Source organism: Mobula birostris, chromosome 28 (genome assembly GCF_030028105.1).
Source record: "Mobula birostris isolate sMobBir1 chromosome 28, sMobBir1.hap1, whole genome shotgun sequence".
NCBI classification, from domain to species: domain Eukaryota; kingdom Metazoa; phylum Chordata; class Chondrichthyes; order Myliobatiformes; family Myliobatidae; genus Mobula; species Mobula birostris.
This window is the reverse complement of record NC_092397.1, coordinates 10,608,591-10,680,142: the sequence shown is the minus strand read 5'-3', so window position 1 is coordinate 10,680,142 and position 71,552 is coordinate 10,608,591. Positions and strand designations below refer to the sequence as shown.

Here is a 71,552-nt window from a genome sequence, read left to right as displayed (position 1 = left end):
ACAAACCCTGGGTGTGCTGGGGGGGCAAGTGTCACCACATATCCCAGCACAACACAGCAAGTAAACAAAAAAAAGGCCAAGCAAGCCGCTTTGCCCCCTCCCTCCGAAAATCAACATGGTGAGGGGAGAGAGGGGAGCGGGAGGGGGGAGAGGGAGAGAGGGGGAGGGAGAGTGGGGGAGAGGGAAGGGGGGGAGCGAGAGGGGGAGAGAGGAAGAGGAGAGAGGGAGGGAGGGGAGGGGGAGAGGGGAGGGGGGAGGGGGGAAGGGGAAGGGGGAGAGAACGAACTTGCCTGAGATGTCAGAGTGTTGGGACAGGGCAATGGGTTTTGATGGACTCTAGATTGTGGGGGAGGTAGGGGGGAGGGTCAATGCTTTTGCTGCTGTTTGTGTGGGGGGGGGGAAGTTGGGTTATAACATTTTCCATCATTCATTCATTCATTGGGTTTTTTCCTGTTTCGTGGATGTCTGTGAAGAGCAAGAATTTCACGTATATATTCTCTGATACTAAACTGAGCCAGTGAGAGAGGGGTGCAGTGCGAGGGAAGTGGGGGGGGGACAGTCCCATGGAGAGATGTGGACACGTCGATACAAGCACGAACAATTGAGAGTAATCGAGACGTGAGTCAATGAAAGTTAACGTTAGACATTCAGCAAGTTAAACAGTATGAGGATTTATTGCAAAAGAGTCTGAATACAAGCGTAGAGATGTCTTGCTGCTATTATATAGGGCCCCGGAGAAAACATATCAACAATATTATGTGGAAGTTCAAAGTAAATTTTATTATCAGAGTACATACATGTCATCACATACAACCCTGAGATTCATTTTCCTGCAGGCATACTCAGCAAATCTATAGAATAGTAACTGTAAACAGGATCAATGAAAGATCAACCAGAGTGCGGGAGACAGCAAACTGTGCAAATGCAAATATAAATAAATAGCAATAAATAACGAGAACATGAGGTAGAGTCCTTGAAATGAGATCATTGGTTGTGGGAACATCTCAATGGATGGACAAGTGAGTGTAGTTATGTTCAGGAGCCTGATGGTTGGGGGGTAGTAACTGTTCCTGAACCTGGTGGTGCGAGTCCTGAGGCTCTTGTACCTTCTACCTGACGGCAGCAGTGAGAAGAGAGCACGGCCTGGGTGGTGGGGATCTCTGATGATGGATGCTGCTTTCCCACGACAGCGTTTCATGTAGTTGTGCTCAATGATGGGGAGGGCTTTACCCGTGATGGACTGGGTCAAGTCCACTACCTTATGCAGGATCTTCTGTCCAAAGGCATTGGTGATCCCACACCAGGCCATGACACAGCCAGTCAATGCACTCTCTACTACTCATCTATAGAAGTTCGTCAAAGTTTGAGATGTCGTGCCGAATCTCTGCAGACTGCTAAGGGAGTAGAGGTGCGGTCATCCTTTCCTCACAATTGAACTTGGATGCTGGGACCAGGATAGGTCTCCTGAACTAGTAACACCAAGAAATTTAAAGTTGCCGACGCTCTCCACCTCTGATCCTCCGATGAGGACTGGCTCATGGACCTCTGGTTTCCCTCTCCTGAAGTCAGTAATCAGCCCCTTGGCCTTGCTGACATTGAGTGAGAGGCTGTTGCTGTTGTGAGGCCCCTCGGCCAGATTTTCAACCTCCCTCCTGCGTGCCGATCCGTCACCACCTTTGATTCGGCCGACGACAGCAAACTTGTCTCCGGAATTGGAGCTGTGCTCAGCCACACGGTTACAAGTGGAAAGTGAGTAGAACAGAGGGCGGGCCAAGCACGCAGCCTTGTGGCGCACCTGTGGTGACGGAGGCCGTGGAGGAGATTCACGCCCAAGGCTTCTTACCGTGGAAAAAATATGCTGACCAGCGACAGAGTGGGAGCTCACTACTGCTGGGACGGTGGGTTCTTAGAACACAGAGCACTACAGCACAGGAGCTGGCCATTCGGCCCACAGTGCTTGTGCTGACCATTCCCATCATGCTCCTGTCTTGACGCCCCTTATCCATTTCTATTGCATCTGCTTTCATCACCCCCAACCCTGGCAGCATGCTCCGAGCACCTACCCCTCTCTTGTAAATCTCCTTCCGGCTTTCCCCATCCCGAGCATGGAACGGGAAAGCAGAGGGGGAGGCTCCTTAGCCTGCACTGCTGTGAAGATAAAAGGGAGAGAATTATTTCTCCTGTGAGTCGTGGAAGCTTGGAATGCATCGCCTGGTAGGGTGGTCGAGGAAGACATTGAGTCTGTGACGGCAGGTGAGGAAAGGTCGCTTAAGTCAACAGCCGGTCTTACTGCAATACGGGAGGGAGCTGTGACCCGGACAGGGAACCCACTCGGTCTCAGGCAGACGAGGGAAGTGATTATCACACACCCCGGCTACAGTCCACAAACACACGAGCCAATGGGCTAAAATGTAGTGATAAACTAACTTGACCATCCTACCACAATCCCCCGAAGGCACGTGAAAACAAGAATGATAAGTGGCGCTGGCCACCAGGCGGGTGCCAACCATGCCCGCCCCACCGAGCACGACACTGCCCCCACCTGAGGCGTCGGCCAGCCCCGGAGACCACAACAAAGTCCAGAAGTCCGGTGGGGGTCGATGCTGCCGCCCGGGGTGCTGTGGGGTGTCTGTAGAACACTCCCCCTCCCCAGGGGAGGCACAGTTTGGAGAGGCAAGAGGCAGGGGGCTCGGGGTATCAATTCCTTGCTTCAGTCTCTCACTGGGTCGGTGGTGACTGAGGGCCAGCCGGTCCACATCGGAGATGCTCCCGGCCCTTTCCACAGGCCTCCCAGCCTTGGGGGGCACAGCCCCTTCCTCCGGGAGCCCAGCCCGGCCCGGCGGGGACGCTGATCCGTCCCCCGCTGCAGTCCCCAGGCCTGAAGGTGCTCCATCCAACGTCTCAGCTCTTCAATCTGGCGGCCTCTTTCTAATCCCACTCCTGACACCAAGGTGGCGAGCGTTCGGTCCATGATGACAGACGAGGGAAGCTCGTTTAACTCAGCAGCATGAAAACGGATGGGGCGCAATGACCTGGGGAGAGAAACCACTCAGTCACGTATGGGGGGGTGGGGGTGGGAGAGAGGTGATTATCACACAGGGTGACCCACAAACGCACAAGCGAAGATAAAATGCAACAATAAATGAACTCAAACATCCCACCATAGTCCCACAAGAGCATTTTAAAACAAGAACAATAAATAGCGCTGGCCACTAGGAATGCTGGGGTGGGCTGTTACCACACTTCCTCCCCGTCCCCGGAGTGCGACGATATTAAAGGCTTTTAAGAGACGTTGAGATAGGCACTTGAATGTGAGGAAGGTGGAAGAGTGTGGATTAGTATTTTGTGGGGGGTTCATTTACCTTTTAGCTGGCATGGCACAGCATTGTGGGCTGAATGGCCAGCTGTTCTCTTCTGTGTCCATTGAAATGTACGGTGAAATGCGTGGGTTGCATTAACGGCCAGCACAGCCCAAGGACGTGCCGGGCGTGGCCCACAAGCGTGGGATGTGGGCATCGCAGGGTACGGGGTGAAGGCAGGGGGGTGGGGTTGACTGGAAGAATTGGACCGGCCCACGATTGAACGGCGGAGCAGACTCGACGGGCCGAACGGCCTACTTCTGCTCCTCACTCTTCTGGTCTTTTGGTGGAGGAGAGCTTTTGGAAGTGGAAAAGCCGGGCAGCTCTGCTCTCTTGACCTCAGACGTCCAGGTCCAGTGGTACGAGCAAGCGTGGGGGTTGCAGTGGATGACCGTGACGTCTTCTGTGCCTTTGCCGCGCCCGTCGCTCTCCACGGGGCGTTGCGGGACGGCCGCCCAGTCCGCCGGATGAGAGGACGGTCCCCATCTTGTTTGCTGATGCCCCTTTCCGTGCCTTGTGGCGCCTCGGGCGGCATCTCCTGCCGCTCCCTTTCGCGCTTGTCGCCAGCTCGACGCTCAACCCAGCACGGATGGAAAGCGCGCAAGGGGCCGGCCGGATTCGAACCGGCGACCGCTGGCCTCCAAGTCCAGTGCTGTTACCACTACACCACCAGCCGGCGTGGGCCTATCTTAAACACATCCATTGTATTTGACTCCACTCCCAACTATGAAAGGGTATTCCAGGCACCCAGCACTCTATGTAGAAAATTCTTCTGGCACATCTTCTTTGAACTTGTCCCCTTTCGCCATAAGCATATGCCTTCTAGTACTCAACCCTGGGAAAAAGACCCCAGGTGTCCATTCTACCTGAAGCCCTGGGCCTCGACTCACTGGAAATCAGAAGAATGAGCCGGGGGAGAGGGGGGATCTCACTGAAACCGATGGAATGTTGAAAGGCCTCGATAGAGTGGACGTGGAGAGGACATTCCCTTTGGTGGGGGGAGTCTGAGACCGGAGGTGAGGAGGAATTTCTTTAGCCAGAGGGTGGTGAATCTGTGGACTCCGTTGCCACAGATGCACTGTGGATTGGGTATATTTAAGGCAGAGGTTGATCGATTCTTGATTGGTCAGGGCGTGAAGGGACATGGGGAGAAGGCAGGAGGCTGAGAGGGAAAATGGATCAGCCATGATGAAAGGGCGGAGCAGACTCAACAGGCCAAATGGCCTAATTCTGCTACGAAACCTTATGGTCTCACTTAATCTCATAATTTAAGAGACTACTAGACAGGTGTATGGAGGAATTTAAGGTGGAGGGGTTATATGGGAGGCAGGGTTTGAGGGCTGGCACAACATTGTGGGCCAAAGGGCCTGTACTGTGCTGTACTATTCTATGTTCTATAAATGTCTGTCAGATCTCCTCTCAGCCTCCAATGCTCCAGAGAAAACAGCCCAAGCCTGTCCAGCCTCTTTTTTATGACACGTGCCCTCACACACGGTACAGACAAGGAACCTGCCCACACTGTGCACCTGAGGGGACTGTTCCTAGCCTTCCGGCAAGCCTTTTAGCTCCACCCTCTCTGTCTTCGGTCACCCTGTAACGGAGGGAGAAGAGTGTCAAGTTGACCTGCTCACGGGGCTGGCGGAGATCCGTGGGTGTTGCCGCGGGTGCTGCCCAATGGCAATGCTCAGGGGGGTACGTCAGTGCCCGGGTAGCCGAGGACAAAGGCCATGCGGCTTCCAAAGGTAGCAAAAGGATGTCTTGAGACCGATAGGCATGGCAGGGTTATCAATGCCGTGGGAATACTTTAGTTTAACCCGTGTTCGTCTTGATTTGCCTAGCTTTTGTTAGTAAGGCTGGTGTTGTGGTTTTAATTTTTAATAAATATATTTTTGTAAAAAAAATATAGCACATACCCTCTTCTACACCCTGTCCAAAGCTTTCAGATCTGCCCGGTAACACGACGACAAAAACTGCTCTGTTGGTCGTGTGAGATTGGTTCGTTTATTTGCTTTATGCATCGTGTCTTGGTCTTTCCATGACCATGACTGTTCTTGGCAAGTTCTTCTACAGAAGTGGTTTGCCATTGCCTTCTTCTGGGTAGTGTCTTACAAGACGGGTGACTCTCAGCCATTATCAATACTCCTCAGAGACTGCCTAGCCTGGCGTCAGTGGTCACAAAACCTGGGCTTGTGGTGTGCACCAACCGCTCATATAACCATCCACCACTTGCTCCTATGGCTTCACATGACCCTGATCGGGGGACTAAGCAGGTACTACACCTTATCCAAGGTAACCTGCAGGCTAGTAGAGAGAAGAAGCACTTTACACCTCCTTTGGTAGAGACGTATCTCCATCCCGCCACCCGTGTGAGAAACGAGGCAGAACAAACCTTGAAATTTAGAAGATTGAAAGATGACCTTAATGAAAGTACTTACAGTGCCGATGGCTGGAGCACCAGTAACAAGGGTTCAGCCTCAAAGCAAGAGGACGGCCGTTTGGGAGAGGGGTGAGACACATGAAGACAACGATCACAACAAAATCTGTGGACGCTGAAAATCCAGAGTAACACAAAGTGTGTGGAAGAACTCAGCCAGCCAGGCAGCATCTGTGGAAAAGAGCAACAGACGACGTTTCAGGCCGAGACTTTTCACTCCAGACTGGGAAAAAAAAGAAGAGAAGTCAGAGCAAGAAGGTGGTGGGAGGGGAGGGAGAAGTACAAGGTGGCAGGTGCCGGTGAATCCAGGAGAGGGGCAGGGGGTGAAGTAAAGAGCTGAAAAGTCAATTGGTGAAAGAGATAAAGGGCTGGAGAAGGGGGAATCTGGTGGGAGAGGACAGAAGACCAGGGAAGAAAGGGAAGGGGGAGGAGCACCAGAGGGAGGTGATGGGCAGGTGAGGAGATAGGGTAAGAGAGGAAAATGGGAATGAGGGAATGGGAGGAATTACCAGAAGTTAAAGAAATCAACGTTCATGCCGTCAGGCTGGAGGCCACCCAGACTCAATGTGAGGTGTTGCTCCTCCAACCTGAGTGTGGCTTCATCGTAACAGTAGAGGGGGCCGTGGATAGATACATCGGAAGGGCAATGGGATGCAGGATTGAAATTGGAAATAGAGTCGAAAATGACGATGAATCTCCAATGGGGCTGTGGAGGCGCAGACACTGAGTTGCTTGGGACAGGGATGGGAAGGATTTTGGAAATTAATGGAATTCAGGAGAAGTGCCGATACTGCGGGAAAGTGGCACTATGGTAGTACAGCTCTGATCTTACTAAACGATGCCTCTGACACAATGCCCAAGTCAAAGTCAGGGTAAAATTTATTATCAAAGTACGTATATCAAAAGTCCGGAGGAGAAGATGGCGGCACGACACAGCGCGCGCGGCCACTCCAGTGAATGGTATCTGTTATCTGTCAAGTAGGCTGCCGTGCACAATCCTGATTTGATGGAGACGGACGTGAGAGCACGGAGGAACATCCGGTGAAACTTCTGAAATGCCTGCCTCGCTGCCGCTGCTACTGTGTGGTCCAGAATCTCCGGAGGGAAAGGCCCCGAGTCCTCGGCTTTGCCTGTTGCTCGGTGGCCGGGGCGGGGTCGAAGCGCTCGGCAGAGGATGGTGCTCGGTGCCGGAGGCTCGAAGTTTTCGGACGGACTCAGAGTCGGCTGCGGTCGGGTGCTTCCAATGCATTGGCAAGTTTGCGGCGCTTGGAGGTTCGTGGCAGGGACAGTTTCTCCCTTCTACCGTCTGCGTGAGATGATGGGGCTACTGGGACTTGAGACTTTTTTTTTACCGTGCCCATGGTCTGCTCTTTATCAAATTATGGTATCGCTTTGCACTGTTGTAACTATATGTTACAATTATGTGGTTTTGTCAGTTTTAATCTTGGTTTGTCCAGTGTTTCTGTGATATCTTTCTGGAGGAACATTGTATCATTTTTTAATGCATGCATTTCTAAATGACAATAGACGAGGACTGAGTGTCCTCATAATCTAATCTAATCTGTCACCCTGTGCTACCTTGAGATTCATTTTCTTGCTGGCATTCACAGGAAAACAAAGAAAAACAACAGAATTTATGCAAACAACAGGAATTCTGCAGATGCTGGAAATTCAAGCAACACACATCAAAGTTGCTGGTGAACGCAGCAGGCCAGGCAGCATCTGTAGGAAGAGGTGCAGTCGACGTTTCAGGCCGAGACCCTTCATCAGTCCTGACGAAGGGTCTCGGCCTGAAACGTCGACTGCACCTCTTCCTACAGAATTTATGAAAATGCTGATTAACAACCAGTGTGCAAGTTGGTGCAAATCAAAAGTAGTACAGAGAGGATGACCTGCAGAGCTCTTGAAGGCGTGCCTGCAGGTTGTGGAACCAGTTCAGAGTTGAGGTGAGAAAAGTTATCCGCTCTAGATCAGGAGCCTGATGGCTGAAGGTGAGTAACTGTTCCTGAACCTGGTGGTGTGGGACCTAAGGCTCCTGTACCTCCTGCCTGATGGTGGTAGCGAGAAGAGAGCATGGTGGTGGGGATGGGGGTCCTTGATGATGGATACCACTTTCTTTTGGAAGAGATCCTCGTAGATGTGAGGCCAGAAGAGACAGGAGCAGAATTAGGCCATTTGGCCCATCGAGTCTGCTCCACCTATTCATCGTGGCTGATCCATTTTCCCTCTCAGCCCCCAATTTCCTGCCTTCTCAATGGCATACTCGTGTTTCTGTATCTGTTTGTCGACCCCCTTGTCTTAAGACATGCCTCTGATCTAGGCCATCTAACCTGGGGAATAAGCCTACCCTTCAGTCTCACCCCCCACCAATTCCATCTTGGAGATCTGAAGGAGAGCTTATTCTTCGAAACCCCAGTGGTGCAAGTCTCTCCCCACTGGACAGCCAAAGTCAAAATGCATCAAAGTACATATATGTTACCATATACAACCTTGAGAATCTTTTTTCCCGGCAGGTATTCACATGAAAATAAAGAAATGCAGTAGAATTTATGAGAACTATTCTTATGAGAACACTTTGGGCTACAGAAGTGCCAAGGAAGGGTATCAAAGACAGACTCCAATGAGGGATGTGTGTAGGGAAGGTGATCAGGGACGAACAGACCACCTCCTGTTTCCCTTCCGGTCAGGATGGTGCCTGCTTACGACTCTCCCTCAGCCGACATCTTCTGGATGGGCCGTGAGGCCACATATTCCACCTCTTTTACGTTTGCTCCTCATCTTAAACGTGGCGCCTGGAACTGCGGGAGCCTGTGATTTGCGGGTTTGGAGATCGCGCGGGTGTTTCGGCGCTCTGCGGTCTCAGAGAGGATTCCGGGGCAGGAACTCTGCGGCGAGCCGATGTCCGACTCCGTTCCACCGATTAAAGCGACAAGGGAGAATGAAACATCGAGGGCGAATGTGGAAGGTGAGCACCGGCTGCCCGCCTTTTCAATCGCTACGAGATCACTCTGCTGTTGGAGGGGGAGAATATAACTCAGGTTTTCTGCATTTTGGATATGGACTTGGACCATAGATTTTTTTCAGTCTTCTAGCTTTTTTTATATTTGGTTGTTTTTTGCCCGATATTTGTTTTCTGTGTGTGTTGGGGGGAAGGGGGATTGATGTGCCTGCTCCATTCTTGTTTACTTTCTTGCACGGGGAGGAGGAATTTGGCGGGGGGGAGGTTCGGTGATTGTGCTGCCGTTCTTTTCTTTCTTGGCATCATGGCTCTCTGGAGAAGGTGACTTTCAGAGTTGCATACCTTGACAATAAACGAACCTTTGAGCCAAGACACATTGACCAGGAGACCGTCATTGGATTTTAATGCAGAAGGTGGAGTATTCCAACCGGAGCTTTGTGTTTGGTTCTTTCCCTCGTGCCTCACCTGTCCGGACAGCCCTAAGCCCCCTCAGCACCTCCCCCTGCCCCCCAGCTGCTCGTCTCCGGATCCGTGGGCTGGAGAGTCAAAGTGCCTGGATACTTGGATGGATTTTCTGCTGACTCTGTGAACCCAGCTTCCTCCTCAGGAACAGCAAAAGAGGAACCGAAGCAAAGACCGGTTCCTAATTTTTTTTGCTTGTGGCCGAGTCACATGCCGGGGCACAGTGGGAAGTCTGACGTGGCACAGGCCTAACCAGCTGAGAGGAGGAAGATCTCCATGGTCTTTGTGTCATCCACAGCCCCCCTCAGCCAATGAAATAGCTTTTTATTTTAAGCGCAGTCGCGCCCGTAACGAGGCATCCATCAGCCAGCTCCCACACAGTTAATTCTAGGAAGCAGCAGGATGAAAGATGAGCTTTATTTGTCACATGCACATCGAAATGGATTGCTTTGCGACAGGCACCGACGCAACCCGAAGATTAAGCTTGTGGGGGGGGGGAGCAGCCCACAAGTGTCGCCACGCTTCCGGCGCCAACGTGGCACACCCACAACTCACTAACCCTGACCTGTGCGTCCTTGAGGAAACCAGAACACCCAGAGGAACCTGACATAGTCAAGGGGGGAAGAAAAGACCAGGGCGGGAATTGAATCCTGATCCGTGGTGGCCACTGGCATTGCAAGGCTTTGCATTAAACGTTGCGTTACCATATTGCCCACGTGTGACAAGAACTAGACAATCTCTTTCGTGAAAAGTTTGAGTAAGATCATTTTTTTCCCACTGAACAGTACACTTTGAATAAACTCTTCTCAGGTTTTCAGCCGGGTACAGATACCAATTATGACCGACGTTTCAATGGCAAACTCCACCATCTTCATCAGGGATGATGCCTGGGCATGTCTAGTCCGGTGGTATTTATACCCCCATCGTCCATCCCTCTTGAAACTTGATAGGGAGAAAGTAAAGTCTGATCTAGCAGTATGTAACATTTTATCATTTCTTAATGCATGCATTACTAAATGACAATAAAAGGGGATTGCGTGTCCTCATAATCCTAATCATTTCAGTAAAGTAAGGAAAATTTCAGTGGTATGTGAGAGGAGTTGGCCAAAGTAAATTGGAAGGAGCTGCTGGCAGGGATGTCAGCAGAGCAGCAATGGCGCGCGTTATCTGAGAAAAATGAAGACGGTACAAGACGTGTATTCCAAAAATGAAGAAACGCTCAGATGGCAAAGTAGTACAACCTTGGCTGACAAGAGAAGTCTAAGTGGGGAGAAAATTCAGGAATCTGAGATGCAGAGGGACTTGGGAGTCCTTGCGCAGAACACCCTGAAGGATAACTTGCAGATTGATTCGGTCGTGAGGAAGGCAAAAACCATGTTAACATTCATTTCAAGAGGACTAGAATACAAGAGCAGGGATGTGATGCTAAGGCTTTATAAGGTACTGGTGAGGCCTCACCTTGAGTATTGTGAACAGTTTTGGGCTCCTCATCTTAGACAAGATGTGCTGGCATTGGAGAGGGTCCAGAGGAGGTTCACAAGGATGATTCCAGGAATGAAAGGGTTATCATACGAGGAATGTTTGATGGCTCTGGGTCTGTATTCACTGGAATTCAGAAGGATGGGGGGGGGGTTTCATTGAAATCTTTTGAATGTTGAAAGCCCTAAACAGAGTAGATGTGGAAAGGATGTTTCCCATGATGGGAGAGTCTAGGAGAAGAGGGCACAGCCTCAGGATAGAGGGACGCCCTTTCAAAACAGAGAAGCGGAGAAACTTCTTTAGCCAGAGGGTGGTGAACTTGTGGAACTTGTTGCCATGTGCAGCTGTGATCACCCAGATCGTTGGGTGTATTTAAGGCAGAGATTGATAGGTTTTTGATTGGACATGGCATCAAAGGTTACAGGGAGAGGGCCAGGAACTGGGGTTGAGGAGGAGAAAGAAAAATACAGGATCAACCATGATTGAATGGCGGAGCAGACTCAATGGGCCAAATGGCCTAATTCTGCTCCTATGTCTTATGGTCTTGATTGATTAGTCCTCTTCCAGTCAGGTTTCTGCTCTCCCACCTTGCTGACAATCAAATTCCAGTTTTTACTATGTTTGGGTTACCCAGAGAAATCAACAGTAGCTGAACATTGCATTTGCAATGGCCATAAGACTGACTTTGACGACACTGTGCCACACCAATGGCTTCTGGGTCCACCTGGTGAAGGAAGCCATTGACATAGGATTGGAAGGCGTAGAGTCTCTATGGGTTGAGTTAAGAAATGGCAGGGGTAAAAGGATCCTAATGGCAGTTGTATAGAGGCCTCCGAACAGCATCTAGGATGTTGTTTACAGCAGATGTCATGGTCCGGTCTGTGAAATCCGCATTCCGGTTCACGGTCCGGTCCATCGACCCTTGCTCCAGGTTTTCCTGTCTACCCTGTTTCTGTTCCTATTGAGCACTAATTGAGGCAGCTGATTCTCATTGGGGCTGGTTGCATGAATACCTCCAGAGACTGGGGCGTGGCTGCTGGATTGTTCTTGTCCTTACTCCTTGTATCCCTTCTGCTGCCTTCTGTTTCCTCGCCTGAAGCCTTGCCTTGTCTTGCCAGTAACTCTCACCTCGCCTGAAGTTGTTGTCTCGCCTTGCATTGTCTGAAGTCTTGCCTTGTCTTGCCGGTAACTCTCGCCTTGCATTGTCTGAAGCCTTGCCTTGTCTTGTCTTGCTGGTAACTCTCGCCTCCTCTCGCCTGAAGTCTTGTCTTGGAGCCACCCTGTACCTAGCTCCCTTCCTGTCCCTTGCCTCCGCCGGGTAAGTCAGGCCATCTTGCAGTTACCCTGCGGTTGGTTCTGTCCCTTCCTGTCCCTTGCCTTTGTCGGGTAAGCCAGGCCGTTTTGCAGTTACCTGCGGTTGGTTCTGTCCCTTCCCTCCATCGGATAAGCCAGGCCATATTGCTGTTACCCTATGGTTGGTTCTGTCCCTTGCCTCTGTCGGGTAAGCCCGACCATATTGCCATTACCCTGCATTTGGTTCGGTCCCTTCCTGTCCCTTGCCTCCGTCGGGTGGAGATCCGTGCCCTGCCCAGGAGAAGCTTCAAGATCCCAAGCCTCTAGTCTCAAGCCTCGCCTCAAGTCTCTAGTCTCGAGCCTTGGGTCTCCAGCCTCGCCCCAAGCCAAGCTTCAAGACCCCAAGCCTCACCTCAAGTCTCTGGTCTCCAGCCTCGTCCTGCCTGCCAGCCAAGTCATGTCCTTGCCTAGTTCTGGGGTCCGAGAGGCAAGACCCAAATTCTGGGTCCTTGTCCAGTCTCTGGCTCGGAGTCCAAGCCTGGGCTTCTAGCTCTCTTGTCCAGTCCTGTTCCGGGTTCCCGGTTTTCGTGTCCATGTCCGAGTCCTGTCCCTGGTACTTCAGTGTCTGTGTCTTGCACTTGGGTCCGTTCCCAGCCACCACCTTATGACAGCAGGAGATAGAAAAGGTGTGTCAGAAAGGCAATGTCATGATAACATGAAAGTAGATTGGGAAAACCAGGTCAGTTCTGGACCTCAAGAGGGAGAATTTGTAGAATGTCTAAGGGATGACTTTTTAGAACAGCTTGTTGTTGAGCCCACTAGGGGATCGACTGTGCTGGATTGGGTGTTGTGCAATGATCCAGAGATGATAAGAGAGCTTAGGATTAGGGATCAGTGATCACAATATGATCCAGTTCACGTTGAAATTTGAGAAGGAAAATAGAAAATCCAATGTGTCGGTATTTCAGTGGAATAAAGGAAATTACAACGGCATGAGAGGGGAACTGGCCAAAGTTGACTGGAGAGAGACACTAGCAGGAAGGACAGCAGAGCAGCAATGGCTGGAGTTTCTGTGAAAAATGAGGGAAGTGCAAGACAGATATATTCCAAATAAGAAATTTTCGAAGGGAAAAAGGATAATACTGTGGCTGACAAGTGAAGTCAGAGCCAAAGTAAAAGCAAAAGAGAGGGCATACAAGAAAGCCAGAGCTAGCGGGAAGATAGAGGATTGGGGAGCTTTTAAAAACTTGCAGAAGGAAACTAAGAAGGTCATTAGAAATAAAAGATGAATTATGAAAGGAAGCTGGCAACTAATTTCGAAGAAGATACTAAAAGCTTTCTCAAGTATATAAAGAGTAAAAGAGAGTTGAGGGTAGATATAGGACTAATATGAAATGACGCTGGAGATATTGTAATGAGAGATGCAGAGGAACTGAATGCGTATTTTGCATCAGTCTTCACAGTGGAAGATGTCTGCAGTATACCAGACATTCAAGAGTGTCAGGGAAGTGAAGCTTGTTCAGTGAAAATTATGACTGAGAAGGTGCTCAGGAAGCTTAATGGTCTGAGGGTGGATAAATCTCCTGGACCTGATGGAATGCACCCTCAGGTTCTGAAGAAAGTAGCTGGAGAGATTGCGAAGACATTAACAATGATCTTTCAAGAATCGATAGATTCTGGCATTGTACCAGATGACTGGAAAATTCCAAATGTTACTCCACTATTTAAGAAGGGTGGGAGGCAGCAGAAGGAAACTATAGACCTGTTAGCCTGACATCAGTGGTTGGGAAGTTGTTGGAATCGATTGTTAGGGATGAGATTACGGAATACCTGGAGGCACATGACAAGATAGTCCAAAGCCAGCATGGTTTCCTGAAAGGAAAATCCTGCCTGATAAACCTACTGCAATTCTTTGAGGAAATTACAAGCAGGGTAGGCAAAGGAGATGCAGTAAATGTGGTGTACTTGGATTTTCAGAAGGCCTTTGACAAGGTGCCGCACATGAGGCTGCTCAGCAAGATAAGAGCCCATGGAATTACAGGGAAGTTACTAGCGTGGGTGGAGCATTGGCTGGTTGTCAGAAAACAGAGCGGGAATAAAGGGATCCTATTTTGGCTGGCTGCTGGTTACCAGTGGAATTCCACAAGGGTCGGTGTTGGGACCACTGCTTTTTACGATGCATGTCAATGATTTGGACTACAGTATTAAGGGATTTGTGGCTAAGTTTGCCAATGATACAAAGACAGGTGGAGGAGTGGGTAGTGTTGAGGAAACAGAGAGCCTGCAGGGAGACTTAGGTAGTTTGGGGGAATGGACAAAGTGGCAAATGAAATAAAATGTTGGAAAGTTTATGGTCATGCACTTTGGTGCAAGAAATAAATGGGCAGACTATTATTTAGATGGGCAGACAATTCAAAATGCAGAGATGCAAAGGGACTTGGGAGTCCTTATGCAAGATATCCTAAAGGTTAACCTCTAGGTTGAGTCGGTGGTGAAGAAGGCGAATGCAATGTTGGCATTCATTTCTAGAGTTATAGAATATAAGAGCAGGGATGTGATATTGAGTCTCTATAAGGCACTGATGAGACCACACTTGGAGTGCTGTGTGCAGTTTTGGGCTCCTTATTTTACAAAGGATATACTGACATTGGAGAGGGTTCAGAGAAGATTCACAAGAATGATTCCAGGGTTACCGTATGAGGAATGTCTGGCAGCTCTGGGCTGTATTCTCTGGAGTTCAGGAGAATAAGGGAGGATCCCATAGAAATATTCAGAATGTTAAAAGGCCTGAACAGATTAGATATGGCAAAATTATGTCCTATGGTAGGGGAGTCTAGGACAAGAGGGCACGACTTCAGGATTGTAGGACGTCCACTTAGAACTGAGAAGTAGAGAAATTACTTTAGTCAGAGGGTGGTAAATCTGTGGAATTTGTTGCCGCAAGTGGCTGTGGAGGCCAAGTCATTGGGTGTATTTAAGGCAGAGATAGATAGGTTCTTGATTAGCCAGGGCATCAAAGGGTACGAGGAGAAGGCAGGGGAGTGGGGATGACTGGAAGAATTGGATCAGCTCATGATTGAATGGTGGAGAAGACTCGACGGGCCAAATGGCCTACTTCTGCTCCTATATCTTATGGTCCTATGGAAATAAAACTGGAGGAAAAGAATTTTAACAAAGACGAAGGTCTCTCTCCAAGTAAAAACTGGAATTCGACTGTTAACGAGGTGGGAAAGTGGAAACCTGATTGGATGAGGATGAACCAATCAGGAGGGACGGCCTGGGGGATATAAACACCACCTGACTAGACGTGCGCAGGTATCAGCCCTGATGAATATGACAGAATTTGTCATGGAAACTATGGTTATAATCAAGACCTGTATCCGGCTGGAAGCCCAAAAACAGTTTATTAGTCATATGTGTTGGGAAAACACTAGATCCTTTTTTCAGTACTTTGAATTTATTGTTTCAAGTCACCTGCCATACAAGGGAAAGGGAGAGCAACAGTGCAACCTTGGTTCTAGGCAGCACATAATTGGCTGTCCCCACCGCCCTCACCCCATATCAAAAGGAAGTTGTTTGCCTCCGCCTATTCCTGTTTATACCCACCCTCATCTTGTATCTGTACGGTAAGCAGGGCTAACAGTATTGTTAAGGATGCCTTCCATCCCAGTCAGTCCCTTTTCTGTTTCTTTTTTCATCCAGTCCATCACAAGCAAGGCCTTCTGAATGCATCTAAACGGAGGGCTGCAACAAACAAGCAGCATCCATCATCAAAGACCCCCACCATCCAGGAAAAACCGGAGACTGAGTCCTCACCGGAAATCTACAATTCCCGCCTCTTTGGTGTCTCCGACCCACAGTTTAAGTCAAACACTTAAGAAGTTGTTATCAGAGTACATAACATGTCACCACATACAACCCCGAGATTCTTCCTTCTGCAGCCATACTTAGTGAATTTATGGGACAGTAACTGTAAACAGGATCAACGAACAACAAGCTGTGCAAATGGAAAATAAGTAAATAGCAGTAAACAACAACGGCATGAAAAAACAGTCCTTAAAGTGAGACCATCTGTTTTGAGAGCACCCGAGACGGAATGAGTGCTGTTATCCCGATTGCTCGACAGCCTGATGGTTGAGGGGTAGTAACTGTTCTTGAACCTGGTGAGGCTCCTGTACCTGCTTCCTGATGGCGGCAGTGAGAAGAGAGCATGGCTTGGGTGGTGGGGATCTCTGATGATGGATGCTGCTTTCCTACGGCAACATTTCATGTAGGTGTGCTCTCTTCTTCAGAAGTGCTTCGATGCTGAGTGCCCAGTTTATTAGGTACAGGACTGGAGCCTGCTGTGGTCTTCAAATTGATCAAAATGGATCCACAGCAAGTCTGGTGGAGGAGAAGATGGCAGCGCGACGGCAGCACGCGCGGCCTCTCCGGTGAATGATATCTGTAATCTGTCAAGTAGGGGACCGTGCACAATTCTGATTTGATGGAGACAGATGTGAGAGTGCGGAGGAACATCTGGAGAAACTTCTGAAATGTTCGCTTTGCTGCCACTGCCACTGTGTGATCCAGAATCTCCGAAGCAGAAGGCCCCAAATCCTCGGCTTTGCGTGTTTCAGCGGCCGGGGCGAGGTCCAAGGCGCTCGGCAGAGGATGGTGCTCGGGCGGCTGTATCGGAGGCTCGAAGTTTTCGGACAGATGGACTCAGTGTCGGCTGTGGTCGGCTGCTTCCAAGGCATCGGCAAGTTGTCGGTGTCTAGAGGTTTATGGCAGGGAGTTTCTCCCTTTTGCCGCCTGCTATCGGGGACTCGGCAGTCGATCGACTCGGGACTTTGAGACTTTATTTACCGTGCCCATGGTTTGTTCTTCATCAAATTATGGTATTGCTTTGCACTGCTGTAACTATATGTTATAATTATGTGGTTCTGTCAGTGTTAGTCTTTGGTCTGTCCTGTTTTCTGCGATATCAATCCAGAGAAACATTGTATCATTTCTTAATGCATGTATGCATTTCCAAATGACAATAAAAGAGGACTGAGTGTTCTCATAATCAAAATCTTGTGGTGTTTTCCTGAAATTCCTCGTGTATCTATCTACCTCAAACCCCCTCCAACCACTGAGTACATCTACATGGAGCGCTGCTACAAGAAAGCAGCATCCAACATCAAGGACCCCACCATCCAGGCCACGCTCTCTTCTCGCTGCTGCCATTAGGCAGGAGGTACAGGAGCCTCGGGTCCCACACCACAAGGATCAGGAACAGTTATTGCCCTACAGCTATCCCAAACCAGTGTGGATAACTTCACTCACCTCAACACTGAACTGACTACACAACCGACATTCACTTTCCAGGACTCGTTACAACTGAAGTTCTCAATTATTTTGCACAATTTCTCTTCTTTTGCACACTGGTTGCTTGTCAGTCTTTGCTTGTGCATTATGTTGCTCCTCTCCACGCCCTGCAAGGGAAATTCGGAACACTTGAGAGCTAAAAGTCTGAGGATGTCCTGGCAGACAAGGTGAAGGAGAATCCCAAGGTCTTCCGGGGCTGTATTAAGAGCAAAAGGATTGCAAGAGACAAAAACTGGTCCTCTGAAAGATCTATGCATGCAACCAAAAGAGATGGGGGATCCTAAATACATTCTATGCATCTGTATTTCTCAGGAGTGACACACAGCTGGGGCGGGGGGTTGGGGAATAGTAGTGAGGTTATGAACTGTATCTGGATAAAGAAGTGATGGTGGTGGCCGTCTTGAGGCAAGTTGGGGTGGATAAATACCAAGAGCCTGATAAGGTTGCCTTGGCAGTCAAAGTGAAGGATAATCCAAAGAGCTTTTACAGGTATATTAAGAGTAAAAGGATTGTAAGGGATAAAATTGGTCCTCTTGAAGATCAGAGTGGTCAGCTATGTGCGGAATCAAAAGAAATGGGGGAGATCTTAAATGGTTTTTTTTGCGTCTGTATTTACTAAGGAAACTGGCATGAAGTCTATGGAATTAAGGGAAACAAGCAGTGAGATCATGGAAACTGTACAGACTGAAAAGGAGGAGGTTCTTGCTATCTTGAGGCAAATTAAAGTGGATAAATCCTCAGGATCTGACAGGGTATTCCCTCGGACCTTGAAGGAGACTAGTGTTGAAATTGCAGGGGCCCTGGCAGATATATTTAAAATGTCGGTGTCTACGGGTGAGGTGCCGGAGGATTGGAGAATGGCTCATGTTGTTCCATTGTTTAAAAAAGGATCGAAAAGTAATGTTTGACGTTGGTAGTGGGTAAGTTATTGGAGGAAGTACTAAGAGACAGAATCTACAAGCATTTGGATAGACAGGGACTTATTAGGGAGAGTCAACATGGCTTTGTGCGTGGTAGGTCATGTTTGACCAATCTATTGGAGTTTTTTGAGCAGGTTACCAGGAAAGTGGATGAAGGGAAGGCAGTGGATGTTGTCTACATGGACTTCAGTAAGGCTTTTGACAAGGTCCCACATGGGAGGTTAGTTAGGAAGATTCAGTCGCTAGGTATACATGGAGAGGTAGTAAATTGGATTAGACATTGGCTCAATGGAAGAAGCCAAAGAGTGGTAGTAGAGAATTCCTTCTCTGAGTGGAGGCCTGTGACTAGTGGTGTGCCACAGGGATCAGTGCTGGATCCATTGTTATTTGTCATCTATATCAATGATCTGGATGATAATGTGGGTAAATCATTTGCTGATGATATAAAGATTGGAGGTGTAGTGGAGAGTGAAAGTTTTCAAAGCTTGCAGAGGGATTTGGACCAGCTGGAAAAATGGGCTGAAAAATGGCAGATGGAGTTTAATACAGACAAGTGTGAGGTATTGCACTTTGGAAGGACAAACCAAGGTAGAACATACAGAGTTAATGGTAAGGCACTGAGGAGTGCAGTAGAACAGAGGGATCTGGGAATACAGATACAAAACTCCCTAAAAGTGGCGTCACAGGTAGATAGGGTCGTAAAGAGAGCTTTTGGTACATTGGCCTTTATTAATCAAAGTTTTGAGCATAAGAGCTGGAATGTTATGGTGAGGTTGTATAAGGCATTGGTGAGGCTGAATCTGGAGTATTGTGTTCAGTTTTGGTCACCAAATTACAGGAAGGATATTAATAAGGTTGAAAGAGTGCAGAGAAGGTTTACAAGGATGTTGCCAGGACTGAGAAACTCAGTTACAGAGAAAGGTTGAATAGGTTAGGACTTTATTCCCTGGAGCGTAGAAGAATAAGGGGAGATTTGATAGAGGTATATAAAATTATGATGGGTAGATAGAGTGAATGCAAGTAGGCTTTTTCCACTGAGGCAAGGGGAGAAAAAAACCAGAGGACATGGGTTTAGGGTGAAGGGGGAAAAGTTTAAAGGGAACATTAAGGGGAGCTTCTTCACACAGAGAGTGGAATGAGCTGCCGGATGAGGTGGTAAATGCGGGTCCTTTTTTTAACATTTAAGAATAAATTGGACAGATACATGGATGGGAGGTGTATGGAGGGATATGGTCCGTGTGCAGGTCAGTGGGACTAGGCAGAAAATGGTTCGGCACAGCCAAGAAGGGCCAAAAGGCCTGTTTCTGTGCTGTAGTTTTTCTATAGTTTCTAAGGTGTCAGACCTTGTAAGAGCCTAATGCAGAGGTTACAGGTGCCCTGGCAAAGATATTTAAAATGTCCTTAGCCACAGGTGGGATGCCTGATGTCCAGAGAATAATTGATGTTCCTTTGTTCAAGAAAGGCTCTAAGAGTAAGATGGGAAATTATGGACCGGGGGCCTGATTATCAGCTGTGTATGTTATTGGAAGGTATTCTAAGATATACAAGTATTTGGATAGGCAGAGCCTGATTAGGGATAGTCAACATAGAAAACCTACAGCATAATACAGACTCTTCGGCCCACAAAGCTGTACCAAACATGTCCTTACATTAGAAATTACCTAGCGTTACCCATAGCCCTCTATTTTCCTAAGCTTCATGTACCTGTCCAGGAGTCTCTTAAAAGACCCTATTGTTTCCACCTCCACCACCATTGCTGGCAGCCCATTCCACACACTCACCACTCTCTGCGTAAAAAACTTACCCCTGATATCTCCTCTGTACCTACTTCCAAGCACCTTAAACTGTGCCCTCTTGTGCTAGCCATTTCAGCCCTGGGAAAAAGCCTCTGAGTATCCACACAATCAATGCCTTTCAACATCTTATACACCTCTATCAGGTCACCTCTCATCCTCCATCGCTCCAAGGAAAAAGGCCGAGTTCACTCCACCTATTCTCATTAGGCATGCTCCCCAAACCAGGCAACGTCCTTGTAAATCTCCTCTGCACCATTTCTATGGTTTTCACATCCTTCCAATAGTGAGGCAACCAGAAGTGAGCACAGTAGTCCAAGTGGGGTCTGACCAGGGTCCTATATAACTATAACATTACCTCTCAGCTCTTAAATTCAATCCACAGTTGATGAAGGCCAATGCACCTTCTTAACCACAGAATCAACCTGCACAGAAGCTTTGAGTGTCCTATGAACTCAGACTCCAAGATCCCTCTGATCCTCCACACTGCCAAGAGTCTTACCATTAATATTACGAGGGGTGATTGATAAGTTTGTGGCCTAAGGTAGAAGGAGTCAATTTTAGAAAACCTAGCACACTCACTTTTCAATATAGTCCCCTCCTACATTTACACACTTAGTCCAGCGGTCGTGGAGCATACGGATCTTGGACCTCCAGAAAGTGTCCACAGCAGGGGTGATTGATAAGTTCGTAGCCTAAGGTAGGAGATGAGTTATTAACTTCAAACTTTTGCATAATCACTCAAAGAGTTGAACTGCATGTGCATGTAACGAGAGCTGTATAACTCATCCCCTTCTACCTTAGGCCGCTAGACTAAGTGTGTAACTGCAGGAGGGGGCTATGTTGAAAAATAAATGTGCTACGTTTTCTAAAATTGCCTCCTTCTACCTTCGGACATGAATTTATCAATTACCCCTCATATATTCCGTCATCATATTTGACCTACCAAAATGAACCATGGTTTTGTGAAGGACAAGTTAAGCACAAAGTTTACAAGGATGCTGCCAGGACTTGAGGACCTGAGTTATAGGGAAAGACTCAATAGGTTAGGTCTTCATTCCCTGGAGCACAGGAGAACGTGGGGCGATCTTTTAGAGGTTCTCAAATCGATGAGGGGTATAGATAGAGCGAATCCCCTCTGCTTGCGAATAGAACTAGAGTGGAAGGTAAAATATTCAAGGGGAATCTGAGGGGCAAGTTCTTCTCTACGAGGGTGGTGCAAGTGTGGAACGAGAGGTGGTAGAGGCAAGTTCAATTGTAACACATGAGAAGTTTGGATAGGTACATGGGTGAAATGGAGGACTATGGTCTGGGTAAGGATAGATGGGTCCAGCCACACCATACAGCAAAGCCCGGATGGGCTGGAAGGCCTGTTTCTGTGCTGTAGTGCTCTATAACAAGTTTTTAACGTAATTAGCATTAAAGTTTAATTCCACAGACAATACTTTCACGAAGATGAGGGGTTTGGAACTCCTGGATTACGGACCAGTACAATGAAGGAACATGGCACCCTTTGGCCCGCAATGTTGTGCCGACCTTTTAACCTACTCCACGATCAATCTAAACCCTTCCTTGCCACAAAGCTCTCCATTTCTCTTTCAGCTACGTCCGTAGTCTCTTAAGTGTCCCTAATGCATCTGCCTCCACCATCCCTGGTAGCCCATTCCACCCACTGACCACTTTGCGTGTGAAAGAAACTTACCTCTGACATCACCCTTACACTTTCCTCCAATCAACTTAAAATTACGCCCTGGGGAAAAGGTGTTCGGTAATCCAATTCCATTCTCCTCCACTTCAAATATCTCTGAGGATCTATCCTGGTCCCAACATACAAAGAAGGCACATCAGCTGTATTTCATTTGGAGTTTGAGATTTGGTATGTTACCAAAGATACTCACAGATTTCTATAGATGTACCGTGAAAAGCATTCTGACTGGCTGCAACATCGTCTGGTATGGAGGTGGGGAAAGGATCTACTGCACAGGGTCAAAGTACACCGCAGAGACTTGTAAACTTAGCTTGATCATGGGCACTAGCCTCTGTAGTATCCAAGACATCTTCAAGGAGCGATGCCTCAAAAAGGTGGCATCCATCGTTAAGGACCCCCATCACCCAGGACATGCCCTCTTCTCATTGCTACCATCAGGGAGGAGGTACAGGAGCCTGAAGGCACACTCTCAATGATTCAGGAACAGCTTCTGCCCCTCTGCCATCCGATTTCTGAATGGACATTGAACCCATGAACACTACCTCACCACTTTTTTATTTCTGTTTTTGTACTGCTTATTTAATTATCTTACATATATAACATTTGTATTATGAGCAATACACACAAAATGACCAAGGAACTCAGGCTAGGCAGCATCTATGGAAATAAATACAGTCGACATTTCAGGCTGAGACCCTTCTTCAGGACTGAGGAGGACGGGGGAAGACGCCAGAATTAAGAAGTGCGGAGAGGGGAAGGAGGATTGCTGGAAGGTGAGAGGTGAAGCCAGGTGGGTGGGAAAGGTCAAGGGCTGGAGAGGAAGCAATCTGATAGGAGAGGAGAGTGGACCATGGGAGAAAGGGAAGGAGGAGGTAGGAAGGTGAGAAGAGGTACAAGATCAGAAGGGGGGAAGGGTATATTAGTTTACCACAAGTAGAAGTTGATATTCATACCATCTGACTGGATATGAAGACTTGGCTCTCCACCCTGAGCGGTGGCCTCCTCTTGGCCATTGACCGACACATTGGATTGGGAATTGAAAGGTTTGTCCACTGGAGTCCTGTTTGCAGCGGATGGTGCGAGGGTGCTCGATGAAGCGGTCCCGCCAATTTACGGCCGGTAGAGGCCACAGCGGGAGCAGCAGACACAATTGACGACCCCAGCAGATTCACTGGTGAAGTGCTGCCTCACCTGGAAGGACTGAGGAAGGTATTATGTGGATAGGTTGAGTGAGCGAGGGCTTTCCTCTAGAGGGAAGGAGGATGAGGCGACTTGATAGAGGTGTACATAATTATAAGAGGCATAGGTCAAGTGGATAACCAAAGACATTTTCTCCAAGGCAGAAATGGTTCATATCAAAGAGCATAATTTTGAGGTGGGGAAACGTATGAGGCAGGGGTGGGTGGGCAAATGTATATCAGCCAATCATGTGGCAGCAACTCAACATATAAAAACATGCAGACCAAATTCAGAATGGGGGAAGAAACGTGACCCAAGGAACTTTGACCATGGAATCATTGTTGGCGCCAGACAGGGTGGTTTGAGTATCTCAGAAAGTGCTGATCTCCTGGGATTCTCACGCACAAGTGTCTCTAGAGTTTACAGAGAATGGTGTGAGAAACAAAAAACATCCAGTGAGTGGCAGATCTGTTGGGGGGAAAACAATGCCTAGTTAATGAGAGAGGTTCAGAGGAGAATGGCCAGACTGGTTCAAGCTGACAGGAAGGCAACAGAAACTGAAATAACCACGTGCTACCACGGTGGTGTGCAGAAAACGCACACGTGGAACCTGATGATGGGCTACAGGAACAGAAAACCACAAACGTACAGAAACACACTCGGTGGGCCACTTGATTAGGCTCTTCCACTACCTGTGAAGGAGGTCACTGATTGTATTTCCAGAATGTGGGCAACTTTCAGGAGAATTGGAGCCAGAAACTTGACAGTACTTCGGTTGTTAAAAGGTTAAGACCAAAGGGGAGGAAATCGGTAACGCAAGGGAGCATAACTTTAAAGTGATTGGAGGAAAGTATTGGGGGGGGGGGGGGAATGCCAGAGGTAATTTCTTTGCACAGAGTGTGTCGGGTGGATGGTGCAGCAGATACATTAAAGCCAACAAACAAACTCTTCTCGGGCTTCCAGCCGGGTGTGGGTCTGCCAAATTCTTCAGGGATCTCTGAAGAAGATGGCAGCAGAGTTTGTCATCAAAGCCTTGGTTATAATCGATACCCATACCCAGCCGGAAGCCCGGAAAGAGCTTTTTCGTCATATATGCTGGGAAGGCACTAGATCCTTTTTTTTACATGAGAGCCATTTCAGGAACTGTTAGACAGATACATGGATGATAGAAAAACGGAAGGGTAAGTGGGAGGGAAAGGTTAGATTGAGTTTAAGAATAGGCAAAAAGTTTGACACATCTTGTGTTCTGTGTACATACAGCTTACTGGACTAGGAACTGCATTTTTGAAAAGGTCTGCAGGAGAGGCTCTCCGGACTACCACCAGTGTTCCAACAGCTAAAAGTACGAGGACTGTCGTTCATGGGATACAGTAAGTTTGGGTACGATTAGATCGAGTTTCTTTCAGGTAATTTAAAGGAATTGGCAGGGTAATGCCGGCTAGGTGTGACAATTCAGAACTTGGAGACAGACAAGAGTTCAAGGCTCGGCCATTGACAAGAACAAAAATTGAATACGTTCAGGCAAAACAAAAATGGATGAGATGTCAAACTCTCTCCCACAAAAATACAGTTGATGCAGACTTGGTTAACTGTTTTATATCGGTGATTGGTACACACGTTTGCTAACCAAGGTCATTAAGAGTTACAGAGCACAGACTGGTAACTGGATACAAAGCATCAGCAAACACAATGACTTACTGGAAAGAAAGAATGGCTTCTGCCTTTGGGTACATGGCTGCAATGGAAAGTCAGGACGGACAAGCAGACCAGAAGACTAATCCATTCTGTCTGTAAAGTTGGGACTTGCCTCAATAAACATAATCTCTCTCTATATTTTTTTTAAAATCAGAAATTTATATTCTATGCCATACAGTACAAGATTGTCAGCTCCATTTTGCACATCAAGTAAAAGTTTCTCTTCGTTAATTATACAATCTCTTTGTCAGGAAAATAGTTACTTTTAGAAAATATATTGCTTGATTTACAAACATTTCTGTGGTCATTGCTAGAAAAAATATTTTTTCTTCTTGGTTTGACAGGAGGACCCAATTCCTCGACGAAAGTTAATATTTTTGTCAGTAGTGAGGTTAAGGAACTGCAGTCGTGGACAGAATTCTGAACATTAGCTTGCTGGTGGTGGATTTGATTGGTGGCAAGGTTCTAGGTTGTATTGTTGGGGCGGGAGCTGCAGTTTACAGACCCGGGCAGCAACTGCTGGCAGAATCAGTATGGACCACGGAAGGATCCTGAGCACTGGGCAGCCTGTCTACAGAAAAATCGGTACGCCTCCAGCACTGTCCCCTGGCCCCCCCGGAAAAGCCCAAAGCCACTGCCGAGCTTTCTGAAGTGGCCACTATTGCGTGGACGGGAGCTCCCACAAGAGAGCAGCGGAACGAGGTCAGGTCCTCGTTTCAGTGGTACCCACTTGACGGACAATCACCGGCCCTGGGGCCAAAGGTGAACGTGGCCGCCTCTATTCCAACTGTGGGATAGGTTCACCCAGGAGCTGCAGCCCACTCTCAAGACCTGCTTTAGTAGAGTCAGCCTGTATTTCCAGCGTCTCGGAAGACAAACTCAAACCCCCTCTGATAGCCATCTGCACAGCCTCTACTGGGCACCAAAGGTTTCAAAAACATTTCTGTTCAAATGTGACGGAATTGGGACGATTCTGCTGGAAGCGTCCCTCTCCCAAACGATTGAAGGGGAAACATGTTGGATTTTGATTTGGTTCTCCCAGTTCAGAAACACTCAGCTGTGTATTCCACTGCTGACCTTATTAAAGGGATTTCTGCATTTAGCCAGGAATAAATATGTTTAAAGGTACTAGCAAGCACTGCGCAGGACTGCCTAACTTTGGCCGAGTGCATCACAACCAATGCCGGTGCAGCTCAGTTATGCTGCCCCCTGAAGGTCAACACCAGTCCCCAGCTTGGACAACCCGCCGCAGTCGGCTCCGTCAGTCGGGACGGCTGGTGGATCAATACATCCCGCACAAAGGGAGATGTCTGGGATACCCTGCTCCAGGGAGGAGGGGTGCAAGGGGAGTTTAGAGAGTCACCGAGCGGAAGTGTCCTGCCCGGGGTGAAGAGAGCCACCTGATTCCTCGAAGGAGGCGCCCAGCGGCCAAACGAGGGGGTTGGAAGGAAGTGGAGAAATCGCCGCCATTGATCACAATGATCAGAGACAGTCACCCCTCGGGGGGGTCTGGTGATCGAGACCTCTTGCATTACTCTGTGAAAACTCCACCCGTCCCAATTCCTTCTGCGCCAAATTCCTGCCCCACCACCCCCACCCGACAGGCTGGGGAACCGGGAGTAAGAACCATCCTCAAATTGCAGCCCCCCTGCATGATTTGAACAGGCCGCTCAGCGGCACGAGAGGAGCTCGAAACGAAGAGCAGCGCTACAATCCCATGAAACCGCAAGGGGGAATCTCCCACTCTCGGTCCAGGGGCCGTCTCTACCCGGCTTCTCTCTGTCCACATCGCCCCAAATCTTGCTCTCGGCTGGGTGGCGGTGGGGACTTGGACACGGGCTGCCCTCTCTCAGTGCTCCACCGAAGGGGTAAAACGGTAAATTTGAACGCCAGCAATTACAACAGGGAGGCAAAGACTCCCCCCCCTCCCCTCTGTAAACCCTTCGCCCCCGGTGTAAGCCTTCAAAGGCTGCAAGAACATCCACTCCCTGGCCTGACACTCAGCCTGCCAGCCCTGTCAAAAGACTGCAGGGTGGAAGGGGCTCAGGAGTGAGCTGCGGCTCGTGTTGCCTGGTCCGCCTCAAACCAAACTGTCCTCTCCTGATGGTCTCTCTCATCCCACCCACTCAAAAGCAACGCCCTCCCCTGTTACCACTCTCCCATCTCCCGCCTGCCTCTCAGGTCAGGACAGGAAGTGCACCCCGCTGACGCAAAAGCTCGCAGGGGAGGGGACACCGTCAGGCAAACAAGACGCCAGAACGAGAGGGCAACAGCAGACCTGTCCCGGAGAGCAAGACAACTGGAAGCCATCTTGGATGCCACGGCAATGGAGCTTCCCCGCTGGATGCACATGGTAAGGGGAGAGCTTTAAACAAATCCTGAGTATTCACAGCACGAAGGAGGTGGATGGGACGGGGGTGAAACCAGCAGAAAACAAAGCACTCCGAAATTTCTTCTGCCCCTGGCACTCGCAGGAGTGGCTGAAACATGACTGAAAGCACCAGGGCATCAGTGTCCAGTCTTCGGAGGCGATGGCTGTGAGGCGTCCTGCCGAGGCCCGGATCCATCTGAATTGGGGCTTCCTTCACGAGCCTCGCCGAGGAGCGGAGAATGTCCGCGGACCCGAGTGCCCGTTCCGGGAACTCCCGCCTCCCGGAATCACGGGAGCTGGATCCCCCAGTTCCTGAGAAGTCCCCTCGATCCACCTGCTGGTCGTCCAGAAGGCAAGTTCCCTGAATGCCGGACGCACAGGACGCGGCAGTGGAGGGGCGGTGGTGGGTGGGGTGGGTTGGGTTTTGGGGGTGAGGGGGGAAGGTCAGGTGCAGACCGAGGTGCTGGTTTCTGGTTTGGTGAGGTGGCAGATAGCAAGCGTCCCGTACAAGGTAGGATCAGTCAAGGGAAAGAGCAGCAAGAGGAAGAGGACAACTCCCAGCACGTAGAAGAAGAATATCATGAGCTTCTGAGGGTGCTCAATGACGGCCCCGATTGCTGGGAATCCCATGTAGTTACAGAATGAATGGCAGAGAACCGGACCAATCAGGTGCCCTGGAAGAGAAGGATTGCGTCAGACCAGTAAGTGCGTAGACCCACACCCTCCCCACCCTACCCCAAGGTACAACTCATCCCAATACCCAATGGGATACCAAAACCTTCCGGGGACATTCACCCCCTCCCCAAAACATCCTGGACCACAAACCATCCTCTCAGAGGCACCCCAAAACACCCTGAACTCCCTCCTCCCCAAAGCAACCTGAACCACAAACCATCCTTCTCAGGGATACCCCAAAACCACAGGCAGTCCTTCCTCAGACACCCCAAAAATACAGGCAGCTTTTCCCTGGGACACCACGAAAACAAAGGCTGCCCCTCCATGGGGCACCACAAAAACACCGGCCACCCCTATGCGGGACGCCACAAAAACACAGGCCGCCTCTCCACGGGACACCATAAAAACACAACCGCCTCTCCGCGGGACACCACAAAAACACAGGCCGCCCCTCTGCGGGACGCCACAAAAACACAGGCCGCCTCTCCGCAGGACGCCACAAAAACACAGGCCGCCCCTCCGCGGGACGCCACAAAAACACAGGCCGCCCCTCGCGGGACGCCACAAAAACACAGGCCACCCCTCCGCGGGACGCCACGAAAACACAGGCCGCCCCTCCGCGAGACGCCACGAAAACACAGGCCGCCCCTCCGCGGGACACCACAAAAACACAGGCCGCCTCTCAGCCCCTTCCCAGGATGGCAGGAGTCAGAGGCGATGGATCCCCAGTGCAGGCGGGAGAGGCAGGAAGGGAGTGAACAGATACTGACCTGTCCTGATGAAGATAAAAGCTGTGTAAGCCCCGAACACTGCCGTATAGGAAAACTGGAAAACTGGGAAGAAAGGGAATGGAAAACACCTGGGTTAGCTCAAGTACTTGGGAATGGGTGGCCTTGGCTTCTGTGGTGGGCACCGATCCTGGTCTGCTGGGATGGCTGGGCCCAGAGATGGAGGGAATTTTCAATGTTCTACTCAATGCTCTCGTCCAAGAAGACCACAGCCTTGTTGTAGGGTTAGGAGGCTTGAGTGCCTCAATGACCCAGAGAGCTACAGTGGCTGGAGTCAGGGCTTTACGCTTCGGCTCTTGGCAGGGTCACCAAAGCCAAACAGGGTCGAAGGGCAGAGGCCAGACTCAGAGTGGTCCACCGGTCCTCCAGGTTCGGGGGTTCAGCTCAGGGCTAACTAGTAAGACAGACTCGGGGAAGCAGCAATGAAGCCTCCTTCTACATCTGAGCGCGATGGTATTCCTGAGTCTCCTCCACCCAGGATTTGCATGACTGACACGATGGAGGACCTTCACTGCTGCCCTACATGGCAGCGGCTTAACGGGCAGTGAGTTCTCATTTCTGTGCGGTGAGCTTTCCTCCTTTCCCGACTCCCCCAGCTTCAGTGAGGCAGATGGAGTTGCCCTCCTCCACCCTCTTTCCTGTCCATATTGGGAGCCCAGATATCACCATCTGGGGGAGTGGTGGGGTTGGGATGCTTTGGTCTGTCTCACCTGTAACCAAACACTCTCCTAACGCGCGCGCGCACGCACACACACACACACACAGACAATGAGTGTGCCCTTCCCTGCCCCAGACACAAAATGCAAGTCAGCAAGCCCCCTCCTCCTCCCTCCGGGTGCCGTGTGCTTCTCACCTGCCGAGAGGAAAATGCCGACCACTGTCCCTTGTCTGAACTTCAGCAGCTCGATGACGTGGTGGAAATGAGCTGGGGAGGCAGGAAAAAAATAAAAAGAGGCAGAAAATTAGCATCAGGGCACACGTTGCCCTCCTTCGCTTCTGACGTCATGAGCCTTGCTGAACTGTCGTGCTCCAGGCCTCGCCTGGGGACCGCAGCCCAGGGACCGACTGCTCTTCACACACCCCCAGTCTATTCTGTGACAGCCGCCAGAGGGATAGAGGCAGTACTGGAGAGGAAGGAAATTCGAGCAGAAAAGACTACCCGGTGGAATAATCCTGGCTGGTATTCCACTCTCCTCCGGCAAGGGGCCGAACAGGCTGGCAAAACTCAGGACAGTGCCTAGTCCAGGTTCTCCCATAGACCATGGAGCTTTGCCATCCAAAGCCTTCGTAAATATTGAGACAAAATTGCAGGTAGAAACTCTCCTTTCCATTTCAGAGTAGCGCACGCACGCCCCGTTTGGAGAAACTCAGCAAGTCAGGCAGCATCTATTGCGATAAATGAACATACGACGTTTCAGGCCGAGACCCTTCATCAAGAAAGGGGGAAAGGAGAATAGGTGGTTGCGGGGGGAGGGGGGAAGAAGGGAAAGAGGTCAAGCTGGCAGGTGATAGATGAAGGGCAGGAGGTGGGTGGGACAGAGGGTTGAATGAGTGAGAAGCTGGCAGGTAATAGATGAGGGGCAGGAGGTGGGTGGGACGGGGGGGTGAATGAGTGAAGCTGGGTGGGGATAGATGAGGAGCAGGAGGTGGGTGGGACGGGGGGGGGTCTGAATGAGTGAGAAGCTGGCAGGTAATAGATGAGGGGCAGGAGGTGGGTGGGACGGGGGGTAAATGAGTGAAGCTGGCAGGTGATAGATGAGGGGCAGGAGGTGGGTGGGACGGGAGGGGTGAATGAGTGAAGCTGGCAGGTGATAGATGAGGGGCAGGAGGTGGGTGGGACGGAGGGGTCTTAATGAGTGAGAAGCTGGCAGGTGATAGATGAGGGGCAGGAGGTGGGTGGGACGGGGGTCTGAATGAGTGAGAAGCTGGCAGGTGATAGATGAGGGGCAGGAGGTGGGTGGGACAAGGGGATGAATGAGTGAAGCTGGGTGGGGATAGATGAGGGGCAGGAGGTGGGTGGGACGGGGGTTTGAATGAGTGAGAAGCTGGATGGGAATAGATGAGGGGCAGGAGGTGGGTGGGACGGGGGGGTCTGAATGAGTGATGAGGGGCAGGAGGTGGGTGGGACGGAGGGGTGAATGAGTGAGAAGCTGGCAGGTGATAGATGAGGGGCAGGAGGTGGGTGGGACGGGGGTCTGAATGAGTGAGAAGCTGGATAGGAATAGATGAGGGGCAGGAGGTGGGTGGGACAAGGGGATGAATGAGTGAAGCTGGGTGGGGATAGATGAGGGGCAGGAGGTGGGTGGGACGGGGGTTTGAATGAGTGAGAAGCTGGATGGGAATAGATGAGGGGCAGGAGGTGGCTGGGACGGGGGGGTCTGAATGAGTGATGAGGGGCAGGAGGTGGGTGGGACGGAGGGGTGAATGAGTGAGAAGCTGGCAGGTGATAGATGAGGGGCAGGAGGTGGGTGGGACGGGGGTCTGAATGAGTGAGAAGCTGGATAGGAATAGATGAGGGGCAGGAGGTGGGTGGGACAAGGGGATGAATGAGTGAAGCTGGGTGGGGATAGATGAGGGGCAGGAGGTGGGTGGGACGGGGGTTTGAATGAGTGAGAAGCTGGATGGGAATAGATGAGGGGCAGGAGGTGGCTGGGACGGGGGCGTGAATGAGTGAAGCTGGTAGGTGATAGATGAGGGGCAGGAGGTGGGTGGGACGGGGGGTGAATGAGTGAGAAGCTGGTAGGTGATAGATGAGGGGCAGGAGGTGGGTGGGACGGGGGTCTGAATGAGTGAGAAGCTGGTAGGTGATAGATAAGGGGCAGCAGGTGGGTGGGACGGGGGCGTGAATGAGTGAAGCTGGGTGGGGATAGATGAGGGGCAGGAGATGGGTGGGATGGAGGGGTGAATGAGTGAGAAGCTGGCAGGTGATAGATGAGGGGCAGGAGGTGGGTGGGACGGAGGGCTGAATGAGTGAGAAGCTGGCAGGTGATAGATGAGGGGCAGGAGGTGGGTGGGATGGAGGGGTGAATGACTGAGAAGCTGGCAGGTGATAGATGAGGGGCAGGAGGTGGGTGGGACGGGGGGTGAATGAGTGAAGCTGGTAGGTGATAGATGAGGGGCAGGAGGTGGGTGGGACGGAGGGGTGAATGAGTGAGAAGCTGGCAGGTAATAGATGAGGGGCAGGAGGTGGGTGGGACGGGGGGGTGAATGAGTGAAGCTGGGTGGGGATAGATGAGGAGCAGGAGGTGGGTGGGACGGGGGGGTCTGAATGAGTGAGAAGCTGGCAGGTGATAGATGAGGGGCAGGAGGTGGGTGGGACGGGGGTCTGAATGAGTGAGAAGCTGGCAGGTGATAGATGAGGGGCAGGAGGTGGGTGGGACAAGGGGATGAATGAGTGAAGCTGGGTGGGGATAGATGAGGGGCAGGAGGTGGGTGGGACGGGGGTTTGAATGAGTGAGAAGCTGGATGGGAATAGATGAGGGGCAGGAGGTGGGTGGGACGGGGGGGTCTGAATGAGTGATGAGGGGCAGGAGGTGGGTGGGACGGAGGGGTGAATGAGTGAGAAGCTGGCAGGTGATAGATGAGGGGCAGGAGGTGGGTGGGACGGGGGTCTGAATGAGTGAGAAGCTGGCAGGTGATAGATGAGGGGCAGGAGGTGGGTGGGACAAGGGGATGAATGAGTGAAGCTGGGTGGGGATAGATGAGGGGCAGGAGGTGGGTGGGACGGGGGTTTGAATGAGTGAGAAGCTGGATGGGAATAGATGAGGGGCAGGAGGTGGCTGGGACGGGGGGGTCTGAATGAGTGATGAGGGGCAGGAGGTGGGTGGGACGGAGGGGTGAATGAGTGAGAAGCTGGCAGGTGATAGATGAGGGGCAGGAGGTGGGTGGGACGGGGGTCTGAATGAGTGAGAAGCTGGATAGGAATAGATGAGGGGCAGGAGGTGGGTGGGACAAGGGGATGAATGAGTGAAGCTGGGTGGGGATAGATGAGGGGCAGGAGGTGGGTGGGACGGGGGTTTGAATGAGTGAGAAGCTGGATGGGAATAGATGAGGGGCAGGAGGTGGGTGGGACGGGGGGGTCTGAATGAGTGAAGCTGGGTGGGGATAGATGAGGGGCAGGAGGTGGGTGGGACGGGGGTTTGAATGAGTGAGAAGCTGGATGGGAATAGATGAGGGGCAGGAGGTGGGTGGGACGGGGGGGTCTGAATGAGTGATGAGGGGCAGGAGGTGGGTGGGACGAAGGGGTGAATGAGTGAGAAGCTGGCAGGTGATAGATGAGGGGCAGGAGGTGGGTGGGATGGGGGGTCTGAATGAGTGAGAAGCTGGTAGGTGATAGATGAGGGGCAGGAGGTGGCTGGGACGGGGGCGTGAATGAGTGAAGCTGGTAGGTGATAGATGAGGGGCAGGAGGTGGGTGGGACAGGGGGTGAATGAGTGAGAAGCTGGTAGGTGATAGATGAGGGGCAGGAGGTGGGTGGGACGGGGGTCTGAATGAGTGAGAAGCTGGTAGGTGATAGATAAGGGGCAGCAGGTGGGTGGGACGGGGGCGTGAATGAGTGAAGCTGGGTGGGGATAGATGAGGGGCAGGAGATGGGTGGGATGGAGGGGTGAATGAGTGAGAAGCTGGCAGGTGATAGATGAGGGGCAGGAGGTGGGTGGGACGGAGGGCTGAATGAGTGAGAAGCTGGCAGGTGATAGATGAGGGGCAGGAGGTGGGTGGGATGGAGGGGTGAATGACTGAGAAGCTGGCAGGTGATAGATGAGGGGCAGGAGGTGGGTGGGACGGGGGGTGAATGAGTGAAGCTGGTAGGTGATAGATGAGGGGCAGGAGGTGGGTGGGACGGAGGGGTGAATGTGTGAGAAGCTGGCAGGTGATAGATGAGGGCAGGAGGTGGGTGGGACGGAGGGGTGAATGAGTGAGAAGCTGGCAGGTGATAGATGAGGGGCAGGAGGTGGGTGGGACGGAGGGGTGAATGAGTGAGAAGCTGGTAGGTGATAGATGAGGGGCAGGAGGTGGGTGGGACGGGTGGTGAATGAGTGAAGCTGGTAGGTGATAGATGAAGGGCAGGAGGTGGGTGGGACGGAGGGGTGAATGAGTGAGAAGCTGGTAGGTGATAGATGAGGGGCAGGAGGTAGGTGGGACGGGGGGGGGGTGAATGAGTGAGAAGCTGGATGGGGGATAGGCGGAAGAGGTTCATTCCAGTTTGCACCCAGCCTTTTCACCCACCATCTCTGTTTCTTTCTGACCTACAGAGAGACCGAGCCAACTCCTGGAAGCACTTCAAACTTCTTCCATCTCCGCAGACACCTCCATTACTCGCCGATTAGAGCGTCAAGGGAGATTGAAACATCAAGGCGGAAGGCGAGCGAGGGCTGTGCGCCGACTATCTGATTTTTGGTCGCTGCTGGAAAAGGAGCCTGTGTGGGCTATCACCGTGCCAGGAGGGTAGGCCCCTGCTCTTCAGTGGTCTCTCTCTCTGTCGGTGATATCGGAGGATGTTACCGAGGCTCTGCGTTTATGGATTTGGTCTATAGACTATGACTTTTTCAGTCTTACGGTTTTACATTGTGTTGTCCCCCTTCCTATCTCATTTTTTGTGCGGGGGGAGAGAGGGGTTGATGCTCTTGTTGCGTTTTGTGCAGGGGGAGTGGGGTTTGCGAGGGAGGGAGGTCGATGTTCTTGTTCCACTTTGTGCGGGGCAAGGGAGGTTTTGGGGTGGTTGACGATCAGGACAAAGGTACTCTCAAGACCATAGAGAATAACACCATTAAGAAAGTCTTTGACTACAAGTACCTCGGGTCAAGAATGATGAGTTCGGAGAAGGACATAAAGATACGGAAGGTGCTGGCGTGGAGGCCTATGAACGACATGAAGGAAATCTGGAAGTCGAACCTGACCAGAGGGCTTAAAAAGAGGATTTTCATAGCAGTCATAGAGTCCATTCTCACGTACGGATGCAAGACGTGGACACTCACCAAGACTATGCGAAAGTCTCTAGATGGTTGCCATACACGAATGCTCCGGATGGCTCTTGACATGAGTTGGCAACAGCACATGATGAACGTCGAGCTCTATAATGACCTACCGAAGCTCACCACTAAAATCGAGGCAAGAAGACTGCAACTAGCAGGGCACTGTCTACGCCACCCCGAGCTACCTGCCAACCTAGTCATCATATGGGAGCCCAAGCACGGGAGGATGAACCCTGGGCGCCCTCCCAAGACTATGGTCAACACGCTCCTAGAAGGCAGCAGCGCGGTTAATATAGATGAACTGAACACACTGATGAGGGAGAGGGAGAAGTGGAGGGTCCGTCATCGTGCCCAACGCTGGCCCCCTAGGCCTAAGTTGGCGTAGTAGTAGTTGAAGATCAGGATGCTGTGTTTTTTTTGTGCGGGAGGGACTTCCATGGTTTTCTCTGTCTCGTGGCTATCTGGAGAAGACAAATCTCAGAGTTGTACACAGCATGCACATTTTGATAATAAGTGAACCTTTGAGGGGAAGGAACCTTTAGTATTTGAACCTTTAGTATTCCCCTCTTCTTCCTCCTGTGAATCCGGCATTTTTCCACCTTGGACTGTCCCGTACGCCGAAGGTACATTTATGAGTCGTCTTGTTTGTTCAAAATTCTATTCCTTCCAAACAAAGCTGCACATCTTGCCCAGGCGCTGGTCACTTCAGCCACTTCTCCCCAAGCCACGGAAGCAGCACTGTGGCCCAGTGAAGTACTTGCTCCAGCTGACCTAACATGGTGAGGTCATCCGCTCACTGGGGTGACCATTCAGCCCAGAGTGCACAGTGCACACAGTGAATGGCAGGACCCTAACGTACAGGGGGGTCTTGGGTCCAAGTCAACAGCTCCCTGTAAGTGGAAGCACGAGCAGATAGGCCGGTAAAGGTGGTGTCGGACATGCATTGCCTTCATCAGTCACGGTTCCTTCAGGTTTTTATCGCCAGGGTGGTAGTGGGGACAAGCTCCTACTATCTATTAAATGCGCCTCAAATAGCCTCTGACAACCAAGCCCGGCTCCTGGACTTCACGTGTGGCTTAGCTAAGCCCAGAAGGACCATTTCTACTGTCAGGAGAAGGGGCAAAGGTGAGTTACTGGCGCCTTAAGACCAGCCGCTTCAGGCAGATGGGGCTCGCAAGCCAAGGTTGGCAACTCAACTCAAAGGAAAACTTTGATCTCAAACCTCCGCGATATCCACTCATGGGGGAGGCTTCAGGAGTAAAACTCGAGGGAAGATCGGGAGCTGGAGTCCCTAAGACAGTCCTACGTTGAGTTCAACGCTGACTGGCAACTCCTGCGATGCTGCTGGTACCAAACTGTATCGTCCTCTGCCGTTCCTTTGGGCTCATCGGATGCGTGGAGAGGGGGAGCTTGTTACACGGGCAACAGCTCGCTCCCCGTATCGTCCTGCCCAGCCTTGCGTATCTCTACAGCTAGGACGCAACATCCTTGGTCAACCTCAGGAAGGAGTCAAGGAACTGAGCACAAGAGTCAGGAGGCCACGCTGCAGCTGGAAACAACTGGAGCACTGAGTGCAGTCCTAGTCCCTACTGTGTGCAAGTTACAGCCCAAGCACCCCGTGTTAAAAGAATTCATTCGGAGGCAACATCCACTCCACAGAGGAGAAGGGGTGGAAGGAAGCTATTCTTCTTCAGGTATAGATGGACCTTGGGGTCCAGGTCCAGAGCAAGTGAAGTGGGCAGGATGGCAGAGAAGGCCTGTGCTATCATTGGTCAGGGTAGCAAGTGTATCAATCAGGAGGTCACATTGCAGCCGTATAAAACTTTATTTGGGCTGCATTTGGAGTGTTATGTTCAGTTCTGGTCACCCCATTGCAGGAAGGATGTCGGGGCTTTGGAAAGGGTGCAGAGAAGGTTCACCAGGATGCTGCCTGGTTTAGAGAGCGTTAGCGATAAAGAGGGGTTGGACAAACTTGGATTGTTTTCTCTGGAGTGTTGGAGATCTAATCAACATTGATAAAATTATGAAAGGCACAGGGTAAACAATCAAAACCTTTGTTCACCCCCCACCACCAGCCAAGATAGAAACACCAAATATTAGTGAACATAACTTTAAGGTGAGAAGGGAAAAGTTTAAATGAGAGCATAAATGTTTAAAGTGAGAGGGCGCCTCATCTTAGAAAAGACGTGCTGGCATTGGAGAGGGTCCAGAGGAGGTTCACAAGGATGATTCCAGGAATCATACGAGGAACGTTTGATGGCTCTGGGTCTGTACTCGCTGGAATTTAGAAGGATGGGGGGGGGGGGGGGGGTCTCATTGAAAGCTTTCGAATGTTGAAAGGCCTAAACAGAGTAGATGTGGAAAGGATGCTTCCCATGATGGGAGAGTCTAGGACAAGGGGGCACCCTTTCAAAACAGAGATGTGGAGAAATTTCTTTAGCCAGAGGGTGGTGAAATTGTGGAATTTGTTGCCACAGGCAGCTGTGGAGGCCGGGTCATTGGGTGTATTTAAGGCAGAGATTGATAGGCTCTTGATTGGACATGGCATCAAAGGTTACGGGGAGAAGGCTGGGAACTGGGGCCAAGGAGGAGATTTAAAAACAAAGGATCAGGCATGATTGAATGGCAGAGCAGACTCGATGGGCCAGATGGCCTAATTCTGCTCCTGTGTCTTATGGTCTAAATACTTTTTCCTTTACCTGAGTCGTAGGCTGTCCCTTTCTCCAGAAATTTGACCTTTTGAGAAAACGATCAAATATTTGATAGTTTACTCAGAAGAATCAAACAGCTTCAATGTCACTTGGAAGTGACTTCTTGATGCATAATTACACAGCTACCGGAGACACGGAGACACCGAGACAGCTTTGACACAGTCGGTAACATGTTTCGCTCTGTTCACAGCCTTCTCCAGAGAAAGGGACAAGCCACACAAGAAAAATAAACACTAATAGATGTATCTAATGATTTTCCATTCACAAATTGATATCCAGTATTATTCCACAGGAGTCGGAACAGGCTGCCTTGGCCATTGGTGGAAGCGGCCACAACTGTGGCATTTAAGGGGTGCTTAGACAGTATATAGTTCGTGTGCAGGCAAATCGGGTTTCATTTAATTTGGCAAAACGGCGGGCCGGAGGATCGGTTTGAAGGCCAGCTACATGGACAGGTGACGAAGGACGTCGAGGGTCTAGGCCTCCACTCCGCATGCTCTATCCAGGATCAGATACCCAAGCGAACAGGAGGCACGCCTTGAGTTTGAGTTTAGGGTCGTGTGATCGGCTAGTATGGCGGAGGGGTCGGGGGGGGGGGGTCGATACCAAAGATCGAAGCCTGAAAGTTGATCAGAAATCTCAATGTCCCAAGCCGGGGGGGGGGGGGGACAGGGGGAGAGGAGGATGGGGGATAGGGGAGAGGGGGGTGGGGAGAGGGGGATAGATAGATAGAGAGATAGATAAAGGGGCTTGTTTTGCTGCTGTTGCTTGCTGTGCTCTGTGTTGCTCTGCTAAGCACTGCAGGCAGGCAGCGTTGGCTCAGGAGCGAGGTGATGCTGGCTGACTGCCCCGACACATTCCTCGGTTGTGTTGGTTGTTAACACAAACACTGCAGTTCACCGTATGTTTCCAAGCACAAGTGAGAAATCAATCCGAAGCTGAATCTGAATCTGTTCCAGTGCTGTATTGTTCTGACACCCGGCGGGGCGGGGACAGGGGCGCGAGCAAGCGGCTCTCTCGTTCTCAAGCCCGAGGCAGCAGGAAAGTGGCGGATACAGGGAAAATAACCAGACAAACGCACTCTCGGTGGACGGGCACACCTCGTCCCCGACGCCGCACCCGCCCCGGACAAAGCCACTTACCGACTCCGAAGAAAAGCGGGCAGGTTACGATGGCTCGGCTCAGGCCGGTGCAGGGCACCAGCATGGGCAACATGCACGCCCGGAAGACCAGCTCCTCCGTCAGCGGAGCCACCACCTGGTTCCGCATCCAACGCATGTCCGCCAAGCACTGCGCCCAACACCGAGGGTCTGCAAAAGAGACGACAGAGGATTAGTACACCCTTTGGACAGCAGGAGTACAGCCCGATGACACAGGAGTCTGCAGATGCCAGTGCTCTGTTCACGCAATCACTTTCCAGCACCAGCAATCGGGGGTTTCAATTCCCGCCACTGCCCGTAAGGAGTTTGTACGTTCTCCCCGTGACCGCGTGCGTTGCCGCCGGGTGCTCTGGTTTCCTCCCACATTGAAAAGACATACAGGGTGGTGTTAGTAAATTGCGGACCAGAAGTACAGCGACAGCTGCCGGCTGGCCCCAGAACATATTTGGACTGCTTCAGTCATTAACACAAATGGCACAGCGGGATTTTGAGACTAAAACATGCAAGAGCCGTCTTACAGTTGCAAGAAAAAGTCTGTGAACCCTTTACAATTATCTGGTTTTCTGCAATACTCATAAAATGTGGTCTGATCACAATCATGGACAAACACACTCTGCCTAAACTAATAACACACGAACAACTGCACTTCTTGTCAATACTGCGTACACCATTTAACCTATCACAGTCCAGGTTCAAAAAAGTATGTGAACCTCCAGGGTAAGGCCTTCTACAAAAACTATTTGGAGTCAGGTGTTCAAATTAATGAACGCTGAAGGGAGTGAAAAAGAACCCAAGGGTAATGGCTGAAGACCTTCATAAGATTTCTAGAACTTGCTAAAGTCTCTGTTCATGGGTCCACTATAAGAAAAGCACTGAACAGGAATGGTGTCCATGGAAGGTCACCACGGAGGAAACCACTGCTCTCGAAAAACAACATTGCTGCACGTCTCAAGTTTGCAAAAGACCACCTAGATGTTCCACAATGCTTCTGGGACAATGTCTTGCGAGACAAAAGTTGAACTTTCTGGCAGAAATGCACATTGCTCTGTTTGGAGGGAAAAGGCCACTGCACAACCAACACCAAAACCTCATCCCAGTTGTGAAGCATGGTGGAAGGAGCATCATGGTTTGGGGCTGCTTTGCTGTCTCAGGGCCTGGACAGCTTGCAATCATTGAGAGGACAATGAATTCAAAGTTGTATCAAGACATTTTACAGGACAATGTCAGGGTAGTGGTCTGTCGCCTGAATTTTAATAGAGGCTGGATGATGCAACAAGACGATGATCTGAAACACAAGAGTAAATCAACAACAAAATGGTTTAAAAAGAAGAAAAATTGTGTTATGGAATGGCCAAGTCAGAGCCCAGACCTTAACCCAATTTGAGATGCTGTGGCGTGACTGTCCATGCAAGGTGTCCCAGAAATAAAATGAAATAAAATTGGTCCCCTAATCTGAGGAAAGACATCCTTGCCATAGAGGGAGTACAAGGAAGGTTCACCAGATAGATTCCTGGGATGGCAGGACTTTCATATGAAGAAAGACTGGATCGGCTAGGCTTATACTCGCTGGAATTTAGAAGATTGAGGGGGGATCTTATTGAAACGTATAAAATTCTGAAGGGATTGGACAGGCTAGATGTAGGAAGATTGTTCCCGATGTTGGGGAAGTCCAGAACGAGGGGTCACAGTTTGAGGATAAAGGCCTTTTAGGACCGAGATGAGGAAAAACTTCTTCACACAGAGAGTGGTGAATCTGTGGAACTCTCTGCCACAGGAAACAGTTGAGGCCAGTTCATTGGCTATATTTAAGAGGGAGTTAGATATGGCCCTTGTGGCTAAAGGGATCGGGGGTATGGAGGGAAGGCTGGTACAGGGTTCTGAGTTGGATGATCAGCCATGATCATACTGAATGGCAGTGCAGGCTCGAAGGGCCGAATGGCCTACTCCTGCACCTATTTTCTAGGTTTCTATGTTTCTAAAATTCCTCCTCGCCACTGTGCAAGTCTGATCAGCAACTACAGGAAACGTTTGGTGAAGGTTATTGCTGCTAAAAGAGGTTCTACTAGTAATTAAATACAAGGGTTCACATAATTTTTCCAGCCTGGACTGTGAATGATTAAACAATGTGTTCAATAAAGACATGAACAGTGTAATTCCTCCGTCTCCGCCGCATCTGCTCTCAGGATGAGGCTTTTCATTCCAGGACGAGGGAGATGTCCTCCTTTTTTAAAGAAAGAGGTTTCCCTTCCTCCACTATCAACTCTGCTCTTAAACACATCTCCCCCATTTCACGTACATCTGCTCTCACTCCATCCTCCCGCCACCCCACGAGGAATAGGGTTCCCCTGGTCCTCACCTACCACCCCACCAGCCTCCGGGTCCAACATATTATTCTCCGTAACTTCCGCCACCTCCAACGGGATCCTACCACTAAGCACATCTTTCCCTCCCCCCCTCTGCTTTCCACAGGGATCGCTCCCTACGCGACTCCCTTGTCCATTCGTCCCCCCCATCCCTCCCCACTGATCTCCCTCCTGGCACTTATCCGTGTAAGTGGAACAAGTGCTACACATGCCCTTACACTTCCTCCCTTACCACCATTCAGGGCCCCAAACAGTCCTTCCAGGTGAGGCGACACTTCACCTGTGAGTTGGCTGGGGTGATATACTGCGTCCGGTGCTCCCGATGTGGCCTTCTATATATTGGCGAGACCTGACGCAGACTAGGAGACCGCTTTGCTGAACACCTACGCTCTGTCCGCCAGAGAAAGCAGGATCTCCCAGTGGCCACACATTTTAATTCCACGTCCCATTCCCATTCTGACATGTCTATCCACGGCCTCCTCTACTGTAAAGATGAAGCCAATAACTAACGGATGGGGTACGAGGGGGAGGTGGGGCCTTAGCAGATGTTAGAGAAGTCGATGTTCATGCCATCAGGTTGGAGGAACAACACCTTATATTCCCTCTGGGTAGCCTCCAACCTGATGGCATGAACATCGACTTCTCTAACTTCTGCTAAGGCCCCACCTCCCCCTCGTACCCCATCCGTTAGTTATTTTTATACACACATTCTTTCTCTCTCTCTCTCCTTTTTCTCCCTCTGTCCCTCTGACTATACCCCTTGCCCATCCTCTGGGTTCCCCCCCACCCCCCCGCTTGTCTTTCTCCCTGGACCTCCTGTCCCATGATCCTCTCATATCCCTTTTGCCAATCACCTGTCCAGCTCTTGGCTCCATCCCTCCCCCTCCTGTCTTCTCCTATCATTTTGGATCTCCCCCTCCCCCTCCCACTTTCAAATCTCTTACTCACTCTTCCTTCAGTTAGTCCTGACGAAGGGTCTCGGCCCGAAACGTCGACTGCACCTCTTCCTACAGATGCTGCCTGGCCTGCTGCGTTCACCAGCAACTTTGATGTGTGTTGATTGTTCGGGTGTTGTTAGTTTAGGCCGATTGTGTTTGTCTATTATTGTGACTTAGATGAAGATCAGACAGACCACATTTTATGAGTAATTAATGCAGAAATCCAAGAAATCGTGAAGGGTTCACAAACTTACTCTTGCAATTGTACGTGCTTAACAAAAGCCGCAGCCCTCTACTTCCATTACGAACAAACCAAAACCCTTACGCTGATGTAGTCACGTCAGACACCATCTCTGAAAGTGAACACAATAACTCAATGATGGTGTTTGTGAAATATGTAGAACAGTTTCTATTCTGAACAATCCGTGTCACCTGTCACCCATTACATTCCCCTACAGGGCAATTCCTGCATGTTTCGATGTGCACGTGGCTTTCCTCTCCCGTCTTTACATCGCTGGACCCAAGGACAGGACGCGTCCACGTGATTGTACAGTCAAAAGAATTGCACCACTTCGATGTCACTTGGAAACATTTCCCGATGGACAATTACACGGATACCTCAGTTACTGAGACAGCTCTGACAGAGTTGGCAACACGTTCCTCCCTGTTCAGAGCCTTCGCCAGAGAAAGGGACAAGCTACCAGGAAAAAATTAATAGATTTCCCATTCACAAATTGATGTCTAATATTAATTTCTAAGTCCTCAGTCCTTAATAATAGATTACAGTATTTTCTCTCTGTCCAGGGGAACGCCAACTCAGACCATGAGAGGCCTCTCATGGTCTGAGTCGACGTTCCCCTCCCTCCCTCCCCTCTGTCCAACATCAGCCTAACTGCTCTATGAACATAGAGACAGCGTGGTACAGGCCCTTCGGCCCACAATGTTGTGCTGACCTTTTATATATTTATAGGCATCCATTAGTCTCATGAGACCATGGATTTGCGACTTGGAAGGTTTCCAGGGCGCAGGCCTGGGCAAGGTTGTATGGAAATCTCCCCTGCAAGTCTCCCCTCTCCACGCCACCGATGTTGTCCAAGGGAAGGGCATTAGGACCCATACAGTTTGGCACCGGTGTCCTCGCTGAGCAGTGTGTGGTTAAGTGCCTTGCTCAAGGGTACACACGCTGCCTCAGCCAAGGCTCGAACTAGCGACCTTCAAATCACTAGACGAACGTCTTAACCACTTGGTCACACGCCAACACTTTTAACCTACTCTACGATTAATCTAACCTTTCCCTCCTACATAGCACTCCATTTTTCTACCATCCATGTGCCTATCTAAGAGTTTCTTAAATGCCCCTAATATATTGAAGATTCAAGTCCATTTATTATCAGGGAATGTAGGCTTGAGATTTGTTTGCTCATGGTAACAAAGCAAGAAACCCAAAATAACTCAATTAAATAAAAAAAATAAAAATGAAAGACCAACACCCGATGTGCAAGAGAAAGAAGAAAAAAAACACAAATCATGCAAACAATCGAAGCAAACAACAATTTTCCAAACCAAAATTGATTCCTCAGATCCGTACCTCGGAGCAGGCCGGAGTAGGCCCGAAGCCTCGCTTATCTGTTCATCAAATCAGCGAGCATGGAGCACAGCACCGGGCGGTCTTCATAGCCTCAATGCCACGGAGAGAGAGGAGTGACCATCAAGGAGAGTGAGCGAAATCGCCACTCACACTGGATCCCAACACCCTGTCTTTTCAGTTTATCTGGGCCGGCGTTTAAATTGACCAAACAACGGAACTGTACAATTCCTTGATTCCTTCTTGCTTGCCCATCTTAAACAGCGGGCTTATCTTTAACACCATCAATTCAATCGTCTTTTGATGCTTGCAATTCAGAAACCTTTCAAAACCATGGACTGAAAGTTACAAGGACCTGGGACTTTTATCGATTTACAGCCCATTAATTTCCCCAGTACTCCTCCCCCAGCCCCAAGAGCTGCTAGTTTCTTTGGGTTTCTCGTTCACTGAGTTTAAGTTCCCCATCTGCCACAATTGTGTTTCTGGTTCTGAAATACAGGATTCTCAACACTACTTAACCACTATGCTTAATTATTCGGAAGAAGATGGCGCCAGCGAGCAACGCCACCAAGGGCAACGTCCTCCGGACGGTTCACGAAACTTCTTTCACTTCTTCGACATCTGTTTCTTTCAGAATCAGAATTCTTTATCATCGCCAAGTATGTGGACACATACAGGGAACTTGATGCCGGTTTCCCTGAGCTCTCGCTGTACAGAATCAAAAAGCAAACAAAACAATAGTGCAAATAATCGTGAACTATATATGTGGTTCTACTACTGTTGGAGCCTGTGATCTACATTTTGGAGGTGCTCTTTCAGGATGATTGAGCGATCTGGCGCTTTACTGTCTCTGAGAGGCTTTGAGTGACGTGTGTAGCCTTGAGGCCAAGAAGCCTGGAGGTGGGGTGAAAGCCCACGAGTTTCTCACTGATTGAAGCACCGAGAAAGGTTGAAGTCGAGCGAGTGTTCAGCGCCGTCTACCAGCTCTTTCACTCGCAGCTGCCAGAGGATGATGTCCGTGCATTACGGTCTCGCTCTCCCTCTCGCTCGCTGTTCCTGGAAGAAGATCCCGGCGTTCAAATAGTCTCTCTCCTCCTCAATGGAGTCCTGGGCCCTGGGCAAGGTTTAATCAAGGCCGTTTGTGGATTGGACACTGTAGTTCACGTTATGATGTGTTTCTGGTTTCTGGTCCCTCCTTTTTTGTTGCTCTTTGGGGAGATTTTGATCGGGGCAGCCTTCAGAGAACGAACACTGAGCTGAACTGAATAATCCTGGACTCTTTCGCTTTGCGTCCTATATTCTGTATTTTTCCGCTTGCTTTTTTTTTGGTCGCTGTTTGTGCAATTTGATTTTATTTTGCGGGTTCCATGGTTCCATGATTGTCTGTGGGGAAGATGAATCTCAGGGTTGTATACTGCATACATACTTGGATAATAAATGTACTTTAATCTTTAATTATTGTTCCCAACTTCTACGATCCTGGCTTAAACAGGTATCAAAAGCACAGACTCACCTAGGAACATCTTTAACCCGTCGAAGAGATCCCAGGAGTAGTCCATGACCAGCTGAATCAGTGGGCCAACGAACAGCACCTGTGGAACACACAAGGGGTTTACTTTCATTGAAGAATTGTTCTAATCAGGGACTCGAGGTATAGTGACCCTCCTCCCACCCCTCTTCTCCTCACCCCAGCATTAAACTTCTTTCCTCCATTATTCTGGTGCCAGGGAGGAGATACGTCTTGACCAAAGGTGGCCTTCCCTCCGCTAGCTTGCAGGTCACCATTGGGCAAGGTGTGGCACCTGCTTAACCCCCTCGATCAGGGTCACATGAAGCCATGGGGTGGCCATGAGGAGCCGGCGCGTATCACAAGTCCTGGTTACGTGACCACTCATGCCAGGCTAGGGTCACTCATCTTGTGAAGACACTGCCCAGAAGGCGGCGATGGCAAACCACTTCTGTAGAAAAATTTGCCAAGAACAATCATGGTCACGGAAAGATCATGATCGCCCGCGCTATACAAGATGGCACATAGCGAGCAAACCTTCATTATCAGCTTGTTCAACCCCCCTTTAAATGCATCTCTGTTCTGGATCTCCAGCCTTCTCCATGGGTGAGAGCTCTGCATTCTCTGGGTAAAGAACATTCTGCCTTCGCTAGTCATTGTTCTGGTTTCACCCACAACATGGATCACTTTTTCTATCTTAATCCTATAAATTTAATTGCAAAGAAAGCACAACAGCACCTCTACTTCCTTAGAAGGCCAAGGAGATTCAGCATGTCATCAGAAACCTTCTATAGATGTGTAGTGGAGAGTCTATTGAGTAGCTGCATCACGGCCTGGAATGGGAACACCAATACCTTTGAACGGAAAATCCTACAGTGGAGTTGGCTCAGTACATAAAGGGTAAACTCCATCACCAGAGATCCCCACCACCCAGGCCGTGCTCTCTTCTCTCTGCTGCCATCAGGTAGAAGGTACAAGAGCCTCTGGACTCGCACCACCAGGTTCAGGAACAGTTACCACCCCTCAACCATCAGGCTCTTGAACAAAAGGAGATAACTACACTCACCTGCCTGTCCACTGAGATGTTTCCACAACCAATGATCTCACTTTAAGGACTCTTTATCTCATGTTCTCATTATTTATTGCTATTTATTTATATTTGCATAGTTTGTTGTCTTCTGCACTCTGGTTGCTCTTTCATTGATCCTGTTACAGTTACTAATCTATAGATTTGCTGAGTATGCCCACAGGAAAATGAATCTCAGAGCTGTGTGTGGTGACATGCACATAATCTGATAATCAGTATTACTTTGAACTTCAAAACTGTGAATAATCTTTAAATCATTAGATTCCTCTTCAGAGTAAAGACTGCCTCCCACGATCTGATCTGGTTTTTCTGCGAGACTAGACAAAATTCTGATTTGATGGAGACGGACGTGAGAGCACGGAGGAACATCTGGTGAAACTTCTGAAATGCCTGTTTCGCTGCCGCTGCTACTGTGCGATCGAGAATCTCCGGAGGGAAGGCCCCGAATCCTCGGCTTTGCCTGCTGCTGGCGGCCGGGGCTGAGGTCAAAGCGCTCGGCAGAGATGGTGCTCGGTGCTCAGTGTCGGAGGCTCGAAGTTTTCGGATGACTCAGAATCGGACTGTGGTCGGGCATGGCAGGGAGAGTTTTCTTCCTTCTCCCGTCTGCGTGAGATGTGGGACTTTCGAGAGACTTTGAACTTTTTCTTATCGTGCCCATGACCTGTTCTTCATCAAGTTACAGTATTGCTTGCACTGTTGTAACTGTATGTTATAATTATGTGGTTTTTGTTAGTTTTTCAGTCTTGGTCTGTCCTGTGTTTCTGTGATATCATTTTCTGGAGACATATTGTATCATTTGTTAATGCATGCATTACTAAATGATAATAAAAGAGGACTGTGTGTCCTCATAATCTAATCTAATCCAATACTTGATTGGCATTCCACCACTCAGTGTGCTCTCCCTCCTTTACTAGCGCGTAGAGATACCATTTACAAAGTGCAGCACAGCAGCTTCTCAGTTAGCCCAATTGCTTCACAGCGCCATTAACCACTCAACAGGGCTCGATTCCCACCGCTGCCTCTAAGGAGTTTGCACGTTCTCCCCGCGACTGTGCGCGTTTCCTCCGGATGCTCTGGCTTCCGCTCACGCTTTCCAAGACGATGTACAGTTTAGGGCGAGGGAGTTGTGGGCGTGCTGTGTCAGCCTAAGAGGCATGGTGACATAGATAGATAGATGGATAGATAGACATACTTTACTGATCCCGAGGGAAATTGGGTTTCATTACAGCTGCACCAATGAAGAACAGAGTATAAACATAGCAATACAAAACCACAAACAATCAAATAATAATATGTAAACCATGCCAGACAAAAATAAGTCCAGGACCAGCCCATTGGCCCAGAGTGTCTGACCCTCCAAGGGAGGAGTTGTAAAGTTTGATGGCCACAGGCAGGAATGACTTCCCATGACGCTCAGTGCTACATCCCGGTGGAATGAGTCTCTGGCTGAATGTACTCCCGTGCCCAATGGTGTAAATGATGTTACACACCGACGTCAGGTTGGCAGAGGGATGTACACAACAACCACAACTGCATTTGAGATTTCCCTTGGCAAATAATATGGCCGGAGTCCAACAGCAAAAAGTTCAATATCCGGGCTACAAACACGTTCCTTGATCGTAACATGACCCGGATTGCACCATCTGTTGTTAACCAGAACAGCAAGCCCGTGCACGTGCAGACCGCTCTCAGTGCAAATCCGTGGGAGGTGTAAATTGTTGATGCAGCATTGTAAGTTGCTTTGATTTTCTTGAGACAAATAAGGCTAATCCTCACAAAGGCACTCCAGTGGTCCAACAGCACCTGCCACAGCCCTGACCTCTACCAATGCTGTGTCAGTGCTGGTGTCGACTTTGTTAATCTTCAGTGCACTCTGAATCAGAATCACTGCTTATCATCTGCATGTCATGAAATTTGTCGTCTTTGCAGCAGCAGAACAATGCAATACATAATAATAGAGAAAAAAACTGAGAATTACAGTAAGTATTAAATAGTTAAATATGTCGTGCAAAAATTGAGATAAAGGAAGTTGTCAGGTAGTGTTTATCGGTTCAGCGTCCATTATTCAGAAATCGGATGGCAGAGGGGAAGAAGCTGTTCCTGAATCGTTGAGTGTGTGCCTTCAGGCTCCTGTACCTCCTCGCTGATGGTAGCAATGAGAAGAGGGCATGTCCTGGGTGATGGGGGTCCTTAATGGTGGATGCTGCCTTTCTGAGGCACCGCTCCTTGAAGATGTCCTGGATACTACGGAGGCTGGTGCCCATGGTGGAGCTGACTGAGTTTACAACTCTCTGCAGCTTATTTCGATCCTGTGCAGTAGCTCCCCCCGACCCCACCCAATACCAGATGCAGTCAGTCAGAATGCTCTCCACGGTACATCTGAAGAAATCTGCGAGTGTCTTCGGTGACGTACCAAACCTCCTCGAACTCCCAATGAAATACAGCCGCTGTTGTGTCTGCTTTGTAGCTGCATCGATATGTTGGGCCCAGGATAGATCCTCAGAGATATTGTCACTCAGGAACTTGAAACTGCTCACTCTCTCCCCGTCTGATCTCTCTATTGGAATGGTGTGTGTTCCCACATCCTACCCATTCTGGTGCCTCTCCCAGTACAACCAGAACCGTTCACAGTTCACAGAATGGTCTAACTAAGGTTCCAAAGATCTAATGCAACTTCTCTTCTTATTCAGAGTTAATAAAAACATTGAAATCAGAGTGATTCCAGCAGATTTCACTTACCCCGTCCACACACTCACCATGGTCAGCAGGAGTGGAAAGCAGGCAGCCGCCAAGATGCCCTCCAAGTGGATGCCCAGCAACGTCAGCAGCGACGGACCTGTCTGATCAGAACATTCAGCAAGTCAGACCCTTCTCGCCCTGCATGCACGCGGGACGATGTCTCCAGCCGAGGCAGGTGTTACTGACAGAGCGACACGCGCGCGCGCACACGCACACACACGCACACACAAAATGCTGGAGAAACCCAGCAGGTCCGGCAGTATCTATGGAGGGGAATGAACAGTCTTGGGCCGAGACCTTTCAACAGGACTGGAAAGGAAGTGGGGTCTAAAATCCAGAGGAAGAAATGGGAAGACTCCCCTTGTTACCTGTGGAATTTATTGCCGCAGATGGCTGTGGAGACCAAGTTAATGGGTATATTTAAAATGAGGTCGACAGTTTCTTGATTAGTAAGGTTATGAGGAGAAGGAAGGAGGATGGGTTGAGAGGGAAAATAAATCAGCCATGATCGAATGGTGGAACAGACTCGATGGGCTGAATAGCCTAATTCTGCTCCAAAACCTTATGGTCTAACTTTTTTTTAAGATACTATTCTTAAAATTGTGTTGCACAGCAACCATTAAATTATGTGCTGGGCAACCTTAAACGAGAGATATTAGCTTTATTTGCCACATGTACATCAAAACATGTTGCGAATGAAAAACGCAAACAACAGGAATTCTGCAGAACGCAAACAGGAATTCTGCAGATGCTGGAAATTCAAGCAACACACATCAAAGTTGCTGGTGAACGCAGCAGGCCAGGCAGCATCTGTAGGAAGAGGTGCAGTCGACGTTTCAGGCCGAGACCCTTCGTCAGGACTAACTGAAGGAACAGTGAATAAGGGATTTGAAAGTTGGAGGGGGAGAGGGAGATCCAAAATGATAGGAGAAGACAGGAGGGGGAGGGATGGAGCCAAGAGCTGGACAGGTGATAGGCAAAAGGGGATACGAGAGGATCATGGGACAGGAGGTCCGGGAAGAAAGACAAGGAGGGGCAGGGGGGACCCAGAGGATGGGCAAGAGATATATTCAGAGGGACAGAGGGAGAAAAAGGAGAGTGAGAGAAAGAATGTGTGCATAAAAATAAGTAACAGATGGGGTACGAGGGGGAGGTGGGGCCTTAGCGGAAGTTAGAGAAGTCGATGTTCATACCATCAGGTTGGAGGCTACCCAGACGGAATATAAGGTGTTGTTCCTCCAACCTGAGTGTGGCTTCATCTTTACAGTAGAGGAGGCCGTGGATAGACATGTCAGAATGGGAATGGGATGTGGAATTAAAATGTGTGGCCACTGGGAGATCCTGCTTTCTCTGGCAGACAGAGCGTAGATGTTCAGCAAAGCGGTCTCCCAGTCTGCGTCGGGTCTCGTCAATATATAAAGGGTCACATCGGGAGCACCGGATGCAGTATATCACCCCAGTTGACTCACAGGTGAAGTGTTGCCTCACCTGGAAGGACTGTTTGGGGCCCTGAATGGTGGTAAGGGAGGAAGTGTAAGGGCATGTGTAGCACTTGTTCCGCTTACACGGATAAGTGCCAGGAGGGAGATCAGTGGGGAGGGATGGGGGGGACGATAGGAGACCCTCCCCCTCCAACTTTCAAATCCGTTACTCACTCTTCCTTCAGTTAGTCCTGACGAAGGGTCTCGGCCTGAAACGTTGACTGTACCTCTTCCTACAGATGCTGCCTGGCCTGCTGCGTTCACCAGCAACTTTGATGTGTGTTGCGAATGAGTTAGGTTATCGTCAGGATGAATGTTTAGACATTACTCTGCGACAGAAACCTAGTACTCTAATCACAGCGATCAGCTGGCTCAATCCACAGTTGCAAGAAGTTTGTGAACCTGGTTTTCTGCATTAACTACTTGTAAAATGTGGTCTGGCCTTCATCTAAGTCACAATAATAGACAATCTGCCTAAACTAATGACACACAAACAACTGTGCTTTTCCTGTCTTTATTGAAGACGTTTTTTAATCATTCACAGTCCAGTACTTGAACCCTTGTATTTAATAATCAGTAGAACCTCATTTAGCAGCAATAACCTCCACCAAACAGTTCCTGTAGCTGCTGATCAGACTTGCACAATGGTGAGGGGAAATTTTAGACCATTCCTCCATACAAAACTGTTTCAGTTCATCAGTATTACTGGGATACCTTGTATGAACAGCCCTCTTCAGGTCATGCTACAGCATCTCAATTGGGTTAAGTTCTGGCCATTCCAAATTACGAACTTCCTTCTTTTTAAACCATTCTGTTGTTGATTTACTCTTCTGTTTCAGATCATTGTCTTGCGGCATCACCCAGCTTCTATTAAGCTTCAGGTGACGGACTGCTCTCCCGTAAAATGTCTTGATACAATTTTGAATTCATTGTTCCCTGAGCTGTCCAGGCTCTGAGGCAGTAAAGCAGCCCACAGCCATGATGCTCCTTCCACCATGCTTCACAGTTGGGATGAGGTTTTGATGTTGGCATGCAGTGCCCTTTACCCTCCAAGCATAGTGGTGGGCATTTCTGCCAAAAAGTTCAACTTCTGTCTCATCTGTCCACAGACCATCGTCCCAGAAGCGTTGTAGAACATCCAGGTACCCTTTTGCAAACTTGAGATGTGCAGCAATGTCTCTTTCTTGGGAGAGCAGTGGTTTCCTCCGTAGGGTCCTTCCATGAACACCACTCTTTGTCAGTGTTTTTCTTATAGAGGACACATTAAAAGATACTTCTGCAGGTCTTTTGCTGTACCCTTGAGTTCTTTTTCACCTCCTTCAGCATTCACTGATTGGAACATCTAACTCCAAAGAGCTTTTGTAGAAGGCCCCAGAGATTCCATACTTTTTTGAACCTAGACTGTGATATTTTAAAGTAGTACAATTGTTTGGGTGTTGTGACTGAGATGAAGATCAGATCCCACATTATGAGTAATTCATGCAGAAAACCAGGTAATTGCAAAGGGTTCACAAACCCTTTCGTTGAAACTGTGTTTACCATGCATGATAAAGGACATCGAAGCAAGTTTAGCAGTATTTCTCAAAGTCCATGTAATACGCGGCTAGAAACTGGTCCATCCCCACCTTCTTATTCTGACTTCTGTTCCCTTCCTTTCCATCATCTTGTGCGTGTTGCCTGAGATTTCCGGCACCTGCAGAATCTCCTGTATTTACTCACTGGATCTGCTGTCAAGAAGGTAACTGAAAATAAGGGGTTGTTGTTGCTTCTCTGCGCACCTTGTGACAAAGCGGGCAGAACCCCGCCGTTTCCTCAGCACTTGCCTGATTTTTACGCTAGCTCGACGCTTAACCCATCACGGGGTGAAAAGCGCGCAAGGAGCTGGCCGGATTCGAACCCAGGACCGCTCGGCTCGAAGTCCAGTGCGGATGTCACTGCACCGCCGGCCGGCTACCAATAAGGAACAGCAAATCACAAACAGGAGTAACTCTGCGGACGGACGACACACACAAAATGCTGGAGGAGCTCAGCAGGCCTTCAGCCTCCAGGGGAAAGTCGAAGGTTTGGGCCGAGACCTTTCGGCAGGACTGGAGGAAAAAGAAGATGAAGAATCGGAGTTAAAAGGTCAGGGGAGGTGAGGAAGAAACACAAGGTGATAGGTGAAATCGGGGGGTGGGGATGAAGTAAAGAGCTGGGAAGTTGATTGGTGAAAGAGACAGAAGGCCATGGAAGAAAGAAAAGGGGGGGAGGAACACCAGAGGGAGCTGATGGGCAGGCAAGGAGATCAGGTGAGAGAGGGAAAAGGGGATGGGTAATGGTGAAGGAGAGTTACCAGAAGTTTGAGAAATCGATGTTCATGCCATCAAGCTGGAGGTTACCCAGACGGAATATAAGGTGTTGCTCCTCCAACCTGAGTGTAGCCTCATCATGACAGTAGAGGCGGCCACGGATGGACATTGCGGAATGGGAATGGGAAGTAGAATTAAAATGGGAGATCCTGCTTTTTCTTGCGGAAAAAGGTGCTCGGCAAAGCGGTCTCCCAATCTACGTCGGGCCTCACCGATATACAAGAGGCCACAACGGGAGACCCGGAAACAGTGCACGACCCCCAACAGACTCACAGGTGAAGGGTCGCCTCACCTGGAAGGACTGTTTGGGGCCCTGAATGGTAGTGAGGGAGGAAGTGTAGGGGCAGGTGTGGCTGGCACCTGTTCCGCTTGCAAGGGAAGGTGCCAGGAGGAAGATCAGTGGGGGAAGGATGAATGGACAAGGGGGTCGCGTAGGGAACGATATGCAAGGATAAGTACCAGGAGGGAGACCAGTGGGGAGAGACAAATGGACTTGCAAGGATTAGTGCGATCGTCCAGATTCCCCATTCCCATTTCCCTCTCTCACCTCATCTCCTTGCCCACCCATCGGCTCCCTCTGGTGCTTCTCCCCCTTTTACTTTCCTCCATGGCCTTCTGTCTCTTTCACCAATTAGATTCCCCCTGTATCTCTTTCATCAATCAACTTCCCAGCTCGTTACTTCACCCCTCTCCCTCCCGGTTTCACCAATCACCTTGTGTTTCTGTCTCCCTCTCTATCTCTGTCTCATCTTTTTTTCCGCCGAAGGGTTTCAGCCTGAAACATCGACTGTACTTTTTTCCCCCCATAATTGCCGCCTGGCCTGCCGAGTTCCTCCGGCATTCTGTGTGCGTTGACTGGAATTAAAATGTTTAGCCACTCGTGCGGAGGTGCTCAACGAAGCGGTCAGATAAGAACTAGATATGTCTCAGGAGGACTGGAGAGAAATCAACAAGGTTCAATCTTTCCAGGCAATCAGGGTGGATCTCAAATTGGGCTGGTGATACGCCATAATCAAGTGGTTAAGGCGTTCGTCTAGTGATCTGAAGGTCGCTAGTTCCAGCCTTGGCTGAGGCAGCGTGTTGTGTCCTTGAGCAAGACACTTAACCACACATTGCTCTGCGACAACACCGGTGCCAAGCTGTATGGGTCCTAATGCCCTTCCCTTGGACAACATCGGTGGCGTGGAGAGGGGAGGCTTGCAGCATGGGCAACTGCCGGTCTTCCATACAACCTTGCCCAGGCCTGCGCCCTGGAAACCTTCCAAGGCGCAAATCCATGGTCCCACAAGACTCACGGATGCCTATCATGATCAAGTTTGCTGACGACACCACTGTCGTCGGCCGAATCAAGGGTGGTGGCAAATCAGCACACAGGAGGGAGACTGAAAATCCGGCTGAGTGGTGTCACAACAACAACATCTCACTCCACGTCGGCGAGAGCAAGGAGCTGATCATTGACTTCAGGAGCAGGAAACCAGGGGACCGTGAGCCAGTCCTCATCAGAGGATCAGAGGTGATGAGGGTTAGCAACTTTAAATTTCTTGGGTGTTACTATTTCAAAGGACTTGTCCTGGGCCCAGCACGTTAGGGCAATTACAAAGAAAGCACAGCAGTGCCTCTACTTCTTTAGGAGTCTGCGGAGATTTGGCACGACATCTAAAAACCTTGACCAACTTTTATAGTTGTGTGATGGCTGCATCACAGCCTGGCATGGAAACACCAGCACCCTTGAACGGAAAATCCTACAAAAGTAGTGGATGTGGCCCAGTCCATCACGGGTAAAGCCCTCCCCACCATTGAGCACATCCACATGAAACGCTGTTGCAGGAAAGCAGCATCCATTGTCAGAGATCCCTGCCACCCAGGCCGCGCTCTCTTCTCGCCGCTGCCACCAGGAAGGTGGTACAGGAGCCTCAGGACTCGCACCACCAGGTTCAGGAACAATTTCTACCCTTCAACCACCAGTCACTTGAGCCAAAGGGTCTCGGCCCGAAACGTCGACTGCTCCTCTTCCTAGAGATGCTGCCTGGCCTGCTGCGTTCACCAGCGACTTTGATGTGTGTTGCTTGAATTTCCAGCATCAGCAGATTTCCTCATGATTGCATAACTATACTCAACTTCCCTTGCCCCATCTTTGACGTTCTCACTGCCCAGGACTCTTCATCTCACGTTCTCGATATTTATTGCTTACTTATTTATTATTATTATTTCTTTCTTTGTGTTTTGCACAGTTTGCTGTCTTCCACACACACTAGTCGAAAGCCCCAGCTGATGCGATTTTTCATTGATTCGAAATGGTCATTATTTTATAGTGTTATTGAGTATGCCTGCAAGAAAGTGGTTGTATACGGCGACATACACGTACCTTGGTAATAAATTTACTCTGAACTTTGAAGCAACACGATGCCTCAGCCACAGACATACCTTGAAGCCTGTATACTGACGCCACACCCAGACCCATAACGGAGAAAGTGCTGAGACGATCAGGACGCTGGTGAATCGGCGCTTGATCACGGTTGGGTGATCCCTGTCGGGCACACGAAAGATAACCAGTCATTCCTACAGCCCCTGTGGGAGCAGCCACCCCGTCCCTCGCTCTGGGACCTCGTGCGTCGTGCTGGAAGGGACAGTTTTCAAAACAACACAGAGAAAATAAACCTGAATAAAACCTAATAATGTATTCAGTATCTTGTGGGTTTATTACACTGGACAACAACAATTTTGCTTCCTGAATACTTTTGGGTGTATCTTATGGATTTTGGGCTGCTGATCATAGAAATCATCATGAAATCTCCCAATCGTGCACCATTTTTTAAAAAAAAATAGTGGAAATACTGGAGTCATGATGATCATGATGAAGTCTGCTGGAGAGAGACATTTATACACATGCTGTCCTCCATAATTCAAAGAGATTGAAGGATAAGGTTGCAGGGTGACAAAACGTGGCAGGAGCACTGGGAACTAAAAACTAATCCCTACCGGGAGAAAACAGCACCTGTTCTTCCCGCACTGTTCTCCAGCAGTTTAAGGACTAAGTCCAGCCGGAACATAACTCACAAGTGCTCTTGAATGGCAGGTATTAGCCCTACCTACCAACAACCGAGCATTGCCATCCTGGTCCCCTTCATGATAGCTTATGAAGAAGCATGTGACTTCCCTCCCAGAGATGATAGGTGTTTGACCCAGACATCCCACCCTGCAAAAACTCATTTCAGGGAGGTAGCGCCATCAATTTGCGGGAGACTTCCAGGAGAGGTGGGATGTCTGCAAAAGAGTAGCTCCTTAGCAGCTGGCCAGCTAGTTTAAATAATGTTAGCTACGCTAATGAATGAATGACACCTGTTAAACTCACCTCAACACGTCTTTTACAGTCTTAACCCACCATGGGCAATAGAAAAGTCACTGTTGCAAACAGTGCAGCGAGCAACACTGTCATTATTTTGACCCCTATTAGGCAGGGATACACTTTAGTGTAGTCTGGGGTGACGTACGTTTTATATATTTTTTTGGGAACACACTGCAATGGCGCGCTCGCTGTCTCTCTCTCTCTCTCTCGTGGTCGCTCACGCGCTCTCAAGCGCTCTCGCTTGCTTTCTCTCTCGCTCGCTCTCTCTCGCTTGCTTGCTCTCACTCTCTCTTGCTTTCTCTCACTCGCTCTCAAAAAAATTGATTTCCGTGATATTGTATATAATTTGCAGGCATCAGGGAGAGGTGAGATATCATATCTGTTGACTCGACTCTTGGAGGCTCGGACCCCATCGTCGCAGATGTTTCCAACCACAGCATCTAGAAGGCTGTTCCAAATTCTGATAGCACAGAGAAGGAAGCTTCTATCCAGTGTGTAGGTTCTCGCATCAGGCACAGAAACAGCATGAGCAGACATAGACAAACTTGACCGTGTGGTGCGCCGTCTCTCATATGGTTGAAAATTTTCTTGGCAATTACGGAGCATCAAACTACGTTGACGACATGCTTCAAGCACACAAAACCATGAAGAGCAACATGTCACTAAAGATTCATTTTCTGCCTCCCCATATAGACCTCTTCCCTGCCAGTCCTGGCGCTGTCAGTGACGAGCACGGTGAAAGGTTTCACCAGGACATCGTGGTCACGGAGAAACGGTATCAGGGCAACTGGACTCCACCAGTGCTGGCTGATCATTGTTGGAGACTTCAGTGAGAAGCCTCACAGTACAAATGAAAATCATCAAAGCATTTTTGTTGTCATTTCTCTCACATTGGGCAGCAACCTCACCGTTTCTTTAGCATTTGACTGATTTTTACTAGGCTAAGACGCTAGCTCAATGTTCAATCCAGCACGGATGGAGAGCAAGCAAAGAATCGGCTGGATTCTAACTTGGGAACAATCACCTCACAGTCCAATATAGATGCCATTGTACCACCGGCCAGCTGAAAGTATTTCTTTTTGGCTTAGATGAACTATTACAAAGCATCAGTGTCATCATGCAATTAAACGTGTTATATTCGATAAAAGTTCATTTCTAGTTTCTACAAATTCCTACGTGATACAAGTAGTCCGGAATTGTATTCGTGTTCAGCTTCAAGCGGCCTACCATAAATTCTGAGGAAGCAACACTTCCGAAAAAATTTGTTGTCCAGTGTAATAGCTACCTTAATGTAAGAAGTTGCACCCCCATTACAGTAAAACATCCTGGGGCAGTTCACATTAATATTATCAGCGAAAATCTGATCCTGACCCACAGAAGGAGATGTCAGGTCAGGAAGATAGATTAAGTTGCTTGAAAGATGGGAGGCAAAGACAAGACAGATGAAATGTATTATGACATTAAATCAAAGAAGTGCGCAACTTCAGGCAAATATTAACAATCCACAGAAAAGTGGTAGTATTTGTACAATACTGGATGACTCGTGTACTTATCGGAAATCAATTGATTTGAAGTTTTAAACTCCTCCAAACAAAAACTCAAACGCCATCTATAAATTTGCCGATGATACATTTGCCGATATTGTTGACAGAATCTCAGATGGTGACAAGAGGGCGTACAGGAGCGAGATGTACCAGCTAGTTGAGTGGTGTCACAACAACAACCTTGTACTCAACGTAAGACCTCAGGAAGGATAGGACGAGGGAACACACACCAGTCCTCATGGAGGGATCAGAAGTGGAGCGAGTGAGCAAGTTCAAGTTCCTGGGTGTCAATATCTCTGAGAATCTAACCTGGTCCCAACATATCGACGCAGCTACAAAGAAAGCAGGACAGCGGCCATCTTTCATGAGGAGTTTGAGATTTGGTTTGTCACCTAAAACGCTCAAAAATGTCTATAACCCTGCATGTCAGTATCTTACACAGGCTCTCACCAGCGAGGGGGAGAGAGATCCCTCCTGCAGCAATGAGAGAGGGAGATCAGCAGCTCGCTGTTCCAATGTCACTATCTTCCCCGTTGGTAGCGTTTGAAGGCATGGCGAACCACCTTCTCAAGGGGCACTGGAAATGGCCAAGAAATGCTAGCCAGGGACTTTTTCCAAGAGCGGGAATGGCAGGGGCAGGTGGTTGGACGAAAGATGAGGGGGGTGATGTTAGAGGTTTTTTTTTAAAACAGAGTGTGGAACGCACTGTCAAGGGTGGTGGTAGAGTCTGACACATTAGGGGTAGTGAAGAGACTCTTGGATGAAAGAAAGATGGAAGGTTACGCAGGAGGGAAGGGTTAGATTGATCTTGGAGTAGGTTAAAAGGTCGGCACATTGTGGGCTGAAGGGCCTGTACTGTTCCAAGCTCATGTCAGCCACTATCTACAGATTTTTAAGCAAATTGCACACACTGAAAACCGCAAGGCTTCAGCAACACAACTTCAACAATATAGAACATATGTTTGGATAAAATAAGGTTCCCAAATTCCTGTATGAAATAGAAAAACTCCAAAGTATTTCAGTCAGATCGCTGATAAATCAGGCTTCAATTAAACCAGCAGATCTTGCAGGTTGGAACAGATCATGGAAAAATAAAAAAGGTAGAGATTCTTGTATTTCAAGCCAAAACAAGTCGTTAGTTTTTCTTTCACCTGTAGGAGAGTGAAACTCATTTTGCAAGTCTGCACCGGCCCCACTTGCAAAATTGACTGCTGCGAAATATGCCTTCCTATTGCAAAGAAATGCATGTAATGTCTGATTACAATGAAGACCGTTTTTTTTGTCTGACCTATAACCAGAGTCATAGAGGAGTACAGCACAGCAACAGGCCCTTCAGCCCATCTAGTCTGTGCTGAGCCATTTAAACTGCCTGCTCCCAATGACCTGCACCGGGACCGTAGCCCTCCACACCCCTACCATCCATGCCACTAAAATCAAAGCACGTCCTGCATCCTGTGCCTTTGGACTGTGGGGGAAACGTACAAAACTTTTTACAGGCAGCGGCAGGAATTGAACCCGGGTCGCTGGTACCGTGAAGTGTTGTGCTAACCACTACGTTACCATGCTGCCCACCTTTCACGATTCCAACATGTTAGGGGACTCATTTGGAAGTCTTTATTCCATAATCGGAATTGTTGCGGCCAATATGCACACAGCGATCTCCCACAATTCACGATGCGATGGTGACTTCACTTGCTCACTGCCTGCTGCACGCCTGACACTTCGGGTGGCAATGAAGGTCTGTCCTTGGTCTTGGTGGTGTTCAGGGCTTCCTTCATGGCGCCAGTAGCTTCCTCTCGGTTTTCACCACTGTCAGTCATGCAAGTCCCGGGTGGAGCACCGGGAATACCGTCACACTCAGATGGAGAAGGATTCTTCATCACTGTTTCCCTGACAATTTGAGCTGAGTCGCCCTCAGGTTTAGGATTCTCCATGGCCGTTCCCCTAACCGTTCTGTTTGACCAGTCAGGGTTGTCGGCCCTGAACCTAGAGGACCAGCGGACCACTCTGGCCTCTACCTCTTGACCTGCTTGGCATGGGTGACCCTACCAAAGCACAGAGCCCTGACTCCAGCCAACACAGTTCGCCTGGTCGTTGAGGCACGCAAGCCTCCAAACCCTACAGCGAGGTTGTGGTCCTCTTGGAGGTATAGTGACCATACCACCATATTTTTAGAAATGTTTAGAAACTCTCTGTAACAGTTATACAGCACAGTACAGGCACCATCTGAGATCAATCTAACCCTCACAACACGCTGGAGGAACTCAGCAGGTCGGGCAGCATCTGTGGAAAAGATCGGTCGACGTTTCGGGCCGAAACCCTTCGTCAGGACTGAAGAGAGAAGGGGCAGAGGCCCTATAAAGAAGGTGGGGGGGGGGGAAGGGTGGGAAGGAGAAGGCTGGTAGGTTCCAGGTGAAGAACCAGTAAGGGGAAAGATAAAGGAGTGGGGAAGGGAGGCAGGGAGGTGATAGGCAGGAAAGGTGAAGAAAGACTAGGGGAAAACACAATGAGTAGCAGAAGGAGGCGGAACCAAGAGGGAGGAGGTAGGCAGCTGGGGGAGGGGGCAGAGAAACATAGGGATAGAGGAGGGGAGGGGGAGGGAATTACCGGAAGTTGGAGAATTCTATGTTCATACCAAGGGGCTGGAGACTACCTAGACGGTATATGAGGTGTTGCTCCTCCAACCTGAGTTTAGCCTCATCATGGCAGTAGAGGAGGCCATGTATGGACATATCTGATTGGGAATGGGAAGCAGAGTCAAAATGGGTGGCTACCGGGAGATCCTGTCTGTTGTGGCGAACAGAGTGGAGGCTGCTCGACGAAGCGGTCCCCCAATCTGCGTCGGGTTTCACCGATGCAGAGGAGGCCGCACCGGGAGCACCGGATGCAATGAATGTTGCTTTGACCCCAGCATCTGCAGATTATTTTGTGTTATCAATCTAACCCTTCCCTCCCACGTAGCCCTCCATTTTGTTTCTCTTTTGGATAGATTAGATAGCTACTTCAATGATCCGTTCTCTTGCAGGTTGGGTCAGATACGACCACCACTGTCCCCGCAGCAGTGCTCCCCCAGGATTCGCCCAGCTTAAAGTGAAGCTGGCCCTTTAGCACTGTTCCTCCACAGCACAACATTCATTCAGCGATGCTCCTCTGTCTCTTCCCCACCTCACCCCCACCCCCCCCACCACCGGAAAGGGCCACATTTTCCCGCGACGGGACAGCACTCCCCTCCGGAGGGGTGACACCTCCCTCACTACCCCACCGGAGGGCCAGCCTCGGCGGCACACCGGTCACCTTGACGACCGGGATTCAGCGCTGACCTCCCGTGGAGTTGGCACGGTCTCCCCGCCACCGCGTTGCGTTTTCTCCCGCCGTTAGATGATGGGGGGGGAATGATCAGAATCAGGTTTAACATCACCGGCAATATGTGCTGTGAAATTTGTTAACTTTGCAGCAGCAGTACAATGCATAGTAATAGAGGGAAAAAACTGTGAATTACAGTAAGTATACATAATTATATTAAGTGGTTAAGTTAAATAAGCAGCGTAAAAACAGAAATTTAAAAATTGTGAGGTAGTGTTCATGGGTTCAGTGTCCATTCAGAAATCGGATGGCAGAGGGGAAGAAGCTTATTATGATGAGGACACGCAGTCCCCTTTTATTGTCATTTAGTAATACATGCATTAAGAAATGATAAAAATGTTTCTGTTCCTGAATCATTGAGTGTGTGCCTTCAGGCTCCTGTACCTCCTTCCTGATGGTAGCAATGAGAAGAGGGCATGTCCTGGGTGATGGGGGTCCTTAATGATTTTTTGAGACACCGCTCCTTGAAGGTGTCCTGGATACTACGGACGCTGGTGCCCGTGATGGAGCTGACTGAGCTTACAACTCTCTGCAGCTTACTGTGATCCAAGCCTCCCCCCACCATACCAGATGGTGATGCGGCCAGCCAGAATGCTCTCCACGGTACATCTGGAGGAATTTGCCAGTGGTTTAGGTGACAAACCAAATCTCCTCAAACTCCTAATAAAATATAGCCGCTGCCTTGCCTTCTTTATAGCTGCTGAGATCAGGTTAGGTCCCCAGAGATATTGACAACCAGGAACTTGACATTGCTCTCTCTATCTCCACCTGTGATTGCTCTATGAGAACTGGTCTGAAGTCCACAAACAGCCCTTTGATGGCAAGGTTGTAGCTGCGGCTAGCCGGTCTACCTCGCTTCTGTAAGCTCTCACCAGCAGTTGAAAGCCCGCCAACACTAATTCTTACTCAAGCTAAGCAGCAACAACAGCCTTTCACACTGGTGTGTCTTTAAAAAATTTTTGGCTTGCCCACTCAACTACCCGGTTGACGCGGAAGAGAGAAGCAGTGTGGAGAGAACCTGCAACTTGCTGAACCTCAGCAGTGGCTACAAAGAGGAAATAGGAATTTCATGCATCTGTTTCGCCGATGGTTTCCCCTGCCCTCAGACGCTGATGTAGACGAAGTTGCCCTCATTCTCGTATTTTAAAATTAAGTTGCGGGATGATTTTGGGAAAGTTCTCGGCAACAGCACCGGAGTTTTACAACTGTTGCACGGGAGGCTTCTGCGGTCGGGAGACTCTCCTCTGCACCCCTCGTCCTTGCGCCACCCAAAGGCGCCGGCTGGGGTTACCCTAGCAACGGTCTTGCCCTGGCAACCGGCTCTCCCCCGCTCACCCCGCCCGCCTGGGGGGGGGGGCGGCTGCCGCCGTGGCCGCGCACCCCCGCCCGCGTTACCTGGGTAACCGGCTCCTCCACACGTACAGGCTGCCCACGTAGCCGCAGGCCAGCAGCAGGCAGGACACCACCGAGACGGAGCAGAGGTCGGCGCCGCCGCCATGGTCCGCCATCGTCGGCGCACCGACACTTCCGGCGCGATATTCGCCCCACGCACGTTGTCCTGCGACGCGGAGAATTGACGTCATCCGCGGGCTATGCCCCCCTCAGACTCCATTCATAAAATCAAAGCAAGAGTGACTGCTACGGTCATTGCAATCAACTCAACTTTTCAGGTGGACGTAAATTAAATAGGTTAAACGAATTGCAAAAGGAGGAAAGTAATCCTATAAACGAGAGAGGCTCAGATTTGTTTTTGTCATATGCACCAGGATGCAATGAGAATATATACTCACCTCTCAAGCCAATGAACCATTTCTGATTACCACACTTGGTGTGTAGTTCGATCGGACAGCAAGCACCCGCAAACAAGCAGGGAAAAGAAACAGATCTGGTTCGTCACCAAGGACACTTGCACATTTCTACAGGTGTACCGTGGAGAGCATTCCGACAGGCTGCGTTACTGTCTGGTATGAGGGGCGGGGGCTACTGCACAGGATCAAAGTAAACTGCAGAGAGTTGTAAACTCAGTCAGCTCCATCATGGGCACCAGCCTCCGTAGTATCCAGGGCAACTTCGAGGAGCGGTGCCTCAGAAAGGCAGCATCCATCATTGAGGACCCCCATCACCCAGGACATGCCCTCTTCTCATTGCTACCATCAAGGAGGAGGTACAGGAGCCTGAAGGCACACACTCACCGATTCACTCTGCCATCCAATTTTTGAATGAGCCCATGAACACGACCTCGCTACTTTTTTATTTCTATTTTTGCACTACTCATTTAATTTAACTCATATATATTCTTACAGTAATTCCGTTTTTTCTCTATTATTATGTGCATTGTAATGCTGCCACAAAGATAACAAATTTCTTGACATATGCATGTAAAATTAAACCTAATTCTGCACCAGAAATCAGAATCAGAATCAGGTTTATTATCACCGGCATGTGATGTGAAATTTGTTAACTCAGCAGCAGCAGTTCAATGCAATACATAATCTAACACAGAGAGAGAAAAACATAATAATAATAAATAAACAAGTAAATCAAATACAGTATATGTATATTGAATAGATTTTTAAAAAGTGCAAGAAACAGAAATACTGTATATTAAAAAAAGGTGAGGTAGTGTCCAAAGATTCAATGTCTATTTAGGAATCGGATGGCAGAGGGAAGAAGCTGCTCCTGAATCGCTGAGTGTGTGCCTTCAGGCTTCTGTATCTCCTACCTGATGGTAACAGTGAGAAAAGGGCATGCCCTGGGTGCTGGAGGTCCTTTATAATGGAACCTGCCTTTCTGAGAAACCGCTCCCTGAAGATGTCCTGGGTACTTTGTATGCTAGTACCCAAGATGGAGCTGACCAGATTTACAACCCTCTGCAGCTTCTTTCAGTACTGTGCAGTAGCCCCTCCGTACCAGACAGTGATACAGCCTGTCAGAATGCTCTCCACGGTACATCTGTAGAAGTTTTTGAGTGTATTTGTTGACATGCCAAATCTCTTCAAACTCTTAATATTTAAGTATAGCTGCAGTCTTGCCTTCTTTATGACTACATCACAGTCATGTGTATATAGAGAGTAGAGCAGTAGGCTAAGCACACGCCCTTGAGGTGCGCCAGTGTTGATTGTTAGCGAGGAGGATATGTTATCACCAATCCGCACAGATTGTGGTTTTCCGATTAGGAAGTCTAGGATCCAATTGCAGAGGGAGGTATGGAAGCCCAGGTTCTGCAACTTCTCAATCAAGATTGTGGGATGCAATCCTTGCTCATCCTGAAAGCAAATGCACCATTTCTGTTCACAAACATGAGGAAATCTGTAGGATTTGTGTAATGAGGAAATGTGTAATTCAAGCAACACACACACAAAAATGCTGATAGAACGCAGCATCTATAGGAAGAGGTACAGTCGACGTTTCGGTCCGAGACCCTTCATCAGGACTAACTGAAAGAAGAGCTAGTAAGAGATTAGAAAGTGGAAGGGGGAGGGGGGAAGGAGGAGATCCGAAATGGTAGGAGAAGCAGGAGGGGGAGGGATGAAGCTAAGAGCTGGTAAGTTGATTGGCAAAAGGGATACAAGGCTACAGAAGGGAGAGGATCATGGGACGGGAGGCCTGGGAAGAAAGAAAGAGGGAGGGGAGCACCAGAGGAGGATGGAGAGCAGGTAAGGAGGGGAAGAGAAGATGGCGGTGCGATGCAGCATGCGCGGCCGCTCCGAAATGATATCGTATTTGTTAAGTAGGTACCATGCACAATCCTGATTTGGTGGAGACAGACGTGAGAAGCACGGAGGAACATCTGGAGAAACTTCTGAAATGCCTGTTTCGCTGCCGCTGCTACTGTGCAGTTGAGAATCTCTGGAGGGGAAGGCCCCAGATCCTCGGTTTTGCCTATTGCCTATTACTGGGGCCGGGGTCGAAGCGCTCAGCAGGGATGGTGCTCGGTTCTCGGTGTCGGAGAGCTGGTCGGAGGCTCGAAGTTTTCGGATGAACTCAAGAGTCGGACTGTGGTCGGGTGCTTCCAGGATGCTGCATCGGCAAGTTTGCGGCGCTGGAGGTTCACGGCAGGACGAGAGTTTCTCTTCCTTCTACCGTCTGCGTGAGATGATGGGACTTTCGAGAGACTTTGAGACTTTTTTTGACCGTGCCCATGGTCTGTTCCTCTATCAAATTATGGTATTACTTTGCACTGTTGTAACTATATGTTATAATTATGTGGTTTCTGTCAGTTTTTTTAGTCTTGGTTTGTCTTGTGTTTCTGTGATATCATTCTGGAGGAACATTGTATCATTTCTTAAAGCATGCATTACTAAATGACAATAAAAGAGGACTGAGTGTCCTCATAATCTAATCTAAAAATCTAAAACGAGTTATTGTGAGAGGGACAGAGAGAGAAGAAAGGATAGATAAATAAATAAATAAATAACAGATGGGGTACGAAGGGGAGGAGGGGCCTTAATGGAAGTTAGAGAAATCAATGTTCATGCCATCATGTTGGAGGCTACCCAGACGGAATATAAGGTGTTGTTCCTCCAACCTGAGGGTGAGCAGGTGTCTGGGTGGTTGGGAAGGAGGAAAGGGGCTTGTTTTCCTGTTGTTATTTTCTTGCTGTTGTGTTTTTGATGTTGTTGCTTGTGTTGTTCTGTTGTACAGTGTGGGCATGTTATGTTGGTGTTGCAATGGGCGATGACACTTGCCGGCTGTCCCCAGTCCATCCGTAGGGTGTGTAAGTTGTTAACGCAAACGACGCATTACACTACACACTCAGTGGCCATTTTATTAGTTAATATAGTTAGCCTGCGCGTTAATGCAAATATCCAATCAGCCGATCATGTGGCAGGAACTCAGTGCATAAAAGCATGCAGCCATGGTCAAGAGGTTCAGATGTTGTTCAGACCAAACATCAGAATGCGAAAGAAATGTGATCTAAGTGACTGACCGTGGAATGATTGTTGGTGCCAGATGGGGTGGTTTGAGTATCTCAGAAACTGCTGACCTCCGGGGATTTTCACATACAACACTCTAGAGTTTACAGAGAATGATGCAAGAAACAAAACAACATCCAGTGAGCGGCAATTCTGTGGGTGAAAACACCTTGTGAATGAGAGAGGTCAGAGGAGAATGGCCAGGCTGGTTCAAGCTGACAGAAAGGCGACAGTAACTCCAATAACAACTGTAGTGTGCATCTCTGAATGCACAACATGATGAACCTTGAAGTGGATGGGTTACAGCAGTAGAAGACCACAAACATACACCCAGGGGCCACTTTTTTTTAGATAGAGGATGTACCTAATAATGCGGTCACTGAGCATATGTTTCGGTATACGTGTTCTTGTTGTTAAAAATTCCATTAACATTCCCATATGTGAGTCTGTCGCTATCAACTGCAGAGGGTGAGTAGAAATTCCTGCCAAAACATGAAGCCAGAGAGGTTATCCTGCCATAACCGATTCATTTTCTGGTTCCCTGAAGTCCTTCCAGCAGCAACTGGGCACAAGTCAAGAATGATATGGAAAAATTTTTCAATTAGTTAGTACTTCTTCTATATGTGCTAAACATACATTAATACAATTTAAAGTAGTACACATAGCTCATATGTCCAAAGATAAACTAGCTCATTTTTATTCCCATATAAATCCTACTTATGATAGACATCACTCTGAAGTGGCTTCTTTAACTCCTATGTTTTGGTCTTGTCCTCTTTTGGAAAAATATTGGAAAGACATTTTTGATATTATTTCAGCAGTTCTATGCTTCGATTTAAAACCCCATCCTATTACGGCAATCTTTGGATTGCCAATGGTAGAACATAGATCTTTGTCTTCAGCCTGTCGAATGATAGCATTTGTTACTTTAATGGCGAGAAGATCTATTTTGTTGAACTGGAAGGAAACTAATTCTCCAACTACATTCCAATGGTTTTCTCAAACTATATTAAGTTTAAATTTAGAAAAAAATAGAAGTGATATTTTTGACCCTTCGGTTAAATTTGAAGAAACATGGAAACCTTTTATGCAACATTTTCATATGATGTGATCTGACCTTTCCAAATCTTTTTTCTAAACTTAAATTATATGATGCGGGGAGCAGAGTTAACGACATTACTGAACGTGTCTGATACAAGCTATTGGTCTAGCCCTGTTTTGCTTTTTTTTGGGTTTTTTTTTCTCTTTTTCTTTTGGGTTTTTTTTTGTTTATATATATATTTTTTCTTTTTATTTCTTTTTTTAATGACTAATTTCATTATGAGTTTGGAAGTCTTTTATATCTATGTTACTTAAAATTCATTTTATATATGCTGATTAACATTATTCCAATCTCTTTGTACCAACTTTGTTATTGAGTTTATAATTTTGAAAATTAATAAAAAGATTTAAAAAGAAAGAAAGAATGATATGGAAAACCCTACACTGCTCCCCCCTCCCAGTAAAATCACTTTACTGGTACCATGTCCTAAACATTCATTACTTCCAACAGTGATGCATCATGGCTGTTAAGGCAACCACCTGCAAATTACAGGGCAGTTTCCCAATCAACTCACCACCCAAAACCCATGTTTGCACTTGATAAGTAAGGGGCAGTTGACAAATGGGAAATCCACAATGCCACCACCTTCAAGTTGCCCTCTGAATGGCATGACCTCTGGGCTAGGAAATGGATAGATATTCACATCCCTTCACTGGTGTAAATTCTGAATTCTAAACTCTCTACCAAAGAGCTTAGCAGAAACACCTTCACCAATGTGGTAGTGGTTCAGAGAAGCTGCACCCAGCTACCTTTTCAAGAGCTGATAGGAAAGGACGACTAGTGCTGACTTTCCGACAACAAAAGAGAATGGAAGAGGTATTGTATGACATTGTAGTCAAAGGAGTCTCAGATAGAAAACAGACTGAATCTCGGACTTTCCTTTACAACAAATTGATTTCATCAGGACCATATGGTCTCTGCCTGAAACACTGACTGGACTCTTTTCCACAGATGCTGCCTGATCTGCTGAGTTCTTCCAGCATTTTGTGCGTGTTGTTTGGATTTCCAGCATCTGCAGATTTTCTCTTGTTTGAGGACCATATTGTTCTCCCTTAATGTCTCTGTTATTAATTGTAAACACCATTAGTTATTGTATTTATATCTGCTGCTCCTGTGGTTCTTGAGGTACTTGCATGTATCAGTCAATGTTTGTTACAGAATCAAACAGGGTAGAATACATGATATCCAGCTGTTTGTCTCTCTGCATCACCCAAGGGAATGCATAAAATTGCCAGGAAATATTTGAACAGAAACATTTCCAGTTACACGGAAACCACTTTATTCTGTAATTTCTCTTATAATCTGGCAAAATTTGAATTTTTTTCAGCTTTGTACGATGAATGCTTTGAATCCTGCTGCTTTTAATGATGCCATCTACAGCAGTTGATTTGACAGCCTCAAGGATTCATCTGCTTCAACCCACTGAGTAAAAATCATCAAGTCCATTCAGTTAAGTTGTGGACTTCCTGAAGCCACAAGAAATCCTCCTGAACACAAGAGAACATGGAAATATGAATGTCACAGTCCAGACAGATAACATGCAATCTACAAAGTATCAGTTGAAAACATTTAGTTGAGTGCTTGACCTTAAGTGCATTCAATGTGTTTACAAAGTTAGTTCTTTTTCTCCATATAAAAATCTGATCATTCGCAACAGTGAAAAGATCTGAGGCTGATTTCCCCATCCAACATACTTCAATCAGGGTCTCCATGTGTATTCCACGCAGGACCTCCCCAGCTGACCTGACCTTTCACAGTTAGCTTCTGAACAATGGCTGAAATAAGCCACAAACACGAGATTTACCAGTTACTGGAAATCCAGAGCAACACACCCAAAGTGTGCTAGAGGGACTCAGCAAATCAGCCAGCACCTATCGAGAGGGATAGAGAGTCAACATTTCAGGCCAAGAGCCTTCGTCGGTCCTGCTGAAGGGTCTTGGCCCGAAACGTCAACCACAGTATTTTTTGTGAATTAAGCCATGTTCATTCTATTGGTTATTCAAGTCACAATATCATCATTTTTTTTTAACAGTAGCAGGATTAGTTAGGTAAATTTGCCACCATTGCTGCTACTATCATTCTGGTCTCCAGTCCTAAGCTATGGAATTCTTTCCCTCAATTTTTCCCCCTCTTTACTCAATCTCCTCCTTAGCACCCATTGCTTTGAACAAGTCACAACAACAAACTGCCCATTACATTGCTGGCATTTAGGACAGCAATGAAGGTCCTGCATCTCTGGTGGTGTTCAGGCTGTTCATTGTGTCAGTAGCTTCCTCTCGGTTTTCATGCAAGTCCCAGATGGAGACTCAGGAATACCGTCGCACTCAGTTGTAGAAGAATTCTTCATTGCTATTTCCGTAACAATTTTGTTTGATCAGTCAGAGTTGTTAGCCCTGAGCTGAACCCCTGAACCTAGAGAACCGATGGACCACTCTTTGTCTGGCCTCTACCCTTTGACCTGTTTGGCATGGTTGACCTTAACAAGGTCCAAAGCACAAAGCCCTGACTCCAGCCAACGTAGCTTTCCAGGTCATTGAGGCATGCAAGCCCCCGAACCCTATGACAAGGTTGTGGTCCTATTGGAAGTTTGAGCATGTGGAATGAAATGTTATCAATTTTTGTTTGACATTATGCATCTTTCATCAAAAATGTGGCATCAAATAAATGCACGTTCTATTTTATTATGAGGAAAGAAAGCAGATTTCTCTATTTGATGCCAACTTGAAGATGGTGCTTCAATGAGCAGTTGGTTCTTAATGGATAATCTTCAGTGAAGAGTCTGTTGCATGATATTTGCTAACCAGTGTTTCAGAATCAGAGTCAGATTTAATATCATCGGTATATGCCGTGAACTTTGCAGTTGCAGTACAATTCAATGCATGATAATAGAGCGATAGAGTCATAGAGAAGTACAGCACACAAACAGGCCTTTCGGCCCATCTAGTCCATGCCGAAACCATTTAAACTGCCTACTCCAATCAACCTGCACTAGGACTGTCGCCCTCCATATCTGAACTACCCATGTAGCTATCCAAGCTTGTTCCGGCAGCTCTTTCCACACTCTCACCACCCTCTGAGTGAAGAAGATTCCCCTCATGTTCCCCTTAAACATTTCACCTTTCACTCTTAACCCATGACCTCTGGTTGTAGTCCCACCCAGCCTCAGTGGAAAAAGCCTGCTTGCATTTACTCAGTCGACACTTTGCATAACTTTGTATACCTCTATCAAATCTCCTCTCAATCTTCTACATTCTAAGGCATAGTCCTAACCTATTCAATCTTTCCTTATAACTCAGGTCCTCCAGACCTGGCAACATCATTGTAAATTTTCTTTGAACTCGTTCAAGCTTGTTTACATATTTCCTGTAGGTATGTGACCAATAAAGAGAAATAAGAAAACTTAATTGCAGCAAGTGTGTGTGTGTGTGTGTGTGTGTGTGTGTGTGTGTGTGCACTAAATAGTTAAATTAAATATGTAGTGCACAAAATAGGAAGTAAAAGAGTAGTGAGGTAATTTTCATGGTTTCAATGTCCATTCAGAAATCCAATGGCAGAGGGGAAGAAGCTGTTCCTGAATCGTTAAGTGTGTGTCTTCAGACTTCTGTATCTCCTCCCTGATGGTAGCAATGAGAACAAGGCACGCCCTGGCTGATGGGAGTCCTTAATGATGGACGCTGCCTTTTTGAGGCACCGCTCCTCGCAGATGTCCGGGATACTACAGAGGCTCGTGCCCATGATGGAGCTTTTCAAGAACAGATCTGAGGCTGGGTTATTATGTAGTGAGTGATTCACATCCTGATGTCCCAATGCCTTTTTATGTCATGCCAAGCACAAGTCCAGCCTCCACACTCAACTGGATGAGTATAACTCAAACAACACATAACAGTTATACATCACTTTGGAAGGCTGAATTTGAAATCAGGATCCAGGGTTAATGGCAGGATTCTTAACCGTATGAAGAAACAGAGAGATCTTTGGCTCCACATCCACAGATCCCTCAAAGTTGCCGCACAAGTTCTTCGGGTTGTTAAGGTGTATGGTGGGTTGGTCTTTGCTAGTTGGGGGACTGGGTTCGAGAGCCATGAGCTAATGTTGCAGCTCTAGAAAACTCTGATTTAGACCATACTTGGAATATTGTGCTCAGATCTGGTCGCCTCATTATAGGAAGGATATGGAAGCTTGAGAGACTTTGTCCGAGGTGGGAAATGGCTAATACGAGGGGATATAGTTTTAAGGTGATTGATGCAAAGTATGAAGCGGTGGGGGGGGGATGTCAGAGGTAAGTTTCTTTTACCCAGGGTTGTGGGTTAGTGGAACATACTGTCAGGAGTGGTGGTGTTAGAGGAAGATGCATTTAAGAAGCTCATAGACAGGCACGTGGATGATTGAAAAATGGAGGCTAAGTAGGAGAGAAGGGTGACTTGGTCTAAGAGCAGGTTAAAAGGTCAGCATAATATTGTGGGCCAAAGGGTCTGTACTGGTCTATGCTTATGTTCTGTGTCATGGCTTTGATGCTTCTCATAGAAGAGAAGATGACGGCGTGACGCAGCTCGCAGCGGCCACTCCAGTGAATGATATCTGTTATCTGTCAAGTAGGGGACCGTGCACAATCCTGATTTGATGGAGACGGACGTGAGAAGCACGAAGGAACATCTGGAGAAACTTCTGAAATGCCTGTTTCGCTGCCGCTGCTACCGCGTGATCTAGAATCTCCGGAGGAGAAGGCCCCAAGTCCTCAGCTTTGCTTGTTGCTTGGTGGCCAGGGCGGGGTCGAAGTGCTCGGGAGTCTGTATCGGAGGGGCTGGTCAGAGGCTCAAAGTTTTCAGATGAACTCAGAGTTGGCTGTGGTCGGGTGCCTCCAATGCATCGACAGTTGTTGGCGCCTGGAGGTTTATGGCAGGGAGAGTTTCTCCCTTTTGCCAC

At 48.8% G+C, this 71,552-nt stretch overlaps 1 protein-coding gene across 5 annotated transcripts; it reads right to left on the bottom strand.

Annotated features, from left to right (window-relative positions):
• Nucleotides 1–22,376: 22,376 nt before the first annotated feature.
• On the bottom strand, nt 22,377–62,142 carry rce1a (Ras converting CAAX endopeptidase 1a). Of its 5 annotated transcripts, none has more exons than XM_072245708.1 (8): nt 62,034–62,142; nt 54,783–54,885; nt 48,547–48,630; nt 44,710–44,788; nt 38,293–38,460; nt 29,321–29,392; nt 28,450–28,512; nt 22,377–27,678 (listed from the first exon to the last, which is right to left on the bottom strand). In XM_072245708.1, exons 1-8 carry the CDS (start codon nt 62,117–62,119, stop codon nt 27,449–27,451), a joined length of 885 nt encoding a protein of 294 aa, XP_072101809.1. In that variant the 5' UTR covers nt 62,120–62,142; the 3' UTR covers nt 22,377–27,448. The 5 variants fall into 5 exon arrangements, with proteins under 5 accessions (XP_072101809.1, XP_072101813.1, XP_072101811.1 ...); XM_072245712.1 differs by having other exon boundaries at nt 48,547–48,626; nt 62,034–62,112; XM_072245707.1 differs by having other exon boundaries at nt 22,378–27,678; nt 62,007–62,142.
• Between the last annotated feature and the right edge of the window lie 9,410 nt (nt 62,143–71,552).

Bases quoted from the DNA above. Each gene is read 5' to 3' on its own strand.
- rce1a (XM_072245707.1), bottom strand. From the start codon at position 62,119: ATGGCGGACCATGGCGGCGGCGCCGACCTCTGCTCCGTCTCGGTGGTG. The intron at 29,393-38,292 runs GTAAGTGGCTTT...CTGCCTCCCCAG, and splicing joins CCCGCTTTTCTTCGGAGTCG to CTCATTTCCACCACGTCATC. The intron at 28,513-29,320 runs GTGAGAAGCACA...CTTTCTTCCCAG, and splicing joins CGGCATTTTCCTCTCGGCAG to TTTTCCAGTTTTCCTATACG.